The 72089-nt window shown below is 42.1% G+C and overlaps 1 protein-coding gene across 1 annotated transcript; it reads right to left on the bottom strand.

The window, feature by feature from the left end:
* Window positions 1–19545: 19545 nt before the first annotated feature.
* On the bottom strand, window positions 19546–30144 carry LOC122450966. Its single transcript, XM_043483334.1, has 4 exons — window positions 30083–30144; window positions 23609–23860; window positions 19811–20010; window positions 19546–19674 (listed from the first exon to the last, which is right to left on the bottom strand). Exons 1-4 carry the CDS (start codon window positions 30142–30144, stop codon window positions 19562–19564), a joined length of 627 nt encoding a protein of 208 aa, XP_043339269.1. The 3' UTR covers window positions 19546–19561.
* Between the last annotated feature and the right edge of the window lie 41945 nt (window positions 30145–72089).

The raw sequence follows: 72089 nt of genomic DNA, 5'->3' as shown, positions 1-72089 counted from the left end.
AAATGACTGAAAATGAATTTTTTCCAGTATTAGTCCAACTCAGACCAGGCTGTGGCTTGCAAACAGCCGTGAATGATTCATCATCTTCCCTTTCTTTCTCCCAGGGATCAGGGCACCATCTGTGCTGCATTCTTGGACAACCCCCCCAAGAATTCACGAGTGCCCTGATCATTCTGTGAAGTAATACTAGACAAATGAAGAACACGCTTTTTTTCCACTTTGTTTCCAAGTCTAGAGAGCCCTTGCGTGCATGCTAAGTCATTTCAGCTGTGTTCGATTCTTTACGACCCTGTGGACTGTAGCCTGCCAGGCTCCTCTGTCCATGGGATTCTCCAGGAAAGAATAGTAGAGTGGGTTGCCATGCCCTCCTCCAGGGGATGTTCCTGACCCAGGGATCGAACCTGGGTCTTCTGCTTGGCAGGTGGATTCTTTACCGCTGAGCCTCCAGGGAAGCGCATTATGCAACCAGAAAAGGAGATAATGAATCCCTCTCAGAGGGACGTTTTTAGTTGTTTTTCTTACCGACCACTCTGGAGCAGATGAACTACTACCAAGAGCACTTTCTTACCTTATCTTAGCCTGCTGTGACAGAAAAATAGAAATACCAACTTTGAGGTAAGAGGTATTTCCTATGCATCACTGTGACTCATAGGGTTTTATAGGTATGGCTTCAGAAACAAATGAAAAGTAAAGACGTTTAGGGCAGGACGTAGAGCCTTTAGAGTCCAACTGAGAGATGCTTTGCAGACTCTGTGACCTTGAACAAGTTGTTCGGTGACTCAAACCTGTTCCTTCAAGTGTAAAAGGATGATCATGTGTATCAGGAAGTTGATGTCAGAAGTCAATGGAGGTTGGAAGAAGAGCAGGAGCGTAGACTGGCTTGTGGGCAGTGCTCGAGAGAGCGCCACTCATACGGGAAGGCTCAATATGAGATCTGTTTTCCAGCAGACAAAACCAAGGCCATCCCTTTCCTGAGGGTCCCGTCAGCCTCCGTTGCTCGAGGTAACACAGAGGGGAAAAGCATCAGGGCCTGGCTGCTCGAGTTTGAACACAGGCTCTGCCATTGCTCATCAAGAGACGAAAGGGCAGGTACTTAACGCCTCAGAGCTCCAGTCCCCTCGTCTGTCCACGCAGAGAGCAAGCCTACCTACTTGTTATTTAGAGATAATCCAGGTAAAACTCTAATCGCCATCCCTTGCTGATGGCAAGTGCTCCATAAATGTTAGCCATGGTTAGTAAAAATTCATTGACTCAACCACGCAGATATCCATTGGATTTTTCTCCAGGCTTCTGGAAATGTATCACCATAGAGGTGACTATGTGCTGCTCCAACAACCACGCTGGGGCTTTTCATTTCAGAACACACGCGGATCGTGCTGTGAGCTCCGTGCAGTGTCTGTCTTCTGGGTGTGGTGTGTGAAACACCCAATGCAATATCTCCAACGATGGTGGCCATCCGGCAGATAAATGGTTCTTGAACTGTGGAATGAAAGAATATATATATTCTATAAAGAAAGCTGGGTGCCAAAGAATTGATGCTTTTGAACTGCGGCGTTGGAGAAGACTCTTGAGAGTCCCTTGAACTGCAAGGAGATCCAACCAGTCCATCCTAAAGGAAATCAGTCCTGGGTGTTCATTGGAAGGACTGATGCTGAAGCTGAAACTCCAATACTTTGGCCACCTGATGTGAAGAACTGACTGATTTGAAAAGACCCTGATGCTGGGAAACATTGAGGGCAGGAGGAGAAGGGGCCGACAGAGGATGAGACGGCTGGATGGCATCATCAACTCAATGGACATGGGTTTGAGTAAACTCTGGGAGCTGGTGATGGACAGGGAGGCCGGGCGTGCTGCAGTCCATGGGGTCGCAGAGTCTGACAGGACTGAGTGACTGAACTGTGGAATGGAATGAGGGTGTGAAGACACAGAATCTGGCGCCTCCCTTGGTGCAGACATGGAGCTGACAGGCTCTTCCGTTTATTTTTTCAGCTGATCTTGTGGTGTTTAAGAAACAGTTCTTCAGGCCACCCCCAAGCATTTTCACAGCCTTCCCCACTGTGCCAGTGAGCAAACCTTCAGTGTTTTTGCCAAGTTTTCATTTACCTGTTTTTCACATAAGTTTACTGAGTAATTACAAAAGAGTTGTTATAACCATAAGGTTACCATATGTATTTTTTAAAAAATGCCATTGTCTTTGAAATAATTTTGTGTATTGTAAAAGACAGTAAATTGACTTTAAATGTATACCAGTAAGATTGCTATATCCAGATTTGCATATAAGTTGGGAAACATTTATAATAATGTTTAAATCTTTGACACTCCAATCTTAAAACCTGATAGACTTGCAGAAAGTTTGATCTGTGTTGATAGGTTCTTTCTTTCCAGATATTGCTTCAGATCATCTGTATTCTTCAGATGCCTACATTTATTCCAAAATTACTCCTTGGGCATTGATTGCTGACAGAGCAGAAAATCAGACATTCCTTGTGGGCAAACTCCAAAGGTGACGCACCTCTGAGGTTTCTGCTTCTGTGTCTTTCCAGTGCTCCGGCTCCCAGAGAGGAAAGGGGAGACCTGCCGCGGGAGCCGGGGTTGGGGACCCCACTTCCCGTATTGGACTGTCAGCCCGGCCAGGATTTCAGCTTGAGTCCTGATGGTCCCCTGGTGTTAGTGCGGACCTCCTTCAACTCACAGGGATGGTGACGCTCTTGGGGAAAAAGAGGCGTTAAACTTACTCGGGGCTGCCCCCCCTACTACAGAACTCTCTGCTTCCTCCCAACATTCCTCACATCACTGTCTCCGAGAGGCTTCCCCAGCATCAGGGCTGTTTGACCTTCGTGCTCTAGGCAGCCCAGGGCCCAGACTTCAGCGGCCTTGCCCTGGTAGCGTTATCACTTCCATGGCCCACTCTGGTTTTAGTCATGTGTACACAGCTGGCTCAGACGGTATAGCGTCTGCCTACAATGCGGGAGACCTGGGTTCCATCCCTGGGTTGGGAAGATCCCCTGGAGAAGGAGATGGCAACCCACTCCAGTACTCTTGCCTGGAAAACCCCATGGACGGAAGAGCCTGGTAAGCTACAGTCCACGGGGTCACAAAGAGCAGGACACAGCTGAGTGACTTCACCTTACCTTACACAGTTTGCAGGTTTTTATCAACTTCAGTCCCAGAGAGGTCAGCATCCCCATGTCTTTTTCAAGGGCAGATGTTCGGCTCTTATGTACACTGACTCGTCCCAGTGAGCATGTGGGCCGCTGTCTAGCTCTGCTCCTCCAGAGATGCGGCCCAAGCCTTCCGACATGTCCTTTGAATGAAGGGGGTTCCGAAAGCAGTCTTCCAGCTCTGTCAGTGTGCTAGGGCTTCTGTTAACTCAGTCCCCATAAACTCAGCGCTTCAGTAGCACTGCATTGTCTCACAGTCTTAGAGGCTGGAAGTCCCAAGACCAAGGTCAGGGCCTCTGAAAGCATTAGGGAAAGTCTGTCCCAGCTGCCTCTTGCAGCTGCTGGGAGTTCCTTGACTCATGGCAGCTTAACTCTAACCCTCTTAGTGCTCCCCTGCGTGTCTGGATCCAAGGTTCCCCTTTAAATAAGGGCGTCAGTCATGTTGGGTTAGGGCCCCACCCTACTTCAGTATGGGCTTCCCTGCAGGCTCAGTGGTAAAGAGTCTGCCTGCGGTGCAGGAGACGCAGGTTGAATCCCTGGGTCGGGAAGATCCCCCGGAGGAGGCAACAGCAACCCACTCCAGTATTTTTGCCTGGAGAATCCCATGCACAGAGGCGCCTGGCGGGCTGCAGCCCAGGGGGTCAGAGAGTGTGGGACACATCTCAAGTGAACAAGCAGGCACGCGCTACCCCAGTATGGCCTCATCCTAACTAATCATGTCTGTAAGCCACCTGATTTCCAAACAAGGTCACATTCCGAGGTACTAGGGTTAAGACTCCAATATTTCTTTTCGAGTGGGGGGAGAGACACAATTTAACCCATAAAACTACTAAATGTCCTTTTAAATAATATCTGTGTCGAATGAAAAAGTGAAACTATATTCTTCAGAAATTCCTAAATATCCCTTATTTGGATGTACACTTATTTATATTACTTCTTTCTAAAGGAGTTAATGGAATATACGTGACAAGTTTTAATCCCTGCAACAGAAATTTTCAAAAAATTAAAAAGAAGAGAGGAAAAAAGAAAGCAGAATTTAGAGTTTCCATGTGTTTATTTTGTATGTAAACTTTCATCTTTCACAAGAGGCAGATCTTTTTAAAGAATATTTGCATATGTGCCAAAGTGAAGAAAAATAAACACTTATCAAGCTACACTCATGTCCCTAATGCCTTCAAATGCACTTTGTTAGAAACCTTCATTTTCTCAGGAAGCAGTGAATCTCTTGCCCATATTGTATGTTTCACCAGCATGTTTGTTATTCTAGAGTTTTCGTTATAAAACATGTTCTTTAACAGTTGGGGAGAAGCTATTTCTATATACATCAGAATACCACATACTGCTACCAGTGTATTAAATTTCTACGCTCTTAGGTAAAATAAAGCCCTAATAGCTTTGTTAGTTGAAAAGATGCGTTTTGTGTAAAGTAAGGAGTGCATGAATTTGATTTTGTGTCAACTTATTGAATCTTAAAGGAGAAACAACTCATTTTCAAACTTCTTAAGTGTCAAAACTACAGGCACATCTAGATTTCAGATAAGACCCTTTTAAAAAAGACTTTTGAATCAATATTTCATATAATTTCCTTTGCTCTCCTAGGACAGGAAGCAAAACCTTCAACTTGTATTGAAATGACCTGGGCAGAGAATTCGCCAAACTCCATCCTGTTCTCACAAATTAAATCAGATTATTAGGTGAAAGATCACAGGAACGTCACTCCTTTTCTTTTCTTTTCTTTTTTTTAATACTTCCGTTAACTTCAAGGATGCCACACTCACAGTTTTCCTCTAAGAGTACTTCCTATCCCTTGTTAGCCTCAGTTGCTGGCTGCTTTCTTTCCCAGGCCTTCTAAGGATGGAGTTCCCCTACAAATACACTCTTGGCCCACTTTCCCTCTAGCTACACTTTCTAGTTTATTTCATCCAAGATGTCAGCTTTAACGACCACCTGCATATTGAAGACGCTCGGTTTTTATTCCCCACCTGAGGCCTCTCCCCAGGACCACAGCCTTTCTTGCCCCGCCGTCTTTGCAGCTTTGCCACATGGATGTCTAGTAGGCTCCTTAAACTTGAGTATGATCAAAACGACCTGTTAGGCTCTGCAGGCCTCTCTGTCGCTGGCTTTCCCTAGTTCAGCAGACAGCATCGCCTCCCACCCAATCGCTCACACCAAGGACTGAGACCTCACACCTGATTCTCTTTCCCTAACACACTCTCCATGCAACCCTGTGCAAGTCATCTGCACATCGCCCCTGAACGACCGCACCAGCATCTCCACACGCCTTTCTGCCTCCGTTCTGGCCCCTCTGCTCTTTGCTGTTCACACAGACGCCGGCCCTGTAGACCTAAAGCGTAAATCAGATCCCGTTGCTCTCCCCCATGAAGCCCTCCGAGGGGTTCCGCCAGCATGGAAAAGCACACCCAGACCTGCCCTCCAGGCCCAGCTCTCTGGCTTCAGCCCTCGCCTTTGAACTTGCTATCTTCTTTTCCAGTTTCACTGCATTTCGGGATACTCCTGTTTTTTGTGCCTCAAGGGCTTTTCATGTTTTGCTGCTTCTTCTTGGAATGCCCTTCTCTGAGATTTTCAAACGACCCTTTCCTCTCATTTGAGGTCTCAGCTGAATCGATGCCACATTACAAAGTCCTCACCTCGCTCTTCCAGGCCAAACAGCCCCCCAGGGCTACATCTCTGTCAGTGTCCAGCGAATCACTTTATTTCATTCTCTGCAAAGCACCTCCTACAATCTGAAAAAAATCTTGTGTATTTATAAGTTTTGGCTTCCGGTATTTCTCTGGCCTCTAGAACAGATCTTTCTGGGTCAATAGCACCTAGAACAGAGCGGGGGCTTCTTCAATTAATGGTTGTCAGTTTGGAGACTAGATACTTTAATTTCTCTGTTAGCTTGGGACAGAAACAAGGCATATTTTAGGACTGTTTACAAAGGGCTCAGCTGGACTTGCAGAGAAGTGTTTAGTAAACGTTAGCCTCTTGTTTCTGAAATATAGTTTTGGGGGCTGCTGTGCTGCATGGCTTGTGGGATCTTAGTTCCCTGACCAAGGGTGGAACCTGGGCCCTTGGCAGTGAAGATGTAGAGTCCTAACCACCGGACATCCACGGAATTCCTTAAGATATCATTTTTGGTCTAGAAAATTTGCTATCTGTTAGTTATTGGTGATGCTGAATAGATGCGTTGAAACAAACATTCTCAGACATTGCTCATGGAAATGGAAACCTCTTCGAGACCTATTGGAGCAAGACTCCAACAGTTATGTTCATACCCTTTGATTCATAAATATCTAAAGAAAACTATTTCAATATTTTCATAAAGTAAATTTAATTAAAAATGTATCTACCATTACTTGTAACAGTATGAATCTAGAAGCAACCTCAATAAGGTAATACTTAAATATAATATGGTTATAAAATTTATACAATGAAATGGGAATTTTAATTTTACATGTTCTTAAATTAAAGACTTACTCAAACTTGTACTATGGTGAGTCTCCCCCTCAAACAAAAATGCATTGAAAAATGGAAATGAAAATACATAAGCAGTGATTTTTCTCTAATTTCCAACTTTATTTCAATTTTTATTACGAGCATCTGATAAGTAAACAAAAGCACATGTTCATAATAATTCTGATTAAAGCTACATTTTTAGCACAACTTTATGTATTTAGTAATCTAGCCTTCATTTGTCAATTACTTTTTAAATAGTGAAAAAATATAAAATACCAGAAATATTAAATGTCCATATTCTAATCATTCTCTAACAACTGTTAATATTTCATTGTTTTTGATTTGTCTTTTCTCCTCAGTAACTAATTTAAAACATTATATGACAAATGTTTGCAAATACACAAGTCATATTTCTTTGTTGATATTGGAGAAAAGCAGAGAAATAGCTCCAGAAGGAATGAAGAGGCTGAGCCAAAGTGGAAACAACACCCAGTGGTGGATATGACTGGTGGTGAAAGCAAAGGCCGGTGCTATAAGAACAATGCTGCATAGGAACCTGGAATGTCAAGTCCATGAATCAAGGCAAACTGGAAGTGGTTAAATAGGAGATGGCAAGAGTGAACATCAACATTTTAGCACTCAGTGAACTAAAATGGACTGGAATTGGCAAATTCAATTCAGATGACCAATATATCTACTATATTGGTAGATATATCATAGGTATATCTTCACTACTGAAGAAATGGAGTTGCCCTCATAGTCAAAAAAAGAGTCTGAAATGCAGTACTTGGTGGCAATCTCAAAAACGACAGAATGCTCTCTGTTCATTTCCAAGGCAAACCATTCAATATCACAGTAATCCAAGTCTATGCCCCAAACATTAATGCTGAAGAAGCTGAACGGTTCTATGAGGACCCACAAGACCTTCTAGAACTAACACTAAAAAAAGATATCCTTTTCATTATAGGAGACTGGAATGCATAAGTAGGAAGTCAAGAGATACCTGGAGTAACAAACAAGTTTGATCTTGGAGTAAAAAATGAAGCAGGGCAAAGGCTAATGGAGTTTTGCCAAGAGAAGGCATTGGTCATAGCAAACACCCTCTTCCAACAACACAAGAGAAGACTCTACACATGAACATCACCAGATGGTCAGTACCAAAATCAGATTGATTATATTCTTTGTAGCCAAAGATGGAGAAGCTCTATACAGTCAGCAAAAACAAGACTGGGAGCTGACTGTGGCTCAGATCATGAACTCCTCATTGCCAAATTCAGACTTAAATTGAAGAAAGTAGGGAAAACCACTAGACCATTCAGGTATGACTTAAATAAAATCCCTTACAATTATGCAGTAGAATTGACAAATATATTCAAAGGATTAGATCTGATAGACAGAGTGCCTGAAGAACTATGGATGGAGGTTCATGACATTGTACAGGAGGCAGGGATCAAAACCATCTCCAAGAAAAAGGAATGCAAAAAGGCAAAATGGTTGCCTGAAGGGGCCTTACAAATAGCTGAGAAAAGAAGAGAAGTGAAAGGCAAAGAAGAAAAAGAAAGATATAGCCATCTGATGGCAGAGTTCCAAAGAACAGCAAAGAGAGAGAGAAAGGCAGTGCCAAAGAACGTTCAAACTGCTGCAAATGCAAGGTGAATGCTTAGTCGCTCAGCCATGTCCAACTCTTTGTGACCCCATGGACTATAGCCCACCAGGCTCCTCTTTCCATGGGTATTCCTCAGGCAAGAATACTGGAGTGGATTGCCATGCCCTCCTTCAGGGGATCTTCCCAATCCAGGGATCGAACCCAGGTCTCCCACATTGCAGGCAGACTCTTTATCAACTGAGCCAACAGGGAAACCGAATAATACTGAAGTGGGTAGCCTGTCCCTTCTCCAGGGAATCTTCCTGGCCCAGGAATTGAACCAGGGTCTCCTGCATTGCAGGCGGATTCTTTACCAAGGAGGTCCTAACTACTGCACAATTGCACTCATTTCACACCCTGGCAAAGTAATGCTCAAAATTCTCCAAGCCAGGCTTCAACAGTGCATGAACCGAGAACTTCCAGATGTTCAAGTTGGATTTAGAAAAGGCAGAAGAACCAGAGAGATCAAATTGCCAACATCCACTGGATCAGAGAAAATGCAAGAGAATTCCAGAAAAACTTCTGCTTCATTGACTACACTAAAGCCTTTGACTGTGTGGATCACAATAAACTGTGGAATATTCTTAAAGAGTTGGGAATACCAGACCATCTCACCTGCCTGCTGAGAAACCTGTATGCAGGTCAAGAAACAATAGTTAGAACCAGACTTGGAACAATGAACAGGTTCCAAATCAGGAAAGGAGTACATCAAGGCTGTATATTGTCACCCTGCTTGTTTAACTTATATGCAGAGTACATCATGAGAAATGCAGGACTGGATGAAGCACAGGCTGGAATCAAGATTGCTGGGAGAAATGTCAATAACCTCAGATATGCAGATGACACCACCTTTATGGTAGAAAACAAAGAGGAATCAAGAGTCTCTTGACAAAGGTGAAAGAGGAGAGTGAAAAATCTGGCTTAAAACTCAACAGTCAGAAAGCTAAGATCACGGCATCTGGTCCCATCACTTCATGGCAAATAGATGGGGAAACAATAGAAACAGTGACAGACTTTATTGTCTTGGACTTCAAAGTCACTGTAGATGGTGACTGCAGCCATGAAATTAAAAGATGCTTGCTCCTTGGAAGAAAAGCTATGACCAACCTAGACAGCATGTTAAAAAGCAGAGACATTACTTTGCCAACAAAGATCCATATATCCATAAAATCAAAGCTGCGGTTTTTCCAGTCGTCATGTATGGATGTGAGAGTTGGACTATAAAGATAGAAGGCTGAGCACCGAAGAATTGATGCTTTTGAACTGAGTGTTGGAGAAGACTTGAGAATCTCTTAGACTGCAAGGAGATCCAACCAGTCTGTCCTAAAGGAAATCAGTCCTGAATATTCATTGGAAGGACTGATGCTGAAGCTGAAACTCCAAAACTTTGGCCACCTGATGTGATGAACTGACAATGGAAAAGACCCTGATGCTGGGAAAGATTGAAGGAAGGAGGAGAAGGGGACGAAAGAGGATGAGATGGTTGGATAGCATCACTGACTCAAAGGACATGAGTTTGAGAAAGCTCCAGGAGATGGTGATGGGCAGAGAGGCCTGGCATGCTGCAGTCCATGGGGTCTCAAAGAGTCGACACAACTGAGCAACTGAAGTGATTTATAAAGGAAAAATACTTATTTTTAGTGAAGAATGTGGCAATTAAATAGCATATCTTGAACTTGTCATAAAATAATTCAGAAAAAAGAAAGAAAAATTATAATAACTCTAACAGTATAATTACTGATAATTGTTTACTTTGAATTTTGATGGTTCATTTTACTTCTTCCTACTTCTGTGTATGTTTGAAATTTTTTCTTGAGAAAGTATTTTAAAAAACTGCATGAACAACAGCAAAAAAGACTTCGTTAGCCTCTTTCTCTTTCAAGGTTTATTCTCATCTCTCTTCTTTTCTCTTGATATTTTTAGAAATAGCTGTTTGGCTAACCACCTCCACTTTCGTATTTACCTACCGCAGTTTGATTTTAAACCCACACAATCTCCTTGAAGCTGCTCTATCAAAAGATTGTTTGTATCTGTCATCTGCTAATTCATTCTCCACTGCACTGCGGAACAGGGAGGACAGCTTCACTGCAGAGGGAAGGAGGCATGAGGTACAGGGTGGGGATGGGGGAGTGTTACTCCAAAAAATGTTACAGGATATCCTAACCTATGTGATGTGCTCTTAGACATAAGGTCACCGGGCAGGATGTCGTAGTAATCCTTCTGAAGAAGTAACTGTCAACTCCGCAAACCATGAGAGCCTTGACTGAGCAGGGGATAAATTCCTTCTCTGCTTGCCAAGTGATCCTCAGCAGAAGAATAAGGGTGTGTTTAGATGTCGTCATCTGCCTCCTGGGGATGGCTTCAGGATTCTTGTCATGGGAACAAAACATGCCCTTAAATAAGGAACAAATCCTTGCAGAGGCCTCCCAGGCTTTCAGGCTTGGCCCCAGCGACTCGCTCCAGTGCCCACGTCCACTGTGATCTGCATGGCACACCTCAGTCCGCTGGGTCTTGGCCTCCCCTGTCATCTCTGCCACCTTCCATTCAACTGCCATGGCCCCAAATCCTCTCTCTCCCCAGAGCTTCTGAGCTCAGCACAATCAGCCTGATCATAATCTCCAACATTCCAGTTCTGATTTTTGCCAAGATGTGGGTATTACCTTCAACTCTCTTGTTTCCTGACCCCTTTGTAGTGTTTGACCATGTTGCCCAATTAGTTCTTATGGAAATTCTTTTCTGTTATGAAAATCACCTCTCTTGGTCTTCCTAGAGTAGACCAATTCTCCTGTGACCTGCTCTCCCAGGGCTCCTTCTTAACTCTTACCAGAAGCATAATTTTACATTTATTTGAATCTTTGATACCATTTGTCTTCATTGTGTGACAGATTCCACAAAGGCAGGGATGGGACTGTTAGCTTGCCCTCGACAATCCTTGGTGTCTTAGAAGTCATAGGTTCTTGATTGGCTCTTGATCAGTCTCCCAATCTGTAAACCTCAAGAGTCACTTGACTCCTCTCTCATCTCAACCCATCCTGCTCCATGCCTCCTATTCGTGACGCATCTTTGTTTGTTCCTCTGTTCCTTTCCAGGCCAATCCTGAAGTGACAGATTAGCTGGGCTTTATGAACTTTGTGGTTGAAAAATGCAGTCAATGTTTTCCTCAATCCCAGTTGCTGCATCTAAACCCAATTGCTTTTCCTTCCTTATGGAAAACTTCACTGTCTTTTGTATTTGTTCCCTATTAGTATACTGCATCACTTCCCAAAAATAAAAGATTTTGAAATTTACTTTTCTGTATACCTCATGTCCTGCTAACTTATCAGTGACTGACATGGTTATGTGAATGAGTTGTGTGAAATTGAGTCTTGTGGTCAGTCCCTGGATTTCTTTATCTCCAAAGACCATGACCTTCCTTCCAGCTCAGTTACACAGAGTCAGACTCACACTCTGGGCTTTGTCACTAACCTAGACTAATTCCTATCCCATCCTGATCATCTCCAATATTCCAGTTCTAATTTTTCCCAAGATGTGGGTGTTATCTTCAAGTCTCTTCTTTCCTGACCATTTTGTAGGGTTTGACCCTGTTGCCCAAGTAGTTCTTGTGAAAACTTACCTGTCTTGAAGATCATCTCTCTTGGTCATCCTTCTTTTCTCATTCCTTCTTGCGTGAGCTTTTTTCCCTGCTTTTCAAACTATTGCTTCTCCAGTATCTGTCCTTGCCCACTGCCCTTTTCAATCAGTTATGTCTTTCTGGGTGATTCACATGTTTTATGCAATTCCCAATTTAAATGGACTGGAAAAAGATGAGCAGGCATGGCCTTCAACGTTCACTAGCTGTGCTATACGTTCAAATACCTACTAGCATTTTCTCACAGTTGTAATACACAAACTAGAAAGGAAGCATTATTGCCCTCTCACTTTGCCAGAGTTATCATGATTTCTTCCTCTCTTTGCAATCTATGGGCTTTTCTGGTAGCTCAACTGGTAAAGAATCTGCTGCAATGCAGGAGACCTGGATTTGAACCCTAGGTTGGGAAGATCCCCTGGAGGAGGGCAGGGCAACCCACTCCAGTATTCTTTCCTGGAGAATCCCCCTGGACAGAGGAGCCTGGCGGGCTACAGTCCACGGGGTCGCAGAGTCGTACACGACTGAGCAACTAAGAATGCGCACGTGCTCACAAGTTATGAAACAAGTTATGTATTATAAGCTATGCTGTGATGTCCCATCATCATTTTTTCTACCAATTTTACGACTATGCAAAGAACCCGTGTGTGTGTGCGCTCAGTCACTCAGATGTGTCTGACTCTGCATGATCCCATGGCCTGGAGCCCACCAGGCCCCTCTGTCAGTGGGATTTCCCAGGCAAGAATACTGGAGTGAGTTGCCATGTCCTCCCGCAGGGGATCTTACTGACCCAGGGATTGAACTTGTGTCTCCTGCATCTCCTGCATTGGCAGGCAGATTCTTTACCACCGCACCATCTGGGAAGCCTAAATTGCTTCCAAAAGTTCAATCTGTTTTAACAGCCTGCAAATCTGTAACTCTATGAGTAGATGTATTAAGAGCACATAACATCTAATACAATAGCCTTTTCCCTAATCCAGAAGGCTATGAATTCTAAATACCTATTCTCAAACAGTAGCCTTGCACAAAAGCACTCCTTAGCTATCACATAATTATTTTCCAATTTCCAGAAAGCAACATAGTTTCAGGTTAAAAAATAAAACTAAAAGTATGCTGGCTGTATTGGAACACTCTTACCTTTTATCAATGCACCCCAGGATCACACTTTATATTCCAACTGTTTTTTTGGCCACATCTTGTGGCTTGTGGGATTATTGCTACCAACCAGATATCAGATCTAGGCACGAAAGTTCGGAAAGTTCGAAGTCCTAACCACTGCACTACCAGGGAGTTTCCTCCAGTGATTTTTGAGTCTAGTTGGTCGCCTTAGAGAGAAGTGATTTATGTTTGTGCAGGATTCTGCAAAGTTCTTCTCCAGTGGTATCGAAACATCTTCAACCCAGAGGGAAATAAATCAGTAGACCACTATGGAAACTTTTTCACCTGCAGAGTTTAAAGCTGTTTCCTTCTCAGTCGGTAAGGTATTCCCTGAAAAGCCCAAAAGAGCTCCAACTGCAGCATTTAGGAAGTCTCCATTGTTTTTGCTTGAGTATATTTAGCACACAACTTCTGGGAAGGTAGCCAGGTTAGGAGTTGCCATAACTAACAACATATTTCCTTTAAATGTAAAAGTGGAAGTGATTACAAGATTATTACTTGTGAGGCTCCAAAGAGACAGTGGATACTGCTGCATAATAAAGTTGTCCCATGAAATTTTCAGTTTCCTGATGTGATCTTGTGAGGCAGAAGCTGATTGCTTTGTTCATGAAATAAATAAAGTTCTAGAACTACAAGCCGTTCTACTTCAAAGTGTGCTGCTTTGTACTAACTACCCCACTCACTCTTGGTAAACAGGAGGACAACAGCTATAAAACATGCCAGTCACGTACTGGCTCTTGCGTGAGTTTTCTCATGAGGTTAATGTTTCGAAGCCATCAGCGGCAAGTTTTCTCTCAATTAAAGGGAAAACGTTAGCGATCTGTGGACACCTTAGAAAAACTGGAAATCTACAGAACTGCAGGCAGTGACTGGTTCAGTGGCTTCCAGAATTCCTAAGCTTTCTACATATGTTAAGTTCCTGGGGAAACTGAGTTTAAATTACAAAAATGCAAAGACATTTCTTTGAGTTAGAGCAATGGAAAAAATATAAAATGCTACTCTCCGAATCCGACTTTTAAGTACATGGTCTATTAGAATGGTCTACCTTCTGGAGCTCCACCTCGCAGGGGAAACTCCAGCATCAGGGGTTAAGCTTGCAAAGACTGACTGATAGGGAATAAATACCCATAGAGATATAACTGTGCTTATGTGTCTATTAGGATTGTTAACTTATTAGTCCTTTGCTTAAAAAAGTTCCCTAGCTTTTGAACAATCTTCCCCAATCCTACTCTTTCCGTAAGTTTTCTTATTTTTACTGTGTCATTTTGCGGAAAGTGAACATGCATTGTACTAGATACACTTAAATCCATTCCATTTTGTAAACAAGAGAAATCTAAATGTATGAGAGATTGAAACCAAGTCACAACCAATTCAAAGACAGAGCTAAAATTAGGATTTATGATTAGTAATTCTTGTAAAGCTGTTTTAAGTGGTACTTGCTCATCTATATATTACCACTGGAGACGCATCAGTTCAGTCAGTCAGTTCAGTAGTTCAGTTGTGTCAGACTCTTTGAGACCTCGTGGACTGCAGCACGTCAGGCCTCCCTGTCCATCACCAACTCCCGGAGTTTACCAAACTCATGTGCATCTAGTCAGTGATGCCATCCAACCATCTTGTCCTCTGTCGTCCCCTTCTCCTCCTTCCTTCAATCTTTCCCAGCATCAGGGCCTTTTCCAATGAGTTGGTTCTTCACATCAGGTGGCCAAAGGATTGGAGTTTCAACGTCAGTATCAGTCCTTCCAATGAACACCCAAGACTGATCTCCTTTAGGATGGACTGGTTGGATCTCTTTGCAGTCCAAGGGACTCACAAGATTCTTCTCCAACACCACAGTTCAAAAGCATCGATTCTTTGGCATTCAGCTTTCTTTATAGTCCAACTCTCACATCCATACTTGACTACTGAAAAAACCATAGCTTTGACTAGATGGACCTTTGTTGGTAAAGTAACATCTCTGCTTTTTAATATGCTGTTTAGGTTGGTCATAACTTTTCTTCCACGGAACAAGCATCTTTTCATTTCATGCTTCAGTCATCATCTGCAGTGATTTTGGAGCCCCCTAAAATAAAGTCTGTCACTGTTTCCATTGTTTCCCCATCTATTTGCCATGAAGTGATGGGACCAGATGCTGTGATCTTAGTTTCCTGAATGTTGAGTTTTAAGCCAACTTTTTCATTTCCATCAAAAGGCTCTTTACTTCCTCTTCACTTTCTGCCATAAGGGTGGTGTCATCTGCATATCTAAGGTTATTGATATTTCTCTTGGCAATCTTGATTCCAGCCTGTGCTTCATCCAGCCCAGCGTTTCTCATGATGTACTCTGCATATACGTTAAATAAGCAGGGTGACAATATACAGCCTTGACATACTCCTTTTCCTATTTGGAACCAGCCTGTTGTTCCATGGAGATGTTTGGCTGCCTGAATATTGAAACTTTTCCAATTCTTTATTTTTCCTTTTATTTTTACATATTTATTTCCAAAGACACTGATTTATCACTCAATGTTTTATGGCTTTTTCAGATCACACACGTTATACATTTTTAAGACACACTTAAAATAAAATGTGTGTAATTGAAAAACACTACACAACTTTAGGATTGTGCTACACAGCTTTTCAAGAGATAAAGGCAACATTCCAGACTTTCCTACTGAGTGGTGAAAGACAGAGACATAGATTTGGCATCTGATGGTAAGCTGGCTGGCAGAGGGTGGTACCTTCATGATGGATGAGGACGTGAAGGACAGAGGTGGAAGCCATCGTCCTGCAGGACAGAGTGACGCATGGCCAGGCCACAGACGGACGTGATACCAAAACTCAGCCCCAGGGCCATTTTGTTGTGTGTCGCCAAGGATCTTTGCTTATGACATTTCTCTACATTAATTAATTATGCATTAGACCCAAGAAACATGTATTGTCCATCTACTGTATTCCAAGAACTGTGCTCAGCATGGGGAGGGAGATGAGATGAAAGACAGAGTCTCTGCTCTCAAGCAAGTCCACAGCCAAACACAGTCCAGAGTGATAATGAGTATCTGGCTCTATGGGAGCAGAGGAGGCACTTCTAACTTGGACCATGGTCAGGAAATGCTGAAAAATGTGAAGATAATTCTTGAGTTTAGACTCCAGGAAAACTTGGGAGTCTACTAAGTAAATAAAAGGGAGTAAGAGACTTTCACATAGAGAGAATGGCATGTGTAAAGTCATCAAATAAAAAACAACATGGGAGTCTGTAGAAAATGCAAGTGGGTGTGAGTGTAGCCTAGCCTCCGTGTGGGTATGTGTGTGTGTGTGTGATATGTGGGCAGTGGGAGTGGTGGGGAAGGAATCACAGGTTGGAGGTTGAAGTTAAAGTCAAAGAGGCAGGTAAAATGCAATCATAAAAGAGCCTGTTTATCAAGAGATTGAGCTCTACACTTCTGGACAACTAGCTTATCCATCCAAAGTTGCCTCCAATATCTGCTTTCCCTCCACCATGTCTCCAGACCTTTACTAGACATTCAGCTGTCTGAAGGTGGTGGGTGTGAAGGTCTTACCCTTGACTGTATCTCTGGTGATAAGAAGAATAGCTGAAACATGGGAGGAGTTTGATCATTGTAGGTGGAACGGAGAAATTCTCTCTCTTCTCAAACTTTCAGCTCTATGCCAGCTCCTCCCTCCCAGAAGATGGCTTTAACTTCTTACATAGGACCTCATCACAGTCAGACACTGTTTTAGTTTCCTAGGGTTGTCATAACAGAATGTCACAAACTGAGAGGTTTAAATGGACAAAAATTTATTGCCTCATGTTTCTGGAGGCTGGAAGTCCAAAATGAAGGTATCAGCAGAGCTGATTTCGTCTCAGGACTGTGAGGAAGAATCTGTCCTACGCCTTCTTCCTAGCTTCCGGGGGTTTTGCTGGCCATCTTCAGGGCTCCTTAGCATGTGGGAGCATTGATTCAATCTCTGCTTTTATGTGGTGATCTCAGGCTGTGTGTGTGTGTTTAAAATTCCCCGTTTTATCAGGATATCTGTCATATTGGATGTGGGCCCATGGTAATAACCTTATTTTATCCGGATTACCTCTGTAAAGGTAATCTATCTTACCTTCAAGTAGATAACATTTTGAGGCAGTGGGGCTTAGGCCTTGAACACATGACTATTTGGGGTGAAAGGGCATGATTCAATCCATGATACGTATAAACTTCAAGAACCACTTCTGTCACTTCCTAATTTACAAAGAATAGAATTCGCTGTTGCCATTTTTAAAAGAAGAACACTGAGGCTTAATGACTTATATGAACAGATCAAATTCCCACAGTAAGGAAGTAATAGAGTTTGAACATGGTCCTAACTAGCCATATTGAATCCAACCCAAAGAAACATTACAGGGAGGAATTACTTGTTCAATATGTGTGTGGATTCAATATTGAAACTGTTTGTTCATCGTTTCATTTATCTGGTATTTACTGAACATCTATGATATATTAGGTACTGTGCTAGGGGTTTGGGGGAAAAGATTAGTAAGACATGAAGACTGACTTTAAAGCAATTTCCCATTTGCAATTCCAGACTTCAATACTAGGACAGGTAAGCATTGATTAAACATAGGAGAATCTTTTCTAGACTGACTGACAGAGTCTCTAAATACCCTGGCTGAAACAATTTCTCTTAGATACCTCAATAAAACAATAAAGGAAAGAGATGCATTGGGCTAATAATAAATATAACTTGGGAAGATTGGCTTCAAATGTGTTTAAAGAGTTTTTAAAAATGGTGAACAGTTTAAAATCCTGTTCAGATAAAATAGCAGATTACTTACAAAATTACATGCATAAATGAGTCAGAATGCTTGCTAAGCCTCATGTTTACTCATTTAGTGTGGTAGGATTTGAGGGTGATGAAAAGAAACAGAATTCCTCTTAAAAGGCAGTTATTTTCTGGTTTGGCAAGTATTTACTGAATGCCTAGCATGTGTCAGACTGCTTCACAGGTATTTTCCATTTTGCTTGTGTAATGCAGTTTACTCAATCCCCATGATTCTTGGTTCCTCACCACACGTTACAAAGATCACATGAGATATGATGAGAAAGCACTTGGAATATGTAGCTTTTCAATAAATGTTCAGTGTGAATCATATAATCTTCACTATTGTTCTTAGAATAAGATTGGAGGGCTTTGATCAAATCTTAAGTGCTTTGAAGCTGAAAGTTCTTCTATAACTTTATTAAAAGTACATATCATCAGAGATATGCAAGCTTCATTTTTGGCAGTAGAGCAAACATTAATATAATAAGAAAAATGATAGCAATTGTCTGAAAGTAAAACTAAATTTTAGTCTGAATTATAATATTTTAAACAAGTTATTTGTAAATGTATTTAAGAGGAGCTTTAAAAAGTGGCATTTTTTCCAAATCTTTCCTCTACTATGTATTGCATTAAGATCAAAGCTATTAATTTATTTATTTTTCTTTTTTGTACACAGCTTGTGGGATCTTAGTTCCCTGATCTGGGCCCTCAACAGTGAAATCACAGAGTCCTAACCACTGGACCACCAGGGAATTCCTGAGATCAGAGCTATCTAAATGAAACAGTCAGTCACATTCTCTATTTAGGGTAAGAAGGTTTAAATGTCTTATAAATAAAGCAATGGGTTCATGCTGTAAGAACCAAAATTGATCAATTTAGTCTCACAAATATGAAACAAATACACCAACATATTATGTGAGTAAGTGTGGACAACTCTGTAGCCTTTCTACACAGATGAAACTGGACCTCAATTTATTTTAGATTTATGTTCCATTTGTTTCTGAAAGGATGTGAGGCAGTGAACAGAATTCCAATGGTTTAACATTGCAAAAGACAACTGAAATGCAATACCAACAAATCAATAAATTCCATCAAAACCTAAATAGCCTGTGCTTTTCAGTTTCTGGGCCAAGTTTGCTTGGTTTCTTGAGGAAAAATGGACTCAGCGTCTTCTTATCCATTCTCACAGGAGTCTCATAGGGAAGTGAGCGCTCTTTGGGTCATTGTTAATAAGTACAGTAACTCACGTGGGCTGGACTTCTATCCCGCTCACAGCAACGATGTGCTAGTGAACCTGCACAAGCCATGTTGTTGCTGCGGACTTGATACAATGAGTAATAATGTTTGTAAGATTATAGATCTGGACTATATCTATTTTACAAAGTAGATAAGGCATTAAGAATATCACTATATATTAAGAAAATAGCTCTAGAACCTTATACTTGACTAGAAAGAACTTTCTACCATAACCTGTATTATAATAAATGACACTCCAAATGATGATTATCTCCTTTTGTAAAATTTATAAAATTTTAATTTAGAAAATTAAATGAATTTTTAAAAATATTTATTTCCTTTTAGGGGGCAGAATTATTTTACTGAAAAAACAAAACAAAGAAACCAGAATCGTGCATTTTTCCTTCATTCGCTTGGCCATTTCTACCACACACTTTTATTGAGCAGCAGCGGAGGATGCAGGGATGTGGACCGCGTGGCCCCTGCCTCAGAGCGTCTTCGTCCCGGTGGGAAGTGAGGATGCCAACAGGCTGGGGTCCTGGGAGCAGAGGAGGGGCGCTGCGCAGCAAGGAGGCATCGGGACCCTGGAGAGCGGGTGATCTGCAGAACACGTGGAGGGCGTGGAGCCAGTTTTCACCCGGAAGGAACGCCTCGGGGAGACTTCCCGGTTCACGCAACGCACTCCATGTGACATGGTGACAAAGAGGCAGGCGGGGGTCAGGTGCAACAAGTTCACCCGAGTCACACTGCAGAGACAGCCTCGCCCTGACGCCCGCGGGGAACCCCCGGAGAACGGCAGCATGCTCGGCGCCGAGCTTCAGAGACACTTCCCAGGCTGAGGGGGTCGTGTGGGAAACGTGCTGGGCTTGGGAGAGGCAGCAGACCGTCACAGAATATGCGGGGTGGAGCGGGGAACAGAAACCCTCAGCAAGACGGCTGTAGGGATGAGAGTTTAAGACTGGCTGTTACTGAGGGGGAACAAGTCCAGGATGATTATAAACATAGACTCCATCGGAACTCACTGAGTATCATCAAGCAATGAAATGGTTCTGTTTTGTCCCTTACAGCTACTGGAAGTGAAAGGGTTAGTCGTTCAGTCGTGTCTGACTCTTTATGACCCCATGGGGTGTAGTCCACCAGGCTCCTTTGTCCACGGAATTCTCTAGGCAAGAGTGCTGGAGTGGGTAGCCATTCACTTCTCCAAGGGATCTTCCAGACCCAAGGATCGAACCCAGGTCTCCCACACTGCAGGCAGACTCTTTACATCTGAGCCCTCTTACTCCTTTGCTCACTTACCAAGCTCCCCTCTTACAGTTAAGGTTCTGAAACAGGAAAGCTGGAACATCAACACACTTAGTACTTATCTCTTTTTGAATTCCCAAAAAGCACTGAGAGATGCGGAAAAAAAAGAAATATGATGAGTCACTCACTATATCCTAAGAAATCTAGACTAATACTTGTGATCAAAAGTAAGAAAATTATAAAAAAATAAATAGTGTTAGGAAAAATAGAGACCTTGCAGTTAACTTCAAAATAACTGTGAGTTTATTGCATACATATATTTTCAGCTCTTAGATTTCTTATCAGATATTGGGTGGAATAATAAACCAAAATGGACGAAATACTGAAAATTATTGAAGCTAGATAGTGTGTATACTATTTTCTCTATATGTTTGAAGTTCTTCCATAATATAAAGTTTTTTGAAAGCATTATGGCAATATTATGTGTGATGAATATCCAAAACTGGAAAGTGCTATAACAATTGTATTAAATTACTTGGTCAATTTATTTGGCCTCTGAATTTGTGAGTCTATTGAATTCACATGGTTACATTACATTGCTCTAATGTCTTAAGAAGATGGTCCCCCAATTCCTTCCCCTAGAAAATAATTTACAATAAGGATTCAATCAAATTCAACAAAAGATAATGATAAAAATATCATTTTCTATCTGAATAATTTGAATGAAAAATAAATCTTCTGTGCATCAATAGGAATTAACTTCTTGAAGAACAACGATTTACATTTATTTGCATCCCAGCTTGTTTCAAATTACCTGATGTGGCCTATGACATATACTAGACTGATTTCTTATCCTAGAAAATGGGATATATGTCTCAAAATAATTGAATCTTGGAGAATAATTTTTAAAAATAATATATAATTGTGTTTCATGTTTTGCTTACTAATGCAATTTTCAAAGTGGTGATGATTTATTACTATTGCTTTTTAAATAAAAAAAGTTGATGAAAAAATTCAAAGTGAAAGTCATCTTAATTAAAACTGAGGAGAAGATAGTGTGAATTAACTTTTTCCTTCTTTGTCAAAAAACATTTTAAAACAAATGAAACAAGACTTAAGAATTACAGACCTGGCCCTAGAGATGACCCTCTGGTGGTAAGGTTTCATATATATTGCTAAAATGAAAAATGATAAGCCAGAATCTCCTCAAAGCCTAGATGATTCAAGTAGTCTGCAATTATCCATTCTCCAAATTTGACTTCAAGAATAATGGTAAACAGCAATGCAATATTGAGACAATATCCAAGCCGTATTCGAGGAAGATTCCCCACCCAGTTTGCAAATCAATCAGGTCTGAAGAGACTGTGCTAGTATCTTGTCTGGAATTCACAGAACAGTTTCTCATGGAAGTAATCTTTCTTATGGTTTGGATCCCAGAAGAGTCCACAGATTTCTTTAACATGTAATGGGTTTGCAATATGTATTGATAAGGCTGGCAGCGGATGAACGCTGAAAACACTGGTCAATGCGAGTCCTCTAACTCAGTGACTTCCCTGCACCCCAGGAGTTTCCCACAATGCCTTTCATGCTGCCCCCTTTGCTCCTCGCGGTCCTCATCTCACACCGCTCTCCCCTCCCCCTCTGTGCTCCGGTCACGCGGGTCTTCTTGAGATCCTTGACTACGTCATCTTAGGACACTGGCACGACCTGTTTTCTCACATAGATGCTATTCTCTCTGATTTTTGCCAAGCCTGGCTCCTTCTTGTCCTTCAACCATCCAGAAAAATGGCCCTGGGGACACCTGCCTAGTAGATTAATTAACCTTAACTGTTAGGTCTTCTCTGATACCTGGTATAAATTAGCCACCTGTACTGTTTTCCTGCTTTCATTCTTTGTCTAGCTCAAAAAAACTACCACTTGAAACTTTCCTGTGAATTTCTTTGTACATTATGTATGTGCTCGGCTACTATGTAAGCTCTATAAGAAAAACCTTGTTCATCATCACCTCCCATTGCCTAGACTTTTCACGGACAATAGCAGAGCCTCAGTACCTGAGGGAGGGAATTCCATAAATGACTCTGTAGAACTACCCTATGTAGTAATTGAGACCCTAAGTCTGAGTCACATGTTAGGGAATCAGGAATGTATCTTCTGTTTCATCCCTGATGGTATCAAGGCATTCGAGTTGTCTTCCAATACCCTGGGATGAGGGAAGCAGAGCTAGAGATGAGCCACTGAACACAGGCGGGGGGTGGCTGGTGTGAGGATGAAGAATGGCCTTGAGACTGATGGAGGGGAGGCGATGGAGGTCTCTGGGGCAGAGCGTTCTCTCCTTCTCGTTTTGTCTCTGTCTCCGCCTCCCTTCCCTCCCCTCCATGCTCACTAATCGAGACCAGGGCCAGGACAGAAGCCAGCCGGCAGCAGTGATTGGACAGTAATAGGCAAATATTTCTTCTTTTACTCCCGTCTTTCCTTTCGTCTTCTGTTCTTGCTTCCTTCTTCCCTCTCTAATTTTTCTAGTTCCTCCCATTCCTCACCCTCATTCAGTCGGTGCTGCTGGGAGTGAAGTTGGAAATGTGGACAGTGATAAGCACTCTGCCCGGCATGCAGTACATAGAAAAGGAACGCTTGCCAAGTAGGGCAGAGTCTGCAGCTTTGCCTAAGTCAAGACAGACCACTTCTGTGACCGGCTCTCGGCACTAACAGACTTGTCACTCGGCCACTTAAAGAATTTTGATTAGTGGGGTATGCTGTACTTCTGTGAAGCTAACAGGACTTCTTAGACTCTCAACTTTAAAATGAAAAGGTTCAAACAGAAAACACTGTAAACTGTATCCTTTTAAAACAATAACTTATACTGAATAGATAACGACCACTCGTATTCCTAAATTCCTAAATGTACTGTTTCGGTTAGGTTAAGAAGTCTTTTCCTCTCAGGAGAGATACTAGAATACCTTTCACAGGTACTGTTATGGTCTTTGCTAACAGTTACGGGCTTCCCTGGTGGCTCAGACAGTAAAGAATCTGCCTGAAATGCAGGAGAACAAGGTTTGATCCCTAGATGGGGAAGACCCCCTGGTGAAGGGCATGACAGCCCACTCCAGTAATCTCACCTGGAGAATTCCATGGGCAGAGGAGCCTGACGGGCTACGGTTCACGGGATCGCAAAGAGTCAGACACGACTGAGTGACTAACAACGAAAAGATGGACAGTTCACTAATACAACTACTGGTACAATCAGCTCTGCTCCCATGTCAGAAATAACCCTCGTGGACTCAGGGGCTGGACTTACTGACTTGTTTGGCTGCCTTCTTCAGAGTATCTGTTTCTTACTTCCCAGGACCGAGGAAGGCGAACAGTTGGTGCTTCAACGGGTATCTCCGTCTCCAGGCTGGTGACAACGAACCGACCGTCCCAGACAGAAGCCTCCAGCCCGCTGAGCTGCTTCTTCGCCCTTGGATTCTCGCACAGTGACACCGCGGAGAGGCAGCTGCCCCACGGGGCTCTGCAAAGGAGGCGGGGACCCTTGAGCCTGCTGACTTTTCTGGAATGACAGGCAGCCTAAGAGCCAGACGCCGGTAAACTCTTGAAAGCAAAGTTGCTTATACACAGCGAAACAGCAAAATTCTGTAAAGCAATTACCCTTCAATAAAAATTACGTTAATTAAAAACAAAAAACAAAAACAAAACAGAGTGAGAACATACTATAAAAAGCCACGTTTATTTTTTGGTCTATAATTCAAACAAATTTCAGCATTTGAGTTTGAAATCTTCAGAAATGGGAAGTTGGGAACTATAAGTTTTAGGCCTTTATCCACAACAATTATTTATAACTGCTGTAGAGTATGCTTGGGTTTCAGGTTATGGTCCCTCCCTTCCCCTTCAATATAGTTCAACGGCAGCAACAACAAAGCCAGAGAAAAGTTGAGTAACTGAACAGCTCAAGCATCAGCCTCGCAGGCTTTGATTCCTTTTCTAGCCTGTGTGGCTGCCTGCGGTCCAGGTAAGATTTGCCCCGCTACCAGGTCCAGAGGGGCGCTGTGATTGGTCATAAATAGTCAGGCATCCTGTCCTCTGGCCATGGTGACTGGCTAAGGCACTCAGGCACCAGCCAATCAGGGCATTTTTCTCGCCACAAGAATTGATTCTGCACGTGGCGGGGTTCAAACCAATTCAGTGAGAGTTCTTGTTGGTTGCTTTTCAGAGAGCGTTCCCAGGTGGCTGGCTCAGTGAATAAGAATCTGCCTGACAATGTAGGAGCTGCAGGAGACTCGGGTAGGATCACTGGGTGGGAAGACCCCCCAGGAGGAGGAAATGGCATCCCATTTCGTGGACAGAGGAGCCTGGTGAGCTACAGTCCCTGGGGTCGCACAGAGTGGGACATGACTGAGCGCTCTCATGCAGAGAGAGTAACTCGGATCAGTGATCTTTTCTCAGACATTGTGGTGTGCCCGGTGACACCTGGAGTATATGAGCCTCCTTGAGGAGAAGAGCTGTGACCAACCCAGACAGCATATTAAAAAGCAGAGACGTTACTTTGTCAACAAAGGTCCGTCAAGTCAACGCTATGGTTTTTTCAGTAGTCATGTATGGATGTGAGATTTGGACTATAAAGAAAGCTGAGCGCTGAAGAACTGATGCTTTTGAACTGTGGTGTTGGAGAAGACTCTTGAGAGTCCCTTGAACTGCAAGGAGATCCAACCAGTCTATCCTAAAGGGAATCAGTCCTGAATATTCATTGGAAGGACTGATGCTGAAGTGGAAGCTCCATACTTTGGCCACTTGATGCAAAGAACTGACTCATTGGAAAAGACCCTGATGCTGGGAAAGATTGAAAGCAGGAGGAGAAGGGGACAACAGGGATGAGATGGTTGGATGGCATCACCGACTCATGGTCCTGAGTTTGAGCAAGTTCTGGGAGTTGAGGATGGACAGGGAGGCCTGGCGTGCTGCAGTCCGTGGGGTCACAAAGAGTCTGACAGGACTGAGTGACTGAACTGAACTGAGGAGGCTGAAGAGAAAACGAAAGTCTAGGGGAGAGCTCAGCTGAAGGAGAACAGGAAAATGGAATGGAAATGTTGAAGGCACTGGCCCTGAGGAGCCAGTGAATCCATCAGCTTCTTGCTACACTGTTTAAGCCTGTTTGTGAAGGGGTGTCAGTGACTTACAACAAAAAAGAAAGTCTAAATGGCACATGTATTAGCTGTGATTATAATTTTTCTTACAATTTTCGTTTGTTATTAACATTGATCAGAAAGAGTTGCACAAATGATTCATGCAAAGAAATCCTTTGGTTTGAAGGGTCGACTTTACCTTGAGTAGAACCTAAGGAGGGTTGTAGTTGAATATGTGATGACTTTGATAACAGCAGAAAGACTTTAATTTTGTTCCTCTTGTAAGTATATCTCAGGTTTCTTATTAGTATATAAACATGGAATTTAATTTTGAAATCATCATATCAGGCAGCCAGAGTTATAGTCAGGACATTTTTTAAATGAGTGAAAATATCCTCACAGATTGACAGTCAATTCTAAAAATACTAGCTTCTAATTTCCATTGTACCTTTTCTCTTTGACTGTTCGGTGTGACACTCAGGGAGCCCCCGGACCAGGGATTGAACTGGAGCCACTGAAGTGAAAGCCCTGAATGGTAACCACTGGACCATCAAGGGAATTCCCATCCATTGTCCTTTCTTGAAACATTTTAAGAACTTCGTTTTTCCTTGACAGAATTAAGTATCAATCTTCTCTAGAATGACTCTGAAAAATCAATAAATCTGTTAATCGGAGGGGTCTCTATTCATGGAAAAATAACGGGTAATAGTTGCTGTAGTGTAAAAACATTACAATGCATGTTATAAACAATCAAAAATTTAAAACATCTATCCTCTCGCTTTTGTAGAAAATTAAAGTTAGCTGGGGAAACTAATCCTAAATTCCTAATTTAGCTGAAATAGCCAATAACTGAAATCAATTCAAACTTTAATTGCATCTTATTCTGTGACTTCATTCGTTTGCACCATTGCTCTTGGGGTGGGACGAAAGAGCTGACAAGCAGCTTTCTAGAAATTGTTTAATAAGTAATTCATCTTTTCAAAAGTAGCCAGAGCATCGGTGAGTGAGATAAATTCTTAGGATAGCAAAACTGAATTATAGATGTCTGCAGTGGGTAATTCTGACTTTTCTCTTAGCTGCTTTCTTCTTCTCTGTGTAGAATTGGATTTTAGTCACAGCAGGCAACTCTGACTTGCCTTTGGCTCTGTTATTGTAATTCATTTTTGAAGGGGGTTATATAAAGTATAATTTATTCCCTGGCCTGGAATGCTTGGCATATTATGCAGACAAGGAAAAATAGTTTTGAGGATTGATTAATGTCTCTAAAGATGTTGAAGAATATCTGTTGGTGTTTTGTGTTATTATAGTTGTATTCGTGAATGTGTTTTGGTTGTAATTGATCTGCATGTCTCATGCATAAAACTGTTCAAACTGAGAATATTCATGCATGCTAAGTCGTTTCAGTCGTGTCTGACTCTTTGCAACCCTATGGACTGTAGCCCACCAGGCTCCTCTGTTCTTGGGATTCTCCAGGCAAGAATACTGGAGTGGGTTGCCATTTCCTTCTCCACTTATAGTTAAAAAATAGATTACAAGGCCATTGTGTGTTGTATTAATAGCTTAACTAAAATAAGGATATTAACCCCTCCCCCAGTTATCACTATTATACTCTCTACTTTTATGAGTTTGTCTAATTGAGGCACCTCATGTAAGTAGAACCATGCAGAATTTGTTGTATGACTGGCATATTTCACTTAGCATAAAGTCTTCTAAGTTTGTCCATGTTGTTGCAGGTGGCATGCTTTCCTTCTTTTTAAATGCTGAATAATATTCCGTTGTATAATATGTATATGGCACAATTTCTTTGTCCGCTTACCTGTCAATGGGCATTTGAGTTATTTCTGTAACTCAGCTAGTGGGTCGTGTTGCAAAACATACAGAAATATAGATATCTTTTGAAATTCTGATTTCAATTATTTAGCTATTTACCCAGAAGTAGGCTTGCTAGATCATGTGGTAGTTCTATTTTTAACTTGTTGCGTACAGATCATATTGTTTTCCATAGCAACTTCACCATTTTACATTTCCACCCAGTGTAGAAGGATTCCAATTTCTCCACCTCCTCCTCAACACTTGCTGCCTTTTGTTTGCTTTTGTTTTTTGTTTTTTTGATAAAATAACCATCCTGACAGATGTGAGATGATCTTGCACTATGGTTTCGATTTGCCTTTCCCTGATGATTGGTTATGTTCATACCTGTTGGCCATTTGTAAATCTTTCTTGGAGGAATGTTGTTTTGGGTCCTTTGTTCATTTCTTAAAATTGGGTTATTTGATTTTTGCTATTGAGTTGTGGGAGGTTCTTTCATATTTTGGAAATTAACCCCTTATCATTACATCCCTTTGGCTGCCCTGTTATTTCTGTCGATTCTTTCCTTTGCTGAACAGAAGTTTGAAAATTCGATCTCACCTCATTTGTTTACTTTGTCTTTCGTCGTCTGTGCTTTCGGTATCATAACAAAGAAATCCTTCCCAAGACTAGCGTCAAGGAGATTTTACCCAATGTTTTCTTCTAATATTAATAGTTTTATATTTCAGGTCTTATGTTTAGGTCTTTAACTCATTTGGAGTTTATTTTATGTGGGCTTAATTCTGGCTTTTCTATTTTGCTTCATTGGTCAATATATGTTTATGCCAGTACCATATTGTTATTGTTAGTATGACTTTGCAATGTATTTTGAAATCTGGAAGTGTGTTGTCTTCAGTTTTATTCTTTCTCAAGATCACTTTGGCTATTCTGAAGTTTTTGTTATTCCATATAAATTTTAGGGCTTTTTTTTTTTTAATTTCTGTTTAAAAAAAAAAAGTGCCTTTGAGATTTTGTTGGGGCTAGTATTGAATTGGTAGATTGTTTTGGATTATAGCAACATTTTAAAAACATTAAGTCTTCTAATGGGCATGCCTGGTGGCTCAGGTGGTACAGTCTGCCTACAATGCAGGAGTCCCAGGTTCAATTCCTAAGTCAGGAAGATTTCCCTGGAGAAGGGAAAGGCTACGCACTCCCTTATTCTTGCCTGGAGAATTCAATGGACAGAGGAGCTTAGTGGGCTACAGTCAGTCTATGTGGTCACAAAGAGTCAGACATGACTGAGAAATTAACACATACACGCAAGTCTTTTAATAAACAAATACAAAAATGTCTTTCCACTTATTTGTTTTTCCTTTAATTTTTTTCCTTTCTTTAAGTTTTTTCTTTAATCTTTCTTCAATGTTTCATAGTTCTCTGTCTATAAGACTTTCCCCTCTTTTTGATGCTATTGTGAATAGGATTGTTTTCTTTCTTTCTTTTTTTTTTTCTATACAGTCAGTTGTTAATGTAGAGAAATACAATTGATTTTTGTATATTAATTTTGTGTTCTGGAGCATTTCTGAATTTGCTTATTAGTTCTAACAGATTTTTGTTTGATGGCTTTAGGATTTTCTACATATAATGCTACACCATTTGCAAAGAACTGACATAGTTCAGATACCTAAAATGCTGGGGGAGATGACACATCGCTGCAGGCAGTTTGGCTTTTGGAGGCTTGGAGAAGGTGTAGCCTTACTGTAAAATAATTAAGAATAGGAGGGGCTCAGTAACTTGACTAACAGAAAGGTGCAGATACAATGAATTTAGCTGAATTCTCTCTCCGTTTGGACTAATTTCACCTGTAAACTTGGCTGGCCTCACTTTGGTAGGTTGCAAGAATGTAAACATTCTATAATCTTTATCTAGTTTGTCTCAATGTCTTGATGAAAAATACATACTTCAAAATTCATTGACAAAACCTTTTTAATCTAGTATGCTGCCCTCCTTCAACGCAATGTTTCTCTTTTGAGCAGCACTACTCAAAATTCCTTCGTTGATTTATTGCCTTTCTAAATTTCTTATCCCCCTATAAAAAATTCATTACTGCATCTCCCCATATCTTTCCCTCTGATCTTCTTCTTCTGCCAAGCCTCTTTCATTCAGCTGTTAAGACCAGTACTTTCCAGTTCAAAAACAGGTATATTATGAAAGGTTACTTTAAAGTTTGTTACTTGGAATCGTTATGTACAGGGTCTAATAAAATTAATAAAATTGTTGGTTGGTTTTCTAAATTAGCCAGCAAATGTTTACTTAATCTCTAACATAGTTGTGGTACTATTCATTTGCAATAAAATGGAGAATAAGGCAATGTTGTTACAATATTAAAGTATAGGAATAACTAAGCAAGAGAAAAAACTAATGATATTGAATAATAAATAATGATATATGCATTAAAATTTCATTTCATTAAAGAAGCATAAGGGAACATCTTTTGTGGAGATCATAATAAGGCTAAATGTTATTATTATGAATAATTTTATCTAAAAATAATTATTTTTCTTTTCTTGATATAAATTGACCCAGGTCCTACTTTGTATCACTCAGTTCCTTTTATTTTTTGGAGATCTACATGGGTTTGGAAAAAAAAATAAGCCTTTCTCCATAATTATGGATTTTTTATATTATTTTCTCTCTGTATTCCTGCACCCAAACCTGCTGTCTCAGCCCAGCCTGAATGTGGTTTCCATGAAAAAGACAAAGTAAAAAAGACACTCTTGGCAAGCCTCTCTTGGGGTTCATAAGTTTCCTGACGATCTAGAGCATCGCTGGAGGGTGCACCACACACTCTTACCTCCCCAGCTCACTCTCCACAGTCTGCTCCCTCCGCAGAGCTTTCTCTGCATACACGGATCCCAGGAAGTACCATGACCGGTCAGGTGGTCAGGCGAAACAGACCTGCCAGCACATTCACTTCCGGAAGAGCTCTCTCCTCCCACCCTGCTCCCGACAGCTGGTCCCCTCCACGCAGCCCCGTCTCTCCGGGATCCCATCACTGCCTGGGCTCCGTGCCCTGCAAGCCCAGGCGTGGTAGGAGCCCCGTGCTCCCGCTGCTCTGGGGTGTCACCCTCCCCACGGACAGTCGCAGCCCACCCGCGCTTTCTGGAGAGGCCTATTGTTAAACCCTCATTAGATTACTCAGTTGGCACCTGACTCTGCTTCCAGCCGTGACTCTGGCAGGAGTGAGATTACACTTACCAAGCGGCCTTTGGGTCAGAATTAGAGCAAATCACATCAGGCTAATGTGAAAAGACTTTTTTTCTGTGATAAATATCTAACAAATAGTTTTTCTCAGGCTATTGAGCTTGATCTTCTCAGTTTAGCAACTTGGCAATAAAAAGGAATGAGATAATGATACCAAGAATAAAGTAGGATACAAGTGAACCTTGAAAACACGATGCCAAGTGAAAGAAGCCAATCACAAAAGATCCACGTATTATATGACTGCATTTACATGGAAAGTCCAGAAGAGGCGGATCTATAGAGACAGAAAGTAGGTAAGTGCTTGCCAGGGTCTTGGGAGGTGGAGGAATGGGGAGTAATTGCTAATGAGTATAGACGTTTGTTTGAACTTTCCTGGTGGGTCAGATGGTGAAGACTCTGCCTGCGATGTAGGATACCTGGGTTTGATCCCTGGGTTTGGAAGATCACCTGGAGGGGGGCATGGCAATGCACTCCAGTATTCTTGCCTGGAGAATCCCATGGACAGAGGAGTATGGCGGGCTACAGTCCATGGGGTCTCAAAGAGTTGGACATGACCGAAGAAACAGCGTGCGCACACACACACACACTCACACACACACACATGCACACATGCCCACAAAGAGTTGAACACAAATTAGCGACTAACACTTGCACCTTCACGGGGTTTCCTCAGGGCTAATAAAAATGTTCTAAAACTAGATAATGTTGATAGTGACAAAATCATTTGAATATACTAAAACCCACTGAATTGTACACTTTTAAGGAGTGAATTTTATGGTACATGAGTTATATCTAAATAGAGCTGTTATTTAGAACTTTGTCTCAGCAGAGTTCAAAAATCCATTTATTTCATTTTTGTCATAATACAGCAGGACAATTTTTGGTTCTCTTAAATTGCATTCTAACACAGGCTGGGTAAAAATCAGTATTCATTTGTTGGATATTTTTTGTGCTTATGGCCAGTCTGTAAAGGGCTTGAAGATAGAGGCACTTATAAAGGAAGAGTAAGTGGCAGTTATCCCAGTTATCCCAGTTTTCAGTCAACTCTACCCTCATGTCCGGGCAATTGTTGGAATAAAACTTTAGCCCCCTGGATAAGATCTTGACTTTCCTCCTGGCATTCACCGTTTCCAGCCCTCTGCCTAATTTGTGCAGTCTTTCCAAGACCATGCCTCTAAGGTCTGCTTCTGGGGAAAACCAACATTTTGAACTGTGATAGGAGTTTCAGATTCCAGCTTTAATCCTCACTTGGATAGATGAATGTAAGCAAGTGTTACACACAGTCTCAGGCCAGGGACAGAGCAGGCAATTCTTTCATAGCAGAGTTTCTGAAAATAAGGTGAAAGAAAACGTACTGAGTCCAAACTATTTGTTTCCACAGGAGCAAAGCAAGGTCTCATCTAACCCAGAAGGAGACTCAACTTTACTGAACGTGTAAACAGTCTTGGGGGCTTCCCTGATAGCTCAGTTCATAAAGAATCCTCCTGCAATGCGGGAGACCTGAGTACGATCCCTGGGATCCTCCCACCCCAAACAGTCTTGGAATGGAACATATCTAAGTTACCTGCCATTAACTGACTTTAAAAGTCATGAAGAAAGCTGAGCGCCGAAGAATTGAGGCTTCTGAACTGTGGTGTTGGAAAAGACTCTTGGGAGTCCCTTGGACTGCAAGGAGATCCAACCAGTCCATCCTAAAGGAGATCAGTCCTGGGTGTTCATTGGAAGGACTGATGCTGAAGCTGAAACTCCAGTACTTTGGCCACCTCATGGGAAGAGCTGACTCATTGGAAAAGACCCTGATGCTGGGAAGGATTGGGAGCAGGAGGAGAAGGGGCCGACAGAGGATGAGATGGTTGGATGGCATCACCGACTCAATGGACATGAGTTTGAGTAAACTCCGGGAGTTGGTGATGGACAGGGAGGCCTGGTGTGCTGCGATTCATGGGGTCGCAAAGAGTCAGACACGACTGAGCGACTGAACTGAACTGAACTGAAATGTCAGGAAAATGAAAGCTCATACAATGGCCTTTAAAAATTAAAGTCACTGACTTTGAAAGTGTTCTCTGTATTTTTATGACACAGGTAACCCGGTGCTCAAATTGGGGTTGGGGGGTGGGTCTCTCTGGGAGATTTTTTCATCTTTTGAGCAACAGCTGAAAATTAACAAGCTGATTTCATCTGGGATTCAAGCCTGCGCACAGCTCTCGCCACATTCAGTGAAAGGTGTTTAGCACAGAAGGACAATCTGCAGACTAACTGATAAGAAGGAAGCAAAGGCCTTGACACCCTATCACCTGCATCGTGGTCGCGTTTAGCAGAGCTGTGAGAGACACAGGGCGGGGCGGGAGCACACAGCCTCAGTCACTAAACAAGAGCTTTGAAGAACAGCGTTTTGGGAGTGAGAGGGCAATTCTGGATTAAGAAGACTTCGACAGTGCCTGTTAAAATTTTATGGAATATTTTGTTCCCTTTTAGCCTCATCTAAGACTCCTAGGTGACTTTCATGTCATGAGGGATTTGCGGAGCAAAGGCAAGTATGTTAATGGAGAAGAGACTTGGGGTCAAAGGTAACAGTGACCCAAAAAAAGTACTGGAGAGTTTTTAGGCAAAAAATAAAACAGAAAATGAAAGCTTTCATTTCCCAAATAGTGAATAGTTACAAGCCCCAGGAGAGCCAAAAAGGGCTCTGGGTAGAGAAGATCATAGTCTGCAACTTTTTGTTTTGTTCAAGATTAAAATGCAAACTAAGTTTTGTTTAGCATTTTATTAAATCCCTTAGGGAGTTATTCCTTACAATGTTTTTGATTCACTCAAAAAAGTCAAATAATGTTTTATTTTTAAAAGAGAATTAAAAAACAGAGGCTTTATTCCATGTACATTAAAATAAATTTCTACTTTAAAATTTCAGCTAGTAAATAAAGTCTCCCCTTAGGGTACTTTTCAGGAAGTCTGAGCAAATTGTTATCTTAACAAATATTTGAATGATAATATTTCCTTTAAAAGAAGAAACTGGTGCTCAGTTCATCCTTGGTATTTTGAAGAGGTGAGTGTATGAATCAATAGATCATGATACATATACTGGGAAAATTGGTTATCTTTGAGTTAAGGTGAAATGTTACATTTTGCGTGTATTTCAAGTTATACAAAGCTTGATTGTGATTTGCAACAATATGTCCCAGATTTTGTGTGTTTTTGGAGGATCAAAATGCTTAATGAGTTCTGAGTTGATTTTGGAGACTTTAACAGTGTTTGAGAGTTAGGGTAAAAACACCTTAAAAAGAAAACCATCTTATTTTGTCCACAAGTTTTTCAGTTCACAAACAATTTTACCTCCAGTGGGCCAAGAGGTGGGTACATTCAGGATTCGGGAACACTGGAACTTCCTACATGATTTTGATCCTTTCTTGCCTGTAACAATTATGTAAGTTTGAAACAATCCCTAACTATTGCAGTATTTATCAACTTTCTGCCTTGGAAAAGTGGGAATAGCCCTTGAGATCCTGCATTATTTTTGTGTTATCACATTCCAGTGGGAAACAGATGTTTAGTCAAACTTAAATCAGCACTTCCTATGATAGTTATTAGAAATTAAGTACAGGAAAAAATGTTGCTATCTATTGCATTTTTGTAGCTCTGTTAAAAAAAAAAAAAGATATATTTTGACTCCTCCTTTCCACACTTTCCTCCTGATTACAAATATTTTGAGCAAATAATGACATGTTGGCATTTGATCATTCTTAAGAATCTACTAAATAAAAGAAATTGTACTATGCTATATTTGTCTCCTAGGGCTGCCATAGCAAAGTACCACAAACTGGGTGGCTTGACACAACAGATGTGTCTTGTCTCACGGTGCTGGACAGCGCTCTCTCTGATGCCCAGAAGGCAGAATCCTTCTTGTCTCTTCCTGGCTTCCGGGGTGGGCCGGCCACCTCTAGCGTTCCTTGGTTGTAGGTGTATCACTCAGGCTGTCTATGGTCACATGACATTCTCCTTGTATGTCTTATCGTCATCCTTCCTGTGTATCTGTTTCTGCGTCCAAATTTCCCTCTTTTATACTGACACCAGTCAAGTTTGATCAGAACCACATCTTTAATGGCCTCATTTAAGCTTAATCCTCTGTGGAAAGATCCTACTTCCAGGTAAGGCCACATTGCGGGGCTAAAATGTCAACATATCTTTTTGGTGGGGACACAATTCAACCCATAACACATGTCATCTATACAAATGTATGAATAACCACAACCCACAAGGTATTATGCTCAGATTTAGGGAATACGACCTTTGGTTTATAGCATCAAATACATATGGAAGCAGGGTGTGAGTCTTCAGACAGGTGAAGACGAATCCGATCTTGTAAGTATCTCATCCCCTCTGATTGGCGGCATCGCTGATGGCTCACCAGTCAGCTCTCCATCCCTCCAGAGATGTAAGCAATTGGCCTCAGCTTGGAACTAGCCATTGAAGTCAGGATTCCGATTTGGACAGTCAGTCTGAGTCTTGGTGCTTGCTCACTCCAGAGTCCTAGCTTTTCATTTCACAACTTAAGAAACTACAGCTCAAAGAAGCAGCCTTCGGAGAAGAGTTACCAAGCCTTCTGAGAAGCGTCGGTCTTCACTTTCAGGCTTTAGGTGTTAGCAGATCTCTGTGCATCTCAGGATTTCTGGTCAGTTAGTAGAAGTAAACAGTAGCTGTGAATGTTTCTTCATTCTGTATTTTTCTGTTCTGCCCCCTGATGACACAATGAAGTGGCTTCAGTAACTATTTCACACACACATCCCCACACACCCACATACACGCAAAGGCACACTTTCACCGCTGCACTTACACATACTTACAAACATACAGACACACACACACACCTTTCCTTCTTCAAAGCCTCTGCTCATAACATCTCTATCATCAAGAATGTGCCTCGATCCCTGTTCCACTGCTATCTCACTTCAATCCAATTCCTCAGAAACATTTTGCCAGGATGACCTAAGGGGTGGCCTCTCCCTGGATCTTCGCCCTGCAGCTCTCTGGGAGGGCTGGGAGAGAGGCGCCTCCTGTGTGCACGCCCCCACCCCCAAGTGCCCTGCGCAGGCTCCGTGACTAGATCTATCAGTCTGCTTCTGTGAATCATTTCTTGGTCAGCTTCCTGAGGGCAGACAGTAGGTACTAAATCACCCCTAGTGCTTAACAGAGTACTTGGCACACAGTGCCCCTTAAACAGCACATACTGAATAAATGAATGAGTGAATAAATAAAGGAAGGAAAATGGAAAATGGGATGAAGCTGGGAACTGACTGCAACCACTCAGCCACCTTGTCACAACTAGATTGTATTAGATGGGTCAGAAGTAATTGGCCACATATTTTAAGGGCATTTTTCCATCTGCTCAGCCAACAAACTCCACAGATGAGCAGAGACAGAGGGACTAGAGTGAGGATGGGGAGAAGGGGCTGTCAGGAGAGATGCTCCCTGGTCAGATACTACGTACAAATGTTCCCCTTTTTGGTGACAGCGTCCTGAGTCAGCTTGAGGTAAGAGTTAGATGGAGCCCTGAGCCAGACAGCTGGCGTTTGTCAAGTGGAGTAAAATTAAAGCGTTGCTTTCCTCTATTCTCAGGGCAGAGCTAGTGGCAGAAGCTAAGCTCTGCTGAAGTAAAGAGGTAAGATGATCACTGCTGGGGTCAAGGAAAGCTTCCCTGTCTGTACTTGCACAGGAAGGCTCCTTGGGGGTCAAAAAGGGAGGAGGCACCAGCCTAGACTAAGTGTGGACAGACCCCCACAGGGCTTGCCTGGAGGTGCAGGCAGTAAAGAGTCCGCCGGCAGTGCCGGAGACCCGGGTTCCATCCCTGGGTCGGGAGGATCCCCTGGAGGAGGCATAGCAACCCACTGCAGTATTCTTGCCTGGAGAGTCCCATGGACAGAGGAGCCTGATGGGCTACAGTCCATGGGGTCGGAAGGAGTCAGACAGCCGGAAGCGCTTAGCCCGCACACACGGTCGTACTCACTTGCTTTACAATCTCGTGTCCGCCTCTGCGGCACCACATCCTGGACCAGCTGCGTGTATACACACACCCCGTCCTTCGTGGGCATCCCTCTCGCCTCCTACCCGCCTCGTTTAAACTCAGGAGTACTGCCCTCCTCATCCAGGACGCACGCACTCTTCTCGAAGTGTCTATTTCTGCCTTATTCTGACTTAGACTGTCGCCCCGTGTGCTCTCCCAGGAGTTGCGCTGTGTCTCCACTAATGAACCTTGTTTCTGCAGCCTTTGCCTCCTTGAGACATTTTTGCTTTCAAACGGGGGCGGGAGCCAGGGCCCTTTGCTTCAGCCCCTGGTGGACCCGCAGCTGGATTCAACTCCTCGGCAGGGAAAGAAGCGCCTGCTTCAGGACCGCCGGCCCTCTGGGAGCAAGGCGAGAGGACCCCCGACCCAAAACGCGGGGTCCCACGCGGCTGAGGCACACCTGGCGGGCTCCCCGGAAGCTTTCCTGTCTTACAGGGAAAATTTCATCTCCACGTGTATGAAAATAAATCAAACGAGGGGGAGAAGACACTATGTAGAGATGTTTGAAGCTGTGAAGTAGAACGTTCTGAACTGTGGGAAGAAAGCTCATATAACCTTCAAACCAACCTCCTCCCCACTGCTTGGCAAAGTGTTAAAGACATTTTTTTCTTTTCCAAGGACTTTTACAAGTGGATTGATGTTTGACTAAATCAGACTGTGGACTGGGCTGCCAATTTTCACTGCCTACTCATTGTGGGGGGTGTGCAGTAATTCTAACAAAAAAAGACTGTCTATTGAGAAGTAAGGTTACAAAAAACATTTTGAAAAATCGATCATGCGTTAGAAAAAAGCCTAGTTTAATGTATTTTTCACCACAGAGAGAGAAATGAGCTCCTTTTAGTCTAGTGAGGAGGAAACAGCTCTGAACATGAACTCAGAAGTCTGGACATGAACCTGAGTTCTGCCTTTACTGGCTGGGACCTTGAATAAGTTATGAATGTCAGCTTCCTGATCAACAAAGTGGTGAAATGATGCCTATCTCACAGGATTTTTATGAAAGAAAATAATTAACATAAAGAAAAAAGTAAGCTAGAGTAGAATCTTCATTATTTATTGGAAATGAAAATTACCTGCTTTAATTGCTTAAAAACTACAATGGTTACCAAAAAGATTTCTCTTTTATTTTGTTGGTAATCTCAACCACAGTTTTAATCACTAATAAAATTAAATATTAATTTCCTAATATGTTTCTAATGGAATATTTTTTAAAAAATCTCCCAGCAGAAGCGGCTGAGGTTGGTGAGAAATCTATGAACAGAAGAGCAAAGACATCAGTAAAACCCAAGATGGAGTCAGCAGCGGGGTCATCGCTCAGCTGCGGCCTGATTTTCCCTGGAATTTCTCAAAATATAGGGGAGGAACAGGAGCAAAACACAGCTAAGTGGTGTCCAACGCTCTTAAATCAGTGACTTTCAGATTAAAAAAAAAAAAAAGCAACACAACCAAACACCAAGTGCAAGCACCTTGGTGGCACCCTTCAGTTCTGAAGAATCAGAGGCTGCGGGATAAAGGCCAGGTTATACTTGGTTTACAAAAGGCTCCCAGGTGATTCAGCCAATCTGAGGAGCTACCATCAGAGGTCATACTTTGATATTTATAGGTAGCTTTTTCTGACATCATTAATTGTAATTCCAAAGTGCAAGGTGTAGTGCATGCTAAGTCATTTATCATGCTAAGTCCGACTCTTTGCAAACCTGTGGACTGTAGCCTTCCAGGCTCTTCTGTCCACAGGATTCTCCAGGCAAGAATACGGGAGTGGGTTGCTATTTGCTCTGCTAGGGGATCTTCCTGACCCAGGGATTGAACCCACATCTCTTATGTCTCCTGCATTGGCAGCCAGGTTCTTCACCACTAGACCACCTGGGAAGCCCTAAGGTGTAGTAGAGGATAATATTTATCAAATAGGTAAAATTCTACTATAGCTAAATTGTGAAGAATATTCACCTGTTATATAAGATGCCCTTCTTTTCTTTCATCAATAACATGTCATCTTCCTTTGAATCTGAATAGACCTTTAGTAACCTTGTAAACATTTTTTTAATGTGGGTGTACTGCCTTCTTCATTCAAGAAATACATCTGTGAGTTGGATTCCTCATTAAACTGTTTGAAAACACCAGGCCCTGTTGAGGCTCTCCTCTCCTAGCATTCTGTCTGTACAACAACACAGTGAAGCAGGTACTAAAGTTATTCCCGAGCCAGCAGATACGGAGAGCTTCATGACTGGCCTACAGTCACACAGTATCAGGGCCAAGATGTGAATCAAGGTGGTCTTGTTTTTAGGGCCCTTCAGTATCATTGTCTTAGAGGAACTAATTGCACCATGATTAGGCATAAGCCTTACAGCCAGGCCAGCCGCAGTCTCATCCACAAGACACATAGCACATTGTGCCTCAGTTTCCCCCTTTCTAAAATGGGGTTAAGTCATAAAGTTGTTATGAAAATGGAATGTGATAGCACGTGTAAATTTCAAGGCATAGAGTGAGTGCTCAATATGCACGGACATCCAATCACCATTGAATGACGTCTAAACAGACCTGGAGATTGTCTAAGAGAGAGCCCTGTGAACAGAAAGGATCAGTTAGATCTGCTCAATCTGGCAAAGTTTTGTTATTAATACCCTTTTGAAATGCTAAGAGCTTCCCTCACTAGGACCACACACATTTTTTTTTCTCTCTGAGAATATTTGCGTGAGACCTTTGCTATAGTTATTGATTTACAGAAAGAGAATACATTTTGTAAACCTAAAAGTCTCAGGGGTTCTCTTGCAATGTATTTTTCCCCCCTACCTCTCTTCCCCTCAAGGTCTATCTACTCCATGTTTATATTTAGTTCAAAGCTTACCCCTCTGATTCACAGAAAAAAATGATCTAGATTTTTAATATCTGCTTGAGAAAAGTCCTGGTCTGCATTTTCCTTGTCTTGTTACAGTCATTTGTTGGACATTTTTAAAATTCAGTTTCCAGTGTGACTGAGAGGGCAAACACTGTTCTAATCACTTGGGCTAACCTGGATTAAAAAAGAAGTGAAAACTGAACATTTAAATGACAACATCGTGCTATTGCTTAAATATTACTGACATCTAATAATGTATCGGGTTTTATATATTGCGTAAAAGTAGGCAGACCTCTTGTCTGGTAGATTTGTCTCTCCTGGACTGATAGATTGGTGAACTGAAATCTGAGAAGTAGTCAGTGATGTTCACAGATGAGATCTAATTGTCAAAAGAGCTAAAGCTCTATAAATTTAAGCTCTATCCTCTCTAATCTCAGGCAAACTGTGCCCCAGGCAAAATGAAGTTGGGGGAGACTTTGTCTTTGGTGTCCCTTCTTCCTTCTGGCCTCCTTACTCCTCTAGATGTCAATTAAAATGGATGGTGGTTGTTCCTGCCAATCGTCATTTAAATGATCAGTGACAACTACCAATATTTAGTTGTGGTGATGGGTAGGGAAGGCAACTATGTTACCTACTGAGAGCATTTATTGAAAAAACCAAACCTCTCCAAGACTCCCAGCAAACATGTTGTAAAAATTACAGTTTCATTGATGACCGAAGTGATACTCTTCAACAGGAATCCTTGCCCCACTTCCCACTCAAATTCCTACTCAAACTTTCTTAGTTGGCGCACTGTCTGCTTCTGGCGTTAGTTTTATTCAGAAAATAGGAAACTGTCTTGAAAAAAAAGTGGCTCACGAGATTATCTCAAAGATAAACATTTTAAAAAGAGAACACAGTTATTTGATACAGAAACATAAATTGTTTGTTCAACAAATATGTATTGTGCAAATAACATGGAACAAGCAAAGTCCCTGCCTTTAAGAAACTCATTCTAGTAATTCTATAAAGGTTGTTCGAGGCAAATGGTTGGGTGGGACAGCTCCTTGCAGAAAAACACAAAGAAGTATTTGAATTTTTGCCTCTAGGCGCCCTTTCCAGAGGGCTTCCCTGGTGGCTCAGTGGTAAAGAATCTGCATGCAATGCAGGAGACCCAGGTTCAATCCCTGGGTCGGGAAGATCCCGTGGAGAAGGGCGTGGCAACCCACTCCAGTGTTCTTGCCTGGAGAATCCCATGGACAGAGGAGCCTGGTGGGCTACAGTCCACGGGGTCTTCCCCCACCCTGGGCAGCAGGAGGTCTGACAGGCTGCTTCGGGGCCCCACCCTTCCTGGAACCACCCTTGTCACCTTCCACCAACTGCTCCCGCCTTCGCTGAGATAGGGAAGAGAGCCCTGAGAGGCCTACTGCCCGCCAGGGCCCAGACAGGAAGCGGGGAATGAGTCGCCTCCGGGCTCTGAGGACACAAAGCTTATCTGCTGGTTTGTACTCCTATTCTTCTCCGAGGCAGACTGTCTTTGCAGAAGATAGCCACAGGCTTGTCTCCCAACGCACTTGCTTTTCTTCCGGTGAGACTCTGACATTCTGCTCACTGAGAGGTCTGCAGGGCCCGTGTCGTCTCCCCTTGAACCTGGAAAGGGCATGGTGACAGCCTCAGCCGGTGGAGTGTGGTAGGAACAGCTCCGTACGACCTCCCAGCAAGGTGGTGAAAAAGTCACGCACTCGGCCTTGTCCTCTGAGACACTTGCCCTTGGCGTTCTGAGCTGGAATGTAAGGGGCCTGACTGGACTGAGGCTGCTCTGCTGTGAGGAATCCCAAAGCAGCAGGAGTGTGGCAGAGACCACAGTGTGGCCCTGAGGCCTCCTGAGGAGGGGCAGGTGCCCGCCCGCCTGCCCCAGCGGCTGCAGTTTCAGTTCCCCTCAAGCCACTGGACGGGAGGATCCCGGGCCAGGACCAGCCAGACCTGTCTCAAATTTCTGACTTGCAGAAACTGTCAGAGATAATAAAAGAGCTGGTTTTGTTTGAAGCCACTGAAGCTTTGCAGTAACTGGTTATGAGATAACAGACAATTGGAAGGAAATGGCAACCCACTCCAGTAGTCTTGCCCAGAAAATCCCATGGATGGAGGGCTGTGGTAGGCTACAGTCCATGGGATCACAAAGAGTCGGTCGCGACTGACAGACTTCACTTTCAACTTTCTTTCCCTGTGTTAATTGACTAGCACCTAGTCAGTGTTCCGTCCCCCAAGACCCTCAGGGGCGCACCTTTCAATCCCTTCCATTCCCAGCAGTAACAATGTTAACGGCTGTGCTGGTGGAGCTGGAGATGGAGGAGAATTAGTTATTCTGCCTCGTCGGCTGCTCTCTTTACAATCTATTGTTTATGTGTTTTTATTCTCTTAGCTCTGCCCAAATTTTCTGTTTGAGTATCACGTGAAAGTGAAAGTGTTAGTTGCTGAGTCGTGTCTGATTCTTTGCAACCTCATAGACTACAGCCCGCCAGGCTCCTCTGTCCATGGGATTTTCCAGGCAAGGATACTGGAGTGGGTTGTCATTCCCTTCTCCAGGGGATCTTCCTGACCCAGAGATGGAACTTGGGTCTCCTGCATTGCAAGCAGACTCTTTTGCATCTGAGCCACCAAGGAAGCCTTTAGTATCAAAACCAAACACAAAAGCAAAAACCATTTTGCCAAAAGAAAAAAGTGACTTTTAAGACTTTTTTGGCCAGGATTCCCCAAAGCTTACTTAGAAACTTAAAAGTTAAGAAATTGACTAAGTCATTGGGAGTGTTAACACTCCTCTGAGGCAAGGAATGCTGCTAACTAAACAGAAGCAAATGTCAGGGGATAAATGTCTGTGGGGGAAATATGTTTATTACTATCTTAATATTTGATCTTTTTGCTGTTTAAAAAAAATAAACTACAATGAGCCTACTATAAACTAGTAGGCATCAGGTAAGAAAAGTGAGGTAATTCGATGTGAATCTTGGAAAAATTGTTAAGAAAGTATGTTGTGGAAAAATAAGTATGGTACCATACTATTTAAATAGAAACATTTTCAAACAAAAAAGCAAGACAAATATATGTATATCTCTCTATAGTTATTCATGAATATATGTAGATAAACTCTAAAGAAATCAGGAGAGAAACTTGTGAAAAGTTAGGAGCTTTATTTTGTCTGATTTCAATTCTTTATTTTTCACAGTGAGTAAATACTAATTTTGCAATAATTTTTAAAAATCATATTATATTTAAGGATAAAAATGCCTTAAGAGAATTGAGCTATCAATCTGAAATCTGTATTAATAAATAAATATACCTTCATATCCACAGACATTCAGATATAGTTTATGGAGAGATAAAGCAAAGATTAAAGTTTGAATCAATTTTTGGAACAATATAAAAATCTTATATATCTAGTTCTAAGTTTTTGTTATAAGAAAAAATTATGACATATTTTCCAAAGTGTCATGTCTTTGCGATATCATTAGAGTTTATAAATATTTCTTGTTGTATAGCCAGAATAATCATTTTTCTCCTGACACTAATTACCCTGGAATTCTTAGAATAGTTGTAATATCTTATAAAACTAGCCATTAATTAAGTCAATATGTATTTAGTGACTGGCTACTATATGCCAGGAAATGAAGTTGGCAGATTTTAGATTAGAGATGATGCTGCCCCTGTGGAATTTACTTTCTAGTGGAAGAGACAATATTTATAATCATGTGGGGGTGGGGAGGGGAGTGTGCAATTTCCTTGGTCCTGTCTCACCGCAGCAAAGATTTGAAATGGCAGGCCGATGTTACAGCTCGGTTACAGCTCAGTTTTATTTGGCAAGCAAAGGCTAGTACACCCTGGAAGCGTGAGGGTGGGCCAACCCCAAAGGAGAGGCTCAATCTTGGCTCCTCTTTTTGTATGTTTTTTCTCCTCCCCCTGAGCCTGCCCTTTGTAAACTGGGCTAGCCAGGAGGGCTGTTTGCTTCACCTGAGGTTCTCACTCCAGTCTGCAGATTTTCTTTTGTTCCATCTTCGCGGGCTTTTTCCTTTCTTTGTCTTTTAGCCACCACCATTTCAGACTCCTTTTTCCTATTCTAACTATGTAACAATCACACAAATAGACATTAACACAAATTAACTGAGTTCTCTAGAGAAGTGGCTTACAGTCTCAATCAGGGGTGACTGTACTCTGCAGAAGACATTTGGTAACGTCTGGGGACACTGTTGTCATAAATAACGAGGCTGCTCTTGGCATCTAGTGGGTAGGATGGCTTCTCAGCACCCAACAATATTCAGGACAGTCCCCTCCCACACACTGGAGTCTGAAATGTCAATAATGCAAGGTTGAGGAACCCTACTAAAAAGAAAGATGCAGAGGGTTTGGCAGTGAAATGAGGAGGGGGTTAAGAATTTAGGTAAGGCCTGTCTACCACTCATATGGTAGTTCACAGAGAGGCGAATTACCCACCAAAGACAAAAGCCGTACTTGTTCTATCCTGATTTCTTTACTTGTCAACAAACACAGCCAGAGAAGGCAACGGCAACCCACTCCAGTGTCTTGCCTGGAAAATCCCGTGGACGGAGGAGCCTGGTGGGCTGCAGTCCATGGGGTCTCAAAGAGTCAGACACGACCGAGCGACTTCACTCTCACTTTTCACTTTCAAGCATTGGAGAAGGAAATGGCAACCCACTCCAGTGTTCTTGCCTGGAGAATCCCAGGGACAGGGGAGCCTGGTGGGCTGCCGTCTATGGGGTTGCACAGAGTCGGACACGACTGAAGCGACTTAGCAGCAGCAGCAACAAACACAGCAGTGTAGGCTTCAAATAGGGATGGCGCGGCATTCCCTTCTCTAATGAAAGTCAGGAAATGAGATGATGTTAGCAGAGCCGCATCTTGAGGAATGAAAGCAGAGGATGGAACGAGATCATCTTGGTAATATAATCAGGGTAAGAAATGTGATGATAAGAAATTTGATTTTGCTTCATATTTAATTCTCTTGTCCCCAATTTTCTCAAGATTAGAAGCACAACAACACAAAGCAAAAACACAAATCACCTCTCTCCCTAAACAGTGACAAACCAAAAGAGCCTACGTGGTGTGGCTGGTGTTGAAAACAGCCGGGAACAGGGGAGCCAAGCAGGCTGAGCTCTGCTCTGCGGCCAGTGCTGGAGAAGAGCGCTTCTACGGGTACATGACAGCTGACCAACACCAGGAGTTTCTGGGCCAGGAGGATGGGAATCCACCCAGGGCTAACTACACAGAGATCCACCCAGGATTTGCCCATGGGAAGCAGTGAGCCCATCAGCCTATCAGCCTTGTCTCTTTCTAGCTGGTTTGGTAAGGTTGCAGTAGTTAATGGTTGGTGAATTGACCAACTCCCTTATGCAAGCCTTCTCTGGTGCCTTTCTGGAATTATCCATCTGTACAGGAGAAGTGTGGAGGAATAGAGCCGGAAGAATGTTACTCACTGGAGAATATGGTATAAATCTCTCCAGAGGTCGTCACCAATCCAGACATGAATTGACAAGTGCTATCTTCGTCCCTGTATAGTCATGCCAAATTCCTGCCATGAATCTATCTTGGAAAAAGGAAAGTGTAGACTTTTCCCCCTTTCTTTGTTCATGTAGTTCATCACCTCCCAGGATCTCCATACATGGCTTCTTAACCTAAGGCGTTGCTATCCCTGGTAAGAAGCTAACTAAGGATAAAATCTAATGGTTGATTCCTTTTCATTGTGATGGAAAATTCTCTACAGGCATGAGCTATGTTGTAACGATTTTTCATAAAAACTATATTGCACCACATTTGAGTTAAAAATGGTTACCAAAGTGCTTTCTTTTTGATTTGACCTTTAAAAAATGATGTATAGTGTAGGACTGTTTGTTATCACAAAAATGACATGAAAGAATTGTAGAAAATTTGGCAAGTTCCAAAAAGCACAAAGAGGAAAATAAAAACTCCTTTAATTTCATCCCAAGGCAATAACCACTGTTAGTATTTTGATTATATCTTTCGTTTGTAGATATATTAACATACATTTTAGAATGAGATGAAATAGATGAATTCATGGTCCAAGAACATATGAAGGATTTCATTTTTGAAAGTTGCAGTTTACCCTGGCATATTTCTTGTGCCCTAATACTTAAATAAGTAAAGAAGCTTAAGATCTGACATAGAATAAAGAGTAGTGGAAAATCAGATGATTTCCAAAGTTCTAAAACCATGGCTAAAATTATTTTGTGTATGATTAATTTTGGATTCAGAGTTTTTAATATTTATGGAGAAGGAAATGGCAACCCACTCCAGTATCTTGCCTGAAAAATCCCATGGATGGAGGAGTCTGGTAGGCTACAGTCCATGGGGTCACAAAGAGTCGGACACGACTGAAAATTATTTTGTGTATGATTAATTTTGGATTCAGAGTTTTTAATATTTAACATATCTATAAATGGACTGTTATAGAAACAGAGAATTCTGTCTCCTTCTCAGAGAGAATTATTTATTGATTAGCCCTCACTTTGCAACTCAGCACCTGCTACTTATTTGCAGCAAATGAGTCACTTAATAGAACCACCTACACATAATGCTGTTGTCTTTGTTTTCCGCAGAGAAAAATCAGTGAAAAATGTATTTGTGCTAATCTATAACCTATTGCTTGAAATTCGTGTGTCTAAAAATATTTGTGAATAGAATGGCCTTCTATTTCTCAGTTATTTCACTTCCTGACACGGGGTGCCTTAGGAGCCTCTGGTACCCAGAGCCACCCCTGCTCCCAGCATCTTGGATTTCCTCTGTGGCTGTTCCACCAGGTCTATGCAGGCACTGACTCACAGCAGGGAAGGGGAAGCTTGGCCTGCGTGTTGCCTCTTCCTGCTTGCTGCCCTGGGGCCCTGCCCAGGTGTTGGCAGGGCTTTGCTTGGTTGTTACATATGTTACGACTCAGAAACCTGGGGGCAATTAACATGCCCCAGGACAACTCCCAACCCAGGGGGCCAGAAGCTAATGGGAAGTTTCCTCTGTCTTTGGCCCCTCAGGTAGCAATCCTAGGAGGTGCTCAGTTCCTGCTCCTGGGAGAGCTGAGCCTCATTGTCCTTGCGTGGAGAATGTTAATGGATACCTCTGCTGGCTAGTCCTCTCTCTGCTCCCCACTCCCTGGGTTCACCTCCCACGGAAGTCGCCTGCACACAGATTCTTCATCAGGACTGCTTTCAGGTGAACCCAACTAGTAATTCATACACAAGTAACATTCTCATGGGATTGGCCCATCGTCTGTGCATGAAATCACAGGTATGCTAAATGGAAACCTAGACTTTCCTCTCTTGAGGAAAAACAAAGTCAAACCGAATCAAATCTCTAAAGGCTGTATTCAGACTTCTAATGTGAATTCAGCTCCAACACCATTCACTCCTGACTCTGTGACCTGAACCAGGGCTTCCAACCTCATGGAAACTTAATTTGATTATGTCTACATTAAGTGTGATAAAATCTACCTCAGAGAGTGGAATTCAAGAGGAGAATCTGTGGAAGAGATCATGAAGTATGTTGTAAATCAATATACTATCATCATGATTTACTATGTCGAAGTGAGAGTGAAAGTTTGAGTCGCTCAGTCGTGTCCAACTCTATGTGACCCCGTGGACTGTAGCCCACCAGGCTCACTTGTCCATGGGATTCTCCAGCCAAGAATATTGGAGTGGGTAGCCATTCCCTTCTCCAGGAGATCTTCCTGACCCAGGGATCGAACCCAGATGTCCAGCACTGCAGGTAGATATTTTTACCGTCTGAGCCACCAGGGAAGCCCCAAATCGTGATAAGAAGGCTGGGTTGGATCCCAAAGCAATGGAGACTACTGGAGGGCTTAAAACTTAAGAACAAATGGCTAGAATCACATGTGAGAAAGACGACTGGCATTAGAGAGGAGAAGATGGATGTGAAGGAACCAAGAATGGGAGGTGATATGAGACTGTCATTAAGCAAGTGAGAGAGGCTGGTGACATCATCCTGATGATGACCACCTGCGGCAGAAGGTTCTTGAGGGGCTGAGTGTGACTTAAACTTGGTGATCAAACTGACATTGGGAACAGGAACAGCAGAGCCCGCCATGGCACCCTCATGTCCGTCTAGGGCCACGGCCTGCTGCGGAGTCGCCCACTGAGGCGGGGAACACAGGACATCCATGAACAGGTTTTGCAGCCTGTGGGGGCCTCTGATCTGTGTGTGTTGAGTCTGAACTACCTACGACAGTTTGCGGTGGAGAAACGCAGCTGGGAGAGGTTGGAACCAGGAAGATTTTCTGTGGGAAGAGACAGCTAAGGCTAGACCTGTGGAATGAGGAAAGGCTATCCTGATGAACCGGAGAGAAGAAGTGGGAATTAGAAAAGAACTGGTAAGGACCACAAGGTGCATTCACTGTGAATAAGGAAGAGACTCATTAGCATTGCCGAGGAACTGAAGGCTGGCTGTTGTCTAGAAGGGCTGAGAAATGTCCTTCATTTTTAATACTAAAGCAAGAGACCTACCTTTGTGATGTTTTCTAAATCTTTTCAAGTAATGACTGCACCCTAGATACAGCCTATTCTTTTTCATCACAGCTTCCTTAAAAATATGCTTCACTCCCCAAACAGCGACATTGTAGTCCTCTTTCATGCCTTTGGCTTCGTCAAGTGTATGCTATTGAGCTGTCAGATGCAGGCTGCCAAGGTGGAAACAGTCTTCTGAGCACTTTCCAGAGACAAAGACAGCGATGTCCTTCACCTAGAAATTTCTGCAGGAATTACACACCAGCAGAAGTAACACGGAGGGGGAACCCTGAGTGGCACACTCTGAATTAAAATTAGACTTTGGTTGTGAAATGGCTCCCTTGTTTAAAAACCACATCCTCTCAGAAGCACTCAGAGAAAGCCAAGAGCTCCTACCATTTTCTTCATAAATTAAAAAAAAAGAAAAATTGATAGCACATTTGTCTGTTTGTCTCTTATGATGCCCCCTGCAGAGCTGGAACCTGCTGTTGACGTTAAAGCGTGTTTGACCCTTAGCTATGTGAGGAATGACGCTGCAGTGAATTTGCTAGAACAGGTGCAATCAGACACTTGACGAAGGGGAAAGAAGTCTCTGAGGTGGCAAATCTAAATAATGAGCTGAGGGACAGTTGCCTGAAAAAGGCTTGCAGTAAGGAGAGGGATCCAACAGAGCCAACAGGAGGAATTCCTGTTTCATTTTGCCTTAGTGCAGCTGCAAGCGTCGTGGAGACTTACTTATTCAGACGTGTGATCTTTCTAGCTGGAAAGCATTAATATGCTAAGGTTTTGGAGTCAGGATGTAATTTTTCCCTAAACAAACTGGATTTGATTTCTTTGTTGTTTTTGTAGTTAATGATATTTTCAAATATTAAATATGTATACACACATGTATATACATACCCACATAAATATACCTGTACATTGACACACATATTCATATATATACACACATAAATGAAAAAATATATATGTAATTTCATGCTGCTACTGCTGCTAAGTCACTTCAGTCGTGTCTGACTCTTCGAGACCCCATAGACGGCAGCCCACCAGGCTCCCCCGTCCCTGGGATTCTCTAGGCAAGAACACTGGAGTGAGCTGCCATTTCCTTCTCCAATGCGTGAAAGTGAAGTCACTCAGTCGTGTCTGACTCTTCGAGACCCCATGGACTGCAGCCTACCAGGCTCCTCTGTCCATGGGGTTTTCCAGGCAAGAGTACTGGAGTGGGGTGCCATTGCCTTCTCTGATGTAATTTCATGACTTCTAGGCAAATACTGGAAGTGGCTTCAACATAATTAAATCATTCAGAGAATTTTAATCTTGAATAGCTTGAATGTATGTTTATTAGAGAACTAGTTGAGCTAATTACTTTTCTATGGTGATTTCTTAAAAATAGCATAAAATAATTTCAGAAGATCACTAAAAAAATTAAAATTAAAACTCTTTTAAAAAAGTATCATAATTTTGGATGCATAGGGATTTTGTCAAGGTGTAAACAAGGTTGGTTTGGTTGACTTCAGTATGTTGTATGATTTCTTGGAGTTTCTTATTTGCTTGTCCTTTCCAGGTTTTCAAGAGTTCCCTGATTTTGTCAACATGGGCACACTCCAAAAGGTCGTCTTGATAGAGTGGCAGTTTCATTAGTGTTTGAGCTTGCTGTTATGAAATACATTTCCTCCCAGTAAAGAGTTTTAGATGGACACATTTTCTATGTATGTCTCTGAGCTAATTTAAAATTATGGGCTTTTCCGGGGAGTTAGTTCATGTTCACAAGATCATTGCTTGATGTTGTTTTTATTTTAATGATTGCAAAATTACTGGTTAAATAAAAGATGCAAACGTCTTTGCTCAATGCTTGTCCCCTGCTACCTTCCAGGGTAGTAAATGATTCTATAGTATATGATTTTTGTGGATATATTTTCATCTATATAGTTTTTGTTTCTGAAGGACAAGGTTTCATCCTCCAGGACCCCAAAGTCTTTCTTTCTTTCTCTGTCTTTTGTAAACTCTTCTGTGATGCATTTTCAGCAAATCAGGCTGTTGGTCAGTGTATATCTTGGGGGCAGACAAAGATATTGTTAGAGTGATACCAGAGGAAGACTAAGAAAAAGAGAAAGTAAAATGTTAGAAAATGAGATGTAGAGTTTAAACTTTTAAATGAAAAAATATTTTTAAAAACTGGAATCTATTCATGCAAAAAAATATCTATATTAGTATCTCCAGATACAAATCCTTGCCCTCTTGGTATAGTTAAGCTACATTAGTGGTATTGGTTCAGGCGGAACTATCTCTTTTTTTGAGCCATCTTTAGGACCACGTAATTACATTTCCTATGCTTTTCCTTTGTGAGCCAACATTTCTGTCAGTAAAAGGAAATTTGGCCTGGCCAAAGAGATCACAGTTGTGGAAACTAAAATTCTTGATCAAATCGATTGCCAATGTAAAGAAACACATATATTTGTAAGAGGTTCAGTGACATTCTCTTAGAAACTCTCTGAATAAACAAAATCGCTCTAGTTGCTGGCCCAGATTTTATAATTTATTATTAATAACAATAAACATTTGAGTGTCAGTGTGTATTCATATTTAAATCTAGCAGTTTGGTTTGGTTGTTGGCTGGACAGTGAATGCAGACATGAGGGAGTAATGTACATTAGCCTCTAAAAACCTAGCTAGTCTCCAGGCAAGACTGGAGACCCATGATTGTAGGATAGCATCCAGTTGTCAGTACACCATTAATAAAGCAAAGGAATTGCATACTTTGATCCTTCTCCCATTCCACCAGACCTACCTACCTGGAAGATTCAAGACCCAAATGATACCAACTATTTTTATGCTTTAGGTCAGATTTGTTCCAGAACCTGGACTACTGAAAATAAATTTCTACTCTCAGGACCTGAGTCCTCCCCTAAGGACAGGCCAACCTCTCAGTCTATTCAGACCTTCTCAACTCCCTCTCTGCATAAGGGAACCTAATATCCCATATTTCATTGTCTTCAACATCAGGTGACAAAGGACTGATGATGGCTGAGACTTAGCTACAAACTTGGAAAGTAAAAGGCAAATTTTATCTTTAAACTTAAGACGTCAAGGGTGGATGAAGTTTAATATGATTCACCAAGAGATCCAAGTTCCAAATGTTAAAGTCTTGATTGTACCACTTTGATTGCTTTACTCTTTCATTACTTGGTTTATATACACACAACTCTCACATTCATATTACACCTGTTCTGTACAGTTTTTGAGGGTTGGTGAACAGCAGGTAGGCCAAGTCCATTTGGATTGAACTGTTAATATGCCTGAATCCAGAAAGGATTAATTACATCATCATTTGCAGCAATCAAATATTCACTGGAATTAGTCAGTGTCTTCCTTCAAATAGTCTATTTTCTTTTCTACAGCTCATCTGTGATGAGGCTGATTTCTTCTCAGTTATCAGATTTACACCTGGATGCACATAAACCAGGTGGGTCCTTACATAGGCTATACATTGTGGATGAATTGTCTTTCAGCTTTTCTTGAGCCAAATTTAGTTTTGTAACTTCTCATAAAACTTTTCCACAGTTCCTTTAACCAATGGTACTACATTTGATATCTTTCCTCATTGATATATTAACAAAAATCCAATGAAAAAGACTCCACAGTTGTTCCCTGACCATTCCAGGGGCTTATAAGGATATTGTTTTTGCTCTGTTTACAACTGGACTCACAACTTCCTGCTAGGTATTCTCTTTCTTGTACCCCTGTGTTTGTGCTTCTGGAGAGAGGGGATATCAAAACAGATGGCTGTGATATTAAACAATGTCCAGAGCTGAGGGGTTTGAGAACAGACATGTGAGAAATTAGGGAGCAGGGATCTGTGAAAGCCTTGGTGCCATCTCAGAGAGCAGAGAGCGTGGTTGAAGGCATCAAGAGCCCTAGTGTTTGGGATGCGGATCTGGGACTTTGCTTTTAGTGTTTGTAACTTGGATGTTAGATTTCAGATGGTTGGCTCTCAGTAAGCCAGGTGCGACCTGAGGGCAGGGATTCTGTCTGTCTGGTTCAGCTGACAGTCCAGGCACAGAGCCTTCAGGGGCTGACAGAAGCAAGCTTAATAAGCTTTCCAATTAATCTTCACATCAAATCTATCAGATTGTGGCTGGTATTTCTCCCAGTTTACAGATAAGGAAATAGACACAAAAAGGTTAAATAGCTTGCCCAAGGGGACACAGATGGCAAGAAGTGGAGATGGTATTCCAACTGAGGCATCTGGCTTCAGGCTTATGTACACCCATTAATCTAGAAGGGAGGAGAGTGAAGGAATGAAGGAAGCAGTGGGCTTGCGGATCACGTTCCCTCCCTTCAAGTCTGAAGGCCAGAGAACAGCAGATGTGCTGGTGGAGGTGGTGGTGGTTTAGTGGCTAAGTCAGGTCCAACTCTTTGCCACCCCATGGACTGCAGCGCGCCAGGCTCCCCTGTCCATGGATTTCCCAGGCAAGAATACTGGAGTGGGTTGCCATTTCCTTCTCCGGGGAATCTTCCCGACCCAGGGATCAAAGTCACATCTCCTGCTTGGCAGGTGGATTCCTTACCTAAGCCACCTGGGAAGCATATGGAAGACTTGGGTGTAGCGTTAGTCACTCAGTCATGTCCGACTTTTTGCGACCCCATGGACTAAACCCCCCAGGCTCCTCGGTCCATGGAATTCTCCAGGCAAGAATACTGGAGTGGGTTGCCATTTCCTAACCCAGGGCATCTTCCCAACCCAGGGATCAAGCCTGGGCCTCCCTCATTGCAGGCAGATTCTTTACCATCTGAGCCACCAGCGAAGCCCCAGGGAAGACTCAGTGGCAGTAATTCCATTGGTCCTGAGAGCAGATTTCAGGACTCTGTGAAAGTTTGCCCAAAGCTTGTATGATGCCCCCAAGTACACAACGGACGCTAAAGCCCTAACTTTAGAAAGGGCCTGAACTCGAGGCTGCCAAAGTACAGCAGCTACCAGACCCCATTTCCTTTGCTGTCAGCAGGAATGGCATTCTGAAAGTGGGGCAGCCCTGGCTGGTGTGAACAGAGATTTTATGTGTTACAGGAACTGAGGTTGGACAGGAAAAGAGAACAAAGAACGCGACAGAGAGCGAGGCAGCCGTTCGCAGACGTAGATGGCCAAGGACAAGCAAGATCACTCCGTGTGAGCGAAACAAGAAAAGTGGGCCTTGCTGGGCTGGAGTGAGTCCATTTAGGTTTTGTGGGTTCTCAAGAAAAACTAAGGCGAGGGCTTTGCAACTCTTGATGCAGGACTCAGGGGGCTGCATGAAAGATCTTTAGCCTTCACACTGCCAGCTGTGGGTGCTGAAGCGGAGCCCAGGGCCCTCCTGTCTCAAGGTTCATGACCGGGAGCTACCATGCTCAGCATTGAAAAGTGAACAAAACGTTGTCAAATAAATGAAAGAAATAAAATCATGATGTCATCTTAGAAAGAGCCGAAAAACCTCTCATGATAAATATTATGAAGCAAACTATTGAAGAAGGGCCAAAAAATCCCCCCAGGTAATTATTGTGAACACTTTGCTTTGTGGTCACTGTAACATTTGGAGAGTGGGACAGGGAGAAAAAATTCTAACAGTCCATATGTCCTTGGCTTCTATTCCAAGTGGTGTGCAGAGTTTAATGCACTTTTGTAAGAAATGTCTTAGGATTTGTAGAATAAATTTAGTGAAACTATTTTTGGTGGTCATTTTTTTTAAGATGGTCATTTTTCACATGGCTCAGTTCCCCTAAACTGGATCCGAAGTTTAATTTTTAGCCCTCTGTTGGATATAAACAAATGTGTCTCTTCTTGGACTTAGGCAAAATATCTTGACACATTCAGTTCTGGTGTTTTCTTAATGATTTGAAAGTTCACTGCTTGGGAGAAAATTCATGCTTATAATAACCTGGGGAATTTTGCTTGTTTTTGCAAATGCTTGCCCCTACTTTGCAATGACTTTCTGTTTGTAATTGTGAAGAACCAAGGTGGGGAGCAACACAGCAGATAGAATAATGGTATACATATATACCAGAAGCCTAATGGCAGCAAGCTTTATTAATCAGAATAATACTTGGTTACGGAAGTGACCTCACCTATGAATTTCTCACCTATGAATTGTCAGCTTGTTGGTGTCCATTCATTAAACTTTGCTATATATATATATATATATATTCCTGTTTTTTCCTGAATGTAAATTAAAAAAGAAAGATGTACCATTTCTCTGTCATACGTTGGGTTCTGTAGGAAATATCTGTGAACATTTCAAAAAAAGATGAAAAAAGTTCCTGTGGATGTTTTGTATAGTACTTTTGGCATTTGTATTGAACGTTAAATGTTCACTTCCAAATAAAACTACCATAATGTTAGATTTGATGCATGCCCAATTTGAACAAGGGTTGATTGACACTTTTAATATAAGTTAAAATGTTCCTCTTATACGGAAATACAGTAATCTTAAGTTATATTTTAAAAAGCAGTCATTATACTCAGACTATCAATTTTGCTTATCTACTGAAAGTAGAAAGTTTAAGTGAAAATTTTAAGCACTTATAAAAATTATCAGTGTTAGAATGTCTCTCATATTATGCTTACTTTTTAAATAAAAGTCTCCTTAACACTAACAGCGTAAAATAATAAAAGGAAGCTTTTTCGCTTGCTTTTATCACTCAGTCATCTCTACTTTCTTCTACTTTGTCTTTGGCATGCCTGCATTTCTGTCATTCTTACCATGATTTTTTTCTTTGCTGTAGTACAGAAATATCATGGTGCGTTTTCCCTTCTTGAACCTCATGTGGAGAGTTGATCATGCCCTCACTCTATGACACTCCCTCATGCTCTGTAATCAAGACCCTTCCAGCCCCCTTTCCTTCATCCACACTTTTCCTGATCCCCCAAGGACATCCTCCTCTCTGATAGACACCTAATTTTTGACTAGGTTGTACACAATATTTGTAAGAGTTTTAAATGTACATCAAATTGCCAATATCTGCTGGATCATAGAAAAGCAAGAGAATTCCAGAAAAACATCCACTTCTGCTTTATTGATTTATGCCAAAGCCTTTGACTGTGCAGATCACAACAAACTGTGGAAAATTCTTCAAGAGATGGGAATACCAGACCACCAGTCAATCCTGAAGGAAATCAGTACTGAATATTCATTGGAAGGACGGATGCTGACGTTGAAACTCCAATCCTTTGGCCACCTGATTAGAAGAACTGACTCATTTGAAAAGACCCTGATGCTGGGAAAGATTGAAGGTGGAAGGAGAAGGGGACGACAGAGGATGAGATGGTTGGATGGCATCACCGACTCGACGGACATGAGTTTAAGCAAGCTCCAGGAGTTGGTGATGGACAGGGAGGCCTGGCGCGCTGCAGTCCACGGGGTCGCAAAGAGTCGCACAGGACTGTGACTGAGCTGAACTGAACTAAATGTACATAGTGGCATTTTGTTGCAAACAAATGATATCTGATTTCCAGGAAACAAATAATGCTGCAATGAATACCCTTGCAAATGTTACAAAATAGACTTTGAGAGCATTTCCCTGAGATTTATAGCCAACGGTGGGATTGCTGGGTCTCTAGGCTTTTTGCTGATGGCTATCACTAAGTCCTATCAGATTTTTCTTCAAAGTGACTTGAATCTTCTGCTCTCATCAATAATGCACGAGGCTTCCAGTTTTTACATGCCCTCATCAGTACTGGGCAGTATCCAAATTTTTAAAATTTTCTCATTTGATTACTCTAAAGCGATGTCTTATTGTTTAATCTGCGTTTCTTTGGTTACTAATGAGTTTGAGGCTTTCTTATGCATTCACTTTCGTTTTTCGTGTGATTCTTATTCTAGTGCTTGTCCATTTTCTTTTTCTTTGATTTGCAAAAGTTCCCTATTTTTAATATATTAATCCTTTGGCAGTTTTAGATATTATTGGTGTCTTCTGCCATTCTGTCATATATTAACTTTGCCCATAGCATCTTTGTAAAAGAGAAATCCTTAATTTTGATATAGTCAAATTTACAAGTTTGACAGGCATATATGTCTTTGTCTTGTTTAAATGCATGTATTTTCTGCCACAAGGCCATAAACATCACCCCTACACTTATTATATTGACTTCATAAGTTTATATGTATACCTTTAATCTAGTATTTTTCTTTATATAAGATCCAGTTTATTAATCTGCACATTCTGATTGAGATTTCCCAACATAACCTCTTGAACAATGAATTGTTCCTCATTGGTTTTTATGAGTTTACATACATGTAAAACTATACATATATGAAATATATATGCATGCATATTAGCTTTTTTTACACTTACAGTGGTTTATTTGTCTGTTTTCCACCACTGCCATTTTCTTTTTATTATTAAGGCGTTGTAACTTTAATATCTAGTGGAAATGGCTCCTGTCTTTGCTCTTATTTCAGTCTTACTGAGCTGTTCATGGGTTTTACATCCCATATTAACTCTAGAGTAAGTGTTTATATATTTCAAAAAATGTTGCTAAATTTCTTATTTGGTTTATAATAAATTCAGAGGTTATTCTGGAGGCATACTGACAACCTTACTATGAAAATTACCCATTTGTGACATGATATATTTCTCCACTTATTCATATCTTTCTTAATGTTCTTAGGAGCATTTTAAGATGTTCTCTGTGAAGGTATTATACTGTATCATCTAAGTTAACTCTTAGATATTTTATAGCTTTGCTATTATTGTGAAAAGTATTTCATTTTCTATACCATTTTCTGCTTGGTAGTTGTTGATGTAGCGCAGAGGTTGGCAAACTATGTAGGGGCCAAATCTGACCCACCACCTGTTTTTGTAAGTAAAGTTTATTGAAATGCTGCCATGTCCACTCATTTACATACTGTCTATTATTGCTTTCACACCACAAAGGTGTACTGACTTTAAGGCCTGCAAAGTTGAAAGCATTTACTAACTTGCCTTTTACAAGAAAAGTGTGCAAATTCATAGGGTAGAGAGAAACATGGATCCTGTATTCTGCAGTCATTCAAAAGCCTCATTAGTTCTAATAAGATTATTTCTTACTTTTCCATTCTTGCACAATATATTCTTTCTCTTATTTTATATGATTGGCCATGATCTCTAACATTATATAACAACTGACCTCCCCACCAAAGTCCGTATCTGACTTCCCCAGGCCTCTTAGGTTCCATTTCTTTTCTCAGGCCATTTGCACTTGCTCTTCTTGCTGCATGAAGCACTCTCTTTTCCCAACAGCCACCTGGCTTTCAAGTCCCCAGGTCTGCTCAAATGTCACTCAGCAGTGAGGCCTTCCACCACGGCCAGCTCCCCCTTCTCCTGGGACCATGCACCGCTTTCTTGGTGCTTCTCACCACCTGATACAATGGATTTGCATGTTTGTTACCCATCATCTAAACTGAACTGTAAAAAAAAGAACATTATGGACATGGGAAGAGGGGAGGAGAGGGTGAGATGTATGGAAAGAATAACGTGGAAACTTACATTACCGTATGTAAAGTAGAGAGCCAACGGGAATTTGCTCTATGTCTCAGGAAACCCAAACAGGGGCTCTGTATCACCCTAGAGGGTGGGATAGGGCGGGAGATGGGAGGGAGGTTCAGAAGGGAGGGGATGTATGTATGCCTATGGTTGATTCATGTTGAGGTTTGACAGAAAACAACAAAATTCTGTAAAGCAATTATCCTTCAATTAAAAAAAAAAAAAAACCAGAATATAAAACTTCCATGAGAACAGGAAGGAATATTGAAAGACTTGGAAGAAAAAAAGGAGGCGGGCTTGGGACATGTGGAGTATGAAGGGTGTGGTCAACAATTAGGAGGGAATACCTCCTCGTCTCCATGTTGTATTTAGGTCTGAAGCTCAAGAGAGAACTATGAGCTGAAAATGCTGATGTGAGTGTCATTAGCCCACTACTTGTCATCAAGCATCAACAGGGTCTTGTCTCAACTGCTTGCTGTTTAAAATGTTTGCTAAGAAAGCTTCATATTTTTCAGAACATTTTGCATTTTAATTCGGTTCTTTTAAAGACCCCACCCCCAAAAAGTAAGTAAACATTAAAGACCTAGAAGAGGATCTATTTTAGGAAAGTGAAGGTATAACTAAGTCAGACTCTTAGTTATGCCTGACTCTTTATGACCCCGTGGACTGTAGCCCACCAGGCTCCTCTGTCCATGGAATTCTCCAGGCAGGAATACTGGAGTGGGTTGCCATTCCCTTCTTCAGGGGATCTTCCTTACCCAGGAATCAAACCTGGGTGTCCTGCATTACAGGGAGATTCTTTACTGTCTGAACCTCCAGGGAAGCCTATTTTAGAAAAAAGAACTGGGAATTATTTTAAAGATAATATTCTCCAAAGAGGAATGTATATGAGGAAAGTACTCTAGAAAGTCCATTATGTGATTAAGTCAAACAGGGGAGAAACTCAAGGGTAGCCAGATGGTCTAAGCAAGAGGAGAATTCAGCCAAGGACAACCAGCCTTTCTACTAAAATATTTGTATTTGTTGATGGAGGGATGTTTGGGGTAGGGTGGGGCAGATGAGAGGGTCAGGATGGAGGTGGCACATGAGCCAGGGAATCCAGTTTATGTCAGGGATAAAAATAGAGGAGACAGTGCAGAATAGCAAGTCAACTGCAGAGTGGCCTCTTACTAAATAAAGAACACACAGGTGCCCACAGCTCTCGGGCTAGCTGGAATGAGTGACCTTGCTGGAAAGGCGAGCCTCCCCACCATGCTCCAAGGGAGATCTCTGTCTTGTCACATTTACACAACAGGAGAACGTCCTCCTCTGAGCGCCAGGCGGGCTGGGGATTCTAACTCCTCTTCAGGTCCCCTTCTCACTTTGAAAGGCCTGCTGACTAGTGTCTGACATCAGTGTCCTGCCTGTCACTGCCTAAGCATTCTCAAGCACGTGCATTCCGTTCCCAGGCTCTGGCCTTCTTGCTGGATTCCTTAGCTAATGAAGTTCACATGGCATCTCAGGGGAGTCTTTGGAGGTCACCTGGAATCCCTGTGAGTTTCATGCAAACAACCACCAATTCTCTAGACTCTCAGACAATTACCTAGGGACTTGCTGAAGAAGTCTCCAAGCACATCCTTTCAACCAAGACCCTGCCTTCCTCTCTAGGAATCCCTGGCTGGATATGATGGCCTTCTGGATGGTTTCATTTTATACCTGGGAACTGACCTATATTAAAAAGACTTAAGAGAGGATTCTGATAAAACATTTAGGGTAATTGGGACCTGCTTTATAAAGATTTTTCCCCCCTTTTAGGTTAAAGATTGTGTTATCCTCCACTCCTTCACCCCTTGGCTCTATTTCATGTAGGTGAGAGACAGTGAGTCACTCACCAGCTAGCAGGGAAAGTTAAGCTATAAACAGGAGCTCTGACTTTCACTCTGTTTTATTTTAATTGGGGACAGTTTTTCTCGTTTGAAGCTTTCCCAGGGGAAAATTTTCTAAGACAAAGGTCAATGAAGAGAAATGTCTTAATAGACTATATAGATAGATACGAAAACAGACAGACGGATGGATGGATGGAGTGATACATGGTAAAAGACAGAGGAAAGAGACACACAGAGAGAATCAGAAAGACAAACAGACTAGCACTTCTGTTTAATCCTAGGGGGGGCTTTTGATAAGAAGTATTAGCTGATCCGGAAGACTTTGTGCAAGAGTTGCATTTTGTGACCTGAACAGTTCCAAATTTTCCTTATTGGTTACCAGTAGTTTGCATACTTGAATCCTTACCCTCATTTACTCCTCAGTGAACCTAATGGAAAATAATTGTGATTCAAATAAAACCGGCCTGTTTTACGACCAGTACTAGTCTGATATTACATGTGAGAGAAAGCAAAAAAGAAAGGAAAGGAAGAAAAATGAAAGAAAGGCAATTCCAACTCCTAAGTCATTGGAAAGTAATGCCGCTCCCTACTGAAAAGTACGTGAAGACATCCAAGTTGGAATTACACAGTGGAGTTTATATACTAGACTCATATATACATTCTAATCTAGACTTAAAATTGATTATTAGATATCCTTTCCTCTCCTGCAAATTCTCTGTGGTTATTCAAATCTCTGTATATCCCCAACCCCACAATAAGCCTTTTAGATGATTTTTATATGTAGAGTAATTCATTTCCTCCCTAAAATGTCATAACAGCATGTATGTGTTTAGGGAGGGGAGTGTTCTGTGTTATTACTACTTATTTTTATTTTATCATATAGAGATCGGCCCTTTCTTTTTCTTTAGGAACAGAAGTTAAGGATGTCTAGGTATACACATTTGTCTCGTGGCATTAAGGATTTCTTTCACAAGTTATCAGGTATATGCCTGGTTGGCTGTCCTCCCTGTAGTCCTGAGAGCTGGCATCTCCTCGGCAAGCTGTGAGGAAGGAAGTTAGGAATCCCTGGGGACTGCAGAGGAAGTGCATACCTTTCTCTCATGGGGCAGTGGGAGCGTCACTAGGTCAAGTCTGAAGACCTGCCTTCGGTCCCCGGCAGGCTACTCCTGCTGGGCATTCCTTGGGCAGGTCACCTCATGCCTTACGCTCCCTCAGGCTTCAGGAACGTGGAGTACTGGTCTACCCATGCTCTTCAACCTTAGCGGTTGCCTCGTGACTGAATCAAGAGGCTTGGGGCCGATTTAGTCTGCCATCTAGCAAATCTGGGGCTTCCCTGATGACTCAGACAGTAAAACGTCTGCCTGCAATGCGGGAGACCTGGGTTCGATCCCTGCCTGGGTCAGGAAGATCCCCTGTAGAAGGAAATGGCGAACCACTCCAGTACTCTTGCCTGGAAAATTCCATGGATGGAGGAGCCCAGTGGGCAATAGTCCATGGGATCACAAAGAGTCAGGCACAACTGAGCGACTTCACTTCCACTTTCTAGCAAAACTAGGCTCTCCTCTCAGCCTCGATTCCATTCAATGGAATTGTTAGGAGGCACACAGGCGCTGATAGACATGAAGATGCTTTGAACATTATAAGCACAATATGAATAGAATTCATGATTCCAAGAGAAAGAGGCATGGTTCTCCCGCCTTTGTATGAGCTTTGGGGGAAAGTTTTTGGTGTGGGGCTGTATTCATTTGCAAGTGCTGTCATAAAAAATACTACAGACCGAGGGACTTAAACAACAGAAATGTATTTCTTCATGATTCTGGAGGCCAGAATCCCAAGAGAAGGTGTCAGCAGGGTTGGTTTCCTCCTGTGACTTCTCTCCTTGGCTCACAGATGGCTGTCTTTGCCCTTGGTCTTTGTACCATCTTCCCTCTGTGCCTGTCTGTGCCATATTCTCATTTTCTTGTCAGGACACCAGTCGCATTGGATTTGGCCTCACCCCAGCGACCTCATTTACTTTCTGTGCTAAGTTGCTTGAGTCGTGTCTGACTGTGACCCCATGGACTGTAGCCCTCCAGGCCCCTCTGTCCATGGGATTCTCCAGGCAGGGATACTGGAGCGGGTTATCATTCCCTCCTCCAGGGGATCTTCCCGACCCAGGGACCAAACCCACGTCTCTCCTGTCTCCTGCATTGGCAGGTGGGTTCTTTACCACCAGCGCTAACTTACCTCAATTACCTCTTAAAGGGTTAGGGTTTAGGTACAAATTCAGTCACATCCTGAGATATGGGTGTTAGGATTTAACATGTGAATGGGGGGACAATTCATAATAGGGACTGTCATCTCTAACTCTAACGTCTCTAGATGTTAGTTTTGCTTTCATGATTCGTTATTTACTCACTTACTGTCATTGCTTCAAGTTGTTTTGTGATCAGTAAGGCTAAAAAGTCCTAATATCTTTCACATGTGTCCACTTGCAATTTGAGGAAGCAGTGAAATTCTGAGTTCATATTTCCAGGCTTTCAGTTGGTTAAAGTTTCAGGCAGGAGCAGTAATGTCCTTGAAACCTTATTCATGTCTCCTTTGATATTTGTTTATGGTTTTCCTGTCAATTCACAAAGAAGTAAACATTACTAGTGACTCATCTTAGTTGATAAGCAGCTACCAAAAAGGAAAGAACATTTCTCTTATATAAGATCTACTTTAAAGTAGCAACTCATTGTTAATTGTAATTGCCTAAACCATTTTCTGGAGACCAACTAAACCTGGTATTTTCCTATAGTTTTGTAGATCAAAGATAAAGAAATGGAAACTATAATTTTCATTAATCTCAGCCAAAATTGTATAAAGTGATGAAACACAAGGGATCATTTCTTAGGGGATGTTTACCTTCTGTATCTGTTAGGGTGGTAAATGTAAAACGTATCTAATATGTATTTCTGAGATATATAAACATATCTGAATATATGTAATTAATTTTCCAAGTACATCTATGGTACAGATGGGGTTATTTTAACAGCAATAATTTAAGTTCCACTAGCTTTTTAAAGTTTGTCCTGATCAAGAAGAAACCTGTGAGAAAGTTGTCTTGGATGTGCCTGATTAACTAGGAGAGGGGGAAATAAAGAAAAGAAAGTGAAGTCACTCAGTTGTGTCTGACTCTTTGTGACCCCATGGACTGTAGCCCACCAGGCTCCTCCATCCATGGAATTTTCTAGGCAAGAGTACTGGAGTGGGTTGCCATTTCCTTCTCCAGGGGATCTTCCCAACCCAGGGATCGAACCCGGGTCTCCCTCATTGTGGGCAGACCCTTTACCATCTGAGCCACCGGGGAATCCCAAACCCCCCCAAGAGAGGGGGAACAACTCTACGGAGGAGCCGAAGGGGTCCTTGAGAGAACTGAGCCAACCTGAGCACTGGAGGGGAGGAGCAGACCTGGTCTAGGGCGGGCTGTCCGGGGGCCCCCCGTCACAGCCGACAGCCAGAAGCCCTCCTCACACTGCGGGGGTGAGGTTTTGGACTGGAGCTTCGTGAGTTCTCACAGTGGGGTCACACACGTCTCTGCTGACCACCTGTGCCGACAGAGCCAACCCCAAAGAGGAAGAGGCCGCGCCTCATCTTCCAGAGAGCCGTCAGGTGATGACCCGTGGTAAGCAGTGGCGTTTAGGAGCGCGATGGTCTTGGACACTGCAGGACTGCAACTGCTCTCTGCTGAAGTTGAGGCCTGGCCACTGTACATTGTGGGGGTGATGCGTCCAGACCTGCTCAGAGCCCACGGGGATCATCCCTGGGGACGCTCACAGGAAAGAGGGAGGGAGAGGGGACTCGGGATTCGTCTGAATGGTGTCCCTGAGCGGAAAGGTGAGTCTAAATAATACCATGACCTCATTTGAATCCGCTGGTTAATGAGGTCAGCAGACAGACGTTATTTCTGGCTTTTGGAATAACAATTTGTTTTTTCCTGGTCAATGAGTCCAAGGATGAGGTTAGAATACACCTAGCATTCTAAATATTAATTTCGTTTTTTCCAAGTCTTAGCATGACTGACAGATTCTCTACCTGCATGCACACATTCTCTCTCTACTTAATTTTTCCCATGGTCTAGGCTGATCTGAAGGCTTGGTCTAACAGTAAAATAATGTTCATTCAGAAATACACATTCGTGTATCTTTATTTTCAGAAAGAGCATGTCTATGAATCCAAAATGTCCATTGGAAAGGGTTACTCTTCAGATGTCATTTGAGATGTGTTGACATTTGCTTATTCAACATTTAGGATCTGAGAATTTCAAGACTTTTCTTCTCTTACTAACTCAATATTGACTGAGACCCGAAGACTACTTGGGCCCAGAGTTCCAGAATTTACATTTGTGGGAAGCAGTTGCCTCCAGATTGCTGCCTCCGCTGGAGAGATAGTCTAAGCATCACTCTGAGTTCTAGGCCCAGAATGTCTTTAAGCAAGCCCATTTCTTGAAGGGAAAAAAATGAAAGCGTCTCTTCCTCCTGTGGTCCACCCCTACAGACACCCAGCACTGGGAGCACTTAGATAGTTTTCAAGATGGATTTTCTTCCCTGAAGTTCTGAACTATTTCAGCGAGCTTCACGAGATGGTTCTGTTTTCCTCTTATCTAAGGGAGAAATAAAAGTTCTACTACAAGTGTCACCTATTCTGTGAATTTTTCTCCCCCAGGCAAAACCTAACTGTTGGGCCTCTAACTTAACTCACTACCACTTCTGGGAAGGGGAAGTTCAAGGACAGAATTAAGCAAACTTCTTCTCTGCCCCATTTGATAACGGAAGTGGAGAATGAATAACCAGGAAAAAAAATTATTTATATAGAGAGGTTTCTTTGAATTTAGAAAAAGATTTTGTTAAATTTTCAAATGTCTTAAATTAAGAAAATCTTTAACAAAAAAATAATTTGTTATTTGCCTAGGGAAAGAAAGAAAAGATCACAGACAAATTTTAAAAATCAAAAATTTTGCCATTTATGAGACTAATACTTCATATAAGAAGGAGGAGAGAGTTCACTATTTAGGAGTTAGGACTCAATCCACCCTGGTCCTTAATACTTAAGAATTATGAACTTTCTTATACCCTAGGATTCACATGTCCACCTCCCCTCCCCTCCCCTTATAACCAACATGCATGTTTATTACAGGAATTGCTTTATGAGGATTGCTTAATGATCTCCAGGAGATGAGGGGTTTACTTGTGCTTGCAAGCAAACAAATTTTGAAAGTGAAAACTAATAATATACATTTGAAAATATGGCAAGTCATGTTTGTTTAAAAAAAAGAGAAGTTCTGCAGTGAGTTCCTGGTGGTGTTTCAAAGGAGTCTAACATGAAGGATCTCTTCTGTGGGTTGAATGTTTGTCAGAATATGTAACATAAATCTCTGCTGGTTACGAACAGACTTCCTCAATCACTTACTGAGTCTTTGTTATATATCAAACCAATCACTGACTCATCTTAATACCCTTAATGACCCAATGAGGTAATACTATTGTCATCCCCGGTTAAAAATGAGGAAACTGAATCACGGAAAGATGAAGCACATTTAAAGTCACACAGCTTGTAAGATGGAGGAAGAATTTAGACAGGGTGCCAGAGTTGCTAGAGCATCCTGCCTTAACATCAACTCGGAAAAGCTCTCGTCTTCCAAGGTACTATTAAAACTCAGACATTTTCAATAGCAAATGGATTGAAATTGCATCAGTTAGCAGCAAAACTGTCTCAGAACTAGACAAATGTCAGAAATCATGCAGTATATTTGATAAAATACTTATCTGTCACCACTTAATTATAAATAACTTCATATAAAAATTTATACTTTTATCAAGCATATTGTTTTATGTCAAAAATCAATACTAAATTACTCCAAGTACTCAAGATGTATCTCCTACCTACCTACCTACCTACCTATCCATACTTTACTCAAATTCAAAAAATATATAAATTAGCTTGTAAGGGTTTATAAACTAAGGACTTAAAACGAGAACGTTCTCGAGTGTTGGCAAGTCCCTGGACTGAGAAGCCAGTATTTTTATTGTTCACATAAATGATTTCATAAGAACAAGCAGCTCATGATTCATCATTCCATTTTCTCACATTTTATGCTCCATTTGCAAAGATTAATTTCAGGATTGTAACTACCTGCTTTTTTTGTAGAATAAATTAATTTTTTATTTGTAAAATAAACTTTTTAAATGGAAGCTTATGGTTTCAGAATTAGGAAGATACTAACTTGATCAATAGAGGTATTTTTAGAAGGAGAGGAATGAGTGAGTTTAATGGGTCAGATACAAGTCAAAGAAAACTACAGGTGATTCCTATTACCTTATAAAGTGAGATTCCAAGGAGCAACTATTTCAAAACATGTTCATCCTTGTGAAGAAACAGGACATAAAACACAGCTCCATGAATCAGGAAATTAAAGGTTATACTTTTAGTATGTAAGATTTTTGGAGAAAAGCAAGATTTGTTTTTATAAATTAGCAGTTAATAAAGACCAATTGATTTGCCAAAGGCCAGTTTTGGGAAGGAAAAAGTATAAGATGGTATAAGAAAGAAATAAAAATCACATAATACAAAATATTAGAAATAAAAGAAGTATTTGAATGGAAGAGATAAGTCTAAGAGCTGGAGTTGGTGGTGCTGAGAACAGAACTAACAAAATAACCAGAACATGATGGAAGGAGGAGTGAGATTATAGCCTTAAAAACTACCCTTAAAAAAATACCCAGATTTCTTATGGTTTTGAAAGTGTACTTTTTAAAATTATTGAAGCAGTAGGATTTAGTTCTCATTCTTAATATGAATATAAGGAGCTAAAAATAAAACTTTAATTGTAAAACAGCTCAAAATTTTAGCACTAATCTATTTATTGAAAACTGTTATAAGAAATATTTCAATTCAGAATTGCAATATTCCATGAATTCAAGAAGAGTATGGATCCAGTGACTTTGGCAAAGAGTCATCAATTCGCTCTCTGAGAACACTACAACTTGGACGCAACACAATTTCAGTTTCTTCAACAAAGAGGAAATTAGTCAGTAATGTTTAAGTCCCCCTGTGTGCCTGGAAGAGGCTTCCCATGTGGCTCAGTGGTAAAGAATCCACCTGCCAGTGCAGGAGATGCAAGTTCGATTCCTGGGTCGGGAAGATCCTCTGGAGTAGAAAATAGCAACCCACTCCCATATTCTTGCCTGTAGAGTTCCATGGAGAGAGGAGCCGGCGAGCTACCATCCACGGGGTTGCAGAGAGATGGACAGGACTGAGCAAATGAGCGCACACACACGTGCCTAGCACCGAGGGAGACACGTGAGCATGCCAGAAGGGAGTAAAACACAGATTTGGTCTCACGGATCTTGCAAATATGGCAGTAGTTTCGATGGATAATCACCTCTCTCTCATTTCCTCTAGCGTGCTTTGAGAAAGAAAAAGATTCAGGTATTATGAAAGACAAAAGAAAAAAAAATGGAAATAGTTGCAGTAAATTCCTTGTGCTTATAATTTTGAGCAGAAATAGTCATTGTTATTAGGGGGCGCATAAAATCTCCACTCAACTTGGGTCCACGCTGGCCCAGAACCCCGGCACGGCTTCCCACACGGTTTGGGGGTGCTGCAGAGCGAGGGGCGCTCAGAGCATCCCTGGCCGGTCTGTCTCACCCGCAGGCTGTCGCCTCACGTCCCGTGTGAGCGGAGCTCGGTCCTGCTCTGGGCAGCCCGCTCCCCGGCTGGCTCAGCAGGGCCGTTGCTCTGTCACGGCCTCTTCTAGCCGCTCGGTCTCGCCCCCAGTCCACTCCCCGAGACTCTGCCTCGTCTCCTTTGCTGCTATCGCTTTGTTTGTTTGTTTAGTTTTCTGGTTTGCTTTTGGTTTGGGTTTTTTCCCCCCAAGTGTTCCTTCACCTTTACCTTGATTTTGATCCTCTGTTCTTGAAATCCTCTAACACTCCTACTTCAGTTGCTCCTGAATCAGAAGCAGAATTCTAGCGAGGTCCACATCTGCAGATAACTTCATTCATCATAATCAGTTCAATTCAGTCGCTCAGTTGTGTCCGACTCTTTGCGACCCCATGGACTGCAAATAGCCCCTTTATTAAAAAAAAAAAAATTTGCATGCCTATGATCTTATGTTTGCAACTGATCTCAATGTCTCTGCTTTCCTTTTTCTTCCTCCCCCCCTCCTCACATTGATACAGAGTTTATTTCCAGAACGCTGTAATCACCCTGTTGTGGGAGAAGGGACAGTTTCTCATAGCAGATGACATTACATAGTCTGTGTGGGCAATGCTTAAGTAGAGCAGAGCCTTGTATAATTATCTAAAAGCACAGTCTATCTAAATAATTCCGCCCCAAATCTTTCATTTCCTGAATTAGCGGGTTCTCCATTTGGATTCTAATGCTTGCCATTAAAAATGAAGAAACCAAATGCTAGGAAAGTGAATTCCAGCATCCAGGCTCCTGTCCTGTTTTTTTTTTTTTTCCCCCCAAAGACAGTCACAAAGATTCTTGGTATTCAAGATAAATGAAATGCCTCAAAGCCTAAAATAATCTCTGTGGTGGAAAGATGCATGGAGACGAGGAGGAAGACCTTCAATCCAGCCTGGCTTTTCTCTGCTCCCTCATGGAAGGACAAATTGCCAGCTCCACACCGTCTACCTCTTAATAGTCTGTCCCCTGAGATCAATCCCTCTTCTCACTTAGAGGCCTTGAGACCTCAAGTCAAATCTGCTCTTAGGTGCAATTGCTTTGCTGCACCTCCCTGCCCGTGTTCAAACGCCTAGTTTCTCCACGCCTGGGGCACGGGTTGGATTTCCAAGCCGCAGATTAATCTCTGTGATTAATGCCTTGATGTACAGTTTAAAGAATGAAACAATCCTCTCAGGGACAAAAGTTCTGTTCCTGAATGCTGAGTCTGAACGGCTTGCTTGTGTGCCCTGCCCATCTCAGCAGTAAGCCCAGAAACATTCATCTTCGTTTGGATTTCTGAAGCTCTGTTCCCCAGATGGCTTCATTTGTCCTTCTGTCAGACTCCTCTAGGCATCAGCTGCCTATCTGGGCCTTCTGCTGCTGGGATCTCTTAGCTCCGGTCTGACTTTCCTGGCTCTGTCCACTTTAGGGTCAGAAAGGCCTCATTCAAGTCCCTAGTGGTGGCTGTATCTATCATGCTCATGGTTCTATAAATCAGTAGAAATACAGTCATAAATTTTACAGGAAACTAAAAATCGTAATGCATACACACTGCCCTGCCAAGTGAAGCAATGTTTCCTTCTGCACCCAGGGGAGGTGGATATTATTTTCAATTGAATATCTTTAATGTGCTTGCGATCATTTGTATGTTTTGTTTCATTTCCCTGGTTTAATGAAAGTAAGATTCATTTCTTTCTTTTGTTTTTTATTTTTTTTTTCCCCAATAAGCCTTTGTCTCAGCTAAGTCAGAATGTTCAAAAAATGCGTTATTTCAGGTAATTAGATTTCATAGACAGAGGAGGGCTGAAAAAAGAAATCACCCTTTTAGTTGTCCCCTTGTAGAAACATTTGTAAGGTATAATAGATATTTTTTGCCTCAGCAAACAAAATATAGTAGTCCCTCCTTACCTGCAGTTTCAGTTACTCTTAGTCATATGAAGCACAAAGTATTAAATAGAAAATTCCAGAAATAAACAATTCATAAGTTTTGAAGTGCATGCCTCCTGGCTGCTCTGACTAACGTGATGAAATCCCATGTCCTCCTGTGCCCTCCTGCTGGGTCCTGCCAGGGATGTGAATCATTCTTTTGCCCAGTATATCTACCCTGTATATACCACCTGCCCATTAATATAGGGGAAAAAAAAAATATATATATATATATATATGTAGGGTTAGGTATAACTGTGGTTTCAAGCATCTGCTGGGGATCTTGGAACATATTCTCATGAATAAGGAGAAACTACATTATAATAGTATTTCCCTGGTAGTTCAGAGGATAAAGCATCTGCCTGCAATGCAGAAGACTCAGGTTTGATCCCTGGGTTGGGAAGATCCCCTGGCAGAGGAAATGGCAACCCACTCCAGCATTCTTGCCCGGAGAATCCCATGGACAGAGGAGCCTGGTGGGCTACAGTCCATGCGGTCACAAAGAGCTGGACACGACTAAGCGACTAACACCTCCACTTTGACAGAATAAAGAACGGATCGACTCTTGTTTGGGAGATTTTGGTTCTTGCCTTGTTTTGAGGCACTGGATCATTAAGGTTTAACATATTCTTTCAGTATTTCCTATGGACCATGCTGATAATGATGAATAGGTTCTGCCTTAAGAAATCTTAGAGTCCATCAGGGGAACATAATCCTATAGAGTGACACTCGTGGGACAGAATGCACTACATGCCTTAGTAGAGAAATGAGACAGTCCTAAGTATAGGAACCTCAGAGGCTACAGGGGATGGAGATAACTAATAAACCGTGTCCATCCATTCACTCACCAAACAGTAACTGAGCATTCGCTGTATGTCAGAACTTTCAAGCCCTGAGATACAGCAGTGAAAAAAATAGTGTTTCTGCTATCATGGGGGTGACTTTCTAGAGAGGCGGGGGATAGCCCATCAACAAAATATTACCTAAGTGCTCAGACGTTAAGTGAGCTCTGCAGAAAAACAGAGCCGAGGAAGAGAAACAGGGGCTGTGGGGTGGGAGTGAGCTGGTTGCTGACACTGGATGGTCAGGGAAGACCTGGGGGATGGTGTTGTTTGAGCAGAGAGACCCGAAGTGAGGGGTGCGAGCCTGTGAGAGGGAAGAGCGATCCAGGAAGAGGGAACAGGAGCAGAAGTCCTAGGAGGCAAAGTTCTCTGAGCTTCTGGAGCTCCCTGGTGGTGCTGGGGTGGGGGCCGGGAGAGAGGGGGCCGGAAGCCTGGTGCAGGCAGGGACGGATCCAGAAGGGTCTTGAGTGGTTTGTGCTATGCGAGTCCCAAGTACCTTTTCTCTCTCCCTAACTCTCCCGTTGTGTACTCCTGTTGTCATTCTCCTATAAGAAGAAACTGGAAAGGGAAAATGCTAATTAAGGGTTCTGGTGAGCTAAATTCCATTTATTTGAGGTGGAACTATAATATATTGTCCTGTATTTCATTCTTAAGTCCTTTCACACAGGTTATTTTTCTTGCCCCAATTAGACAATGTTCAGTTCAGTTCAGTCACTCAGTCGTGTCCGACTCTTTACGACCCCATGGACTGTAGCACGCCAGGCCTCCCTGTCCATCACCAATTCCCGGAGTCTACCCAAACCCATGTCCATTGAGTCGGTGATGCCATCCAACCATCTCATCCTCTGTCGACCCCTTCTCCTCCTGCTCCCAATCCCTCCCAGCATCAGGGTCTTTTCCAATGAGTCAGTTCTTCACATCAGGTGGCCAAAGTATTGGAATTTCAGCTTCAACATCAGTAGACAATGTTAGGTTGGTGAAAAAGTAATCATGGTTTCAGACTGTGAGTTTTAAATCATTATAACTAGACTCAAACACATCTTTATTAATCAAAATAGGAACCATTACAATCAACACATTTCTGCCAATGAAAAATGTTTATTCCTGTAGCATAAAAGTCCGTGGTTCAGGATTCAACGAACTTTTGGAAAGCATTTTCTGCCTCCTGCTGTTTGTGGAAGTGTTTCCCTGCAAAAAAAATTGTGGAGATGCTTGAAGAAGTGGTAGTCAATTGGCCAGAGGTCAGGTGGATCAGTGGTAAAGAGTCTGCCTGCAGGGCAGGAGACCACTGACCCTTCTCCCAGAGAAGGAAGTGGCAACCCACTCCAGGATTCTTGCCTGGGAAATCCCACGGACAGTGGAGCCTGGCGGGCTACAGTCCGTGGGGTCTCAAAGAGTAGGACACGACTGAGAGATTAACGACGTCACTTCAGGTGAATATAGTGGATGAGGCAAAACTTTGTAACCCAATTTTTTCAACCTTTGACGCATTGGCTATGAGACTTGCAGTTGGGTGTTGTTGTGGAAAAGAATTTGTTCCTTTCTGTTGAGCAATACGACCTGCAGACATTGCAGTTTATGACGCATCTCACTGATTTGCTGAGCTTTCTTCCCAGAGGTAATGGTTTCACTGGGATTCAGAAAGCTGTAGTGGGTCAGACCAGCAGCAGACCTCCAACAGTGACCATGACCTTTTTCGGTGCCAGTTTGGCTTTGGGAAGTGCCGTGGAAATTCTTCTCAGTCCAGCCACTGAGTTGGTCATCACCAGTTGTGACATAAATTTCACTTTTCATCACACATGACAATTCGATTGAGGAATGGTTCACTGTTGTTGCACAGAACAAGAGAAGCCGTCATTCCAAATGACTTTTTTGATCTGCTGTGGATGCATGAAGCACCTGCTTACTGCGCTTTTTCACCTTTCCAATTTGTTTCCAATGCCAAATGACCATAGAATGGTTGGCGTTGAGTTCCTGGGGCAACTTCTCCTGTAGCTGTAAGAGGATCAGCTTTGATGACCTGCTCAACTGGTCATTGTCCACTTCCGATGGCAGCCCACCGTGCTCCTCGTTTCAAGGCTCTCGTCTCTTTTGCAAAACTTCTTGGAACACCACTGCACTGTCCATTCATTAGCAGTTCCTGGGCTAAATGCATTGTTGATGTTGCGAATTGTTTCCACTGCTTTACGACCCAGTTTGAACTTCAAGAAGAAAATCATTTGAATTTGCTTTTTATCTAACATCATTTCCCTAGTCTAAAACAAATATAAAATAAACAGCAAGTAATGTCATTAGCAAAAAGAAAATAAAAGAAAGAAAGCGAGAAATGTGCATTAAAATGATATATAACATAACCATATTTATTTAAGAACGTATTCCAATATGAAAT

This window comes from Cervus canadensis, chromosome 12 (genome assembly GCF_019320065.1).
Source record: "Cervus canadensis isolate Bull #8, Minnesota chromosome 12, ASM1932006v1, whole genome shotgun sequence".
NCBI lineage: Eukaryota > Metazoa > Chordata > Mammalia > Artiodactyla > Cervidae > Cervus > Cervus canadensis.
The sequence above is the reverse complement of the archived record's forward strand: the minus strand, read 5'-3'. Positions and strand labels throughout refer to the sequence as shown.

Coding starts and splice junctions, on each gene's coding strand:
- LOC122450966 (XM_043483334.1), bottom strand. CDS start 30,144: ATGGTACTTCCTGGGATCCGTGTATGCAGAGAAAGCTCTGCGGAGGGA. Junction 23,861..30,082: donor GAGGGAGCAGACTGTGGAGA/GTGAGCTGGGGA, acceptor CTGTCATTCCAG/AAAAGTCAGCAGGCTCAAGG. Junction 19,675..19,810: donor GTCTCTGCAGTGTGACTCGG/GTGAACTTGTTG, acceptor CGTGTTCTGCAG/ATCACCCGCTCTCCAGGGTC.